The sequence below is a fragment of the Hordeum vulgare genome, chromosome 7H (assembly GCF_904849725.1).
Source record: "Hordeum vulgare subsp. vulgare chromosome 7H, MorexV3_pseudomolecules_assembly, whole genome shotgun sequence".
NCBI lineage: Eukaryota > Viridiplantae > Streptophyta > Magnoliopsida > Poales > Poaceae > Hordeum > Hordeum vulgare.
Genome location: NC_058524.1, coordinates 612,238,475 through 612,310,563, shown reverse-complemented (window position 1 = coordinate 612,310,563; position 72,089 = coordinate 612,238,475). Strand labels below are relative to the sequence as shown.

Sequence of the window (72,089 nt, the reverse complement as noted above, 5' to 3'; positions counted from 1 at the left end):
GTATGCCTTGTGCTAGTGTAGGTTTTAAAACCTTTCCTTTCTCTTTTATTCATAGCTCCAGAAAACTCTTCTTCCTTTTCTGTTTTAAAAATGCCTATGTATTAGGTTGATTTGAGTTGGGTGTAGTGAAGTGAAGTCTCTGTTTTAACTTAGCTTTGACAGGTGCAAGATAATTACAAAACAGCCCACTTATTGCTGTTTTGTAAAATATTCGATTGCCCTAATATTCATTCTTACATTTTATTCAAATAGGTTAGATTTTTCCAAGCTCAGGGTCATTTTTGTTCTATTTTTCTCCCCAGTAGATTTTCCTGAGCATTTATTTCTTCCAAGTATTTATTCTGTAAATAGAGAGTCCAGGGAGTGTTTTGTTTTCCCTTTTGAATGGCGCCACCTGTGGCTCCCTCCCACAGGCCGGCCCATCTCCACTCCCTCTCGTGAGTGCAGGAGCCCACGCGTGACACCTTTCTTCTTCTTCTAACGCCATTTCCTCCCCGCACGTGCTGACTGTCAGGAAGCAGATATAGTGCGCATTGCCGCCGTGAGGGCACCAACGTCGAGGGCCCCCCCTTATAACCTGGGCGTCCGTGCCTCCCCTCGCCTAGGGTTCCTCTTCCCCTCAGCCGTCGCCGCCACCTCTCCCCATCCCCATCTCCATCTCTTCTTTTCTTCCCTGGTAAGATCTATAGGCTAGCAGCAGAGAGAGAGAGGGAGGAGCTCGCCGCGTCTACCCCGCCTACTTCGCCGTCCGGCGAGTCCGCCATGTCCGGGAGCTCGGGGTGGATTCCCGCGATCCATTCCCGGCGCTAGGAGCCCCGGGGATCGTTCACACCGACGGCCCCGAGCTCGTCAAGGGCGCACCCGTAGTGTTCCTGCTCCTTCCCCTGCTTCAGTTCTGCAGATCCCTCGTCGTCGTTCTTATTCCCCTCCGGCGCTTCTTCCTCCACAAATCGGCCTCCTACTTCCTTCTCTAGGTGAGGACGTTGTCCCCCTTCCTTCTTCCTCCCTGGTTCTCCCTAGATCCGAGGTAGAGCCATCGTGTTCCTCTCGGGTGCTGTTCGTCAGAGCCCAGCAAGTTTGTGTGCGTGCATCTTCTCGGTCAGGGTGGTGTGTAGTGATCTAGCAGTAGCAGGGGAGCTCTCCCCTTCGTGTTGCAACGTCGTGGTGCAGGGGTGTCACGCCCAAGATGCGACCCTATCCTCAATTTGGCACGAGGGCCTCGTCAGGGATAGAAGCGCATCTCGTCGTGTCGCAAGAATGGATATCGTTACAAGTACATGTACTGAAAAGAAGAGATATATATATAGAATTGGCTTACACTCGCCACAAGCTACATCAGAGTTACATCAGTACATTACATAATCATCAAGAGTAAGAGCAGGGTCCGACTATGGACGAAAACAAACAAAAAAATAAGAACGACGTCCATCCTTGCTATCCCAGGCTGCCGGCCTGGAGCGCATCCTAGATCTATGAAGAAGAAGAAGAAGCAACTCCAAATGAACAATCAACGCGCTCGCGTCAAGTAACCTTTACCTGTACCTGCAACTCGTGTTGTAGTAATCTGTGAGCCACAGGGGACTCAGCAATCTCATTTCCAAAGGTATCAAGACTAACAAAGCTTAATGGGTGAGGCATGGTTAAGTGGTGAGGTTGCAGCAGCGGCTAAGCATATATTTGGTGGCTAAACTTACGAGTACAAGGAATAAGAGGGGGAAGATCTACGCATAGCGGACGTGAACTACTGATGATCAAATGAATGATCCTGAACACCTACCTACGTCAGACATCACCCCACCGTGTCCTCGATCGGAGAAGGAACTCACGAAAGAGACAATCACGGTTACGCACTCAGTTGGCATATTTTAATTAATTAACTTCAAGTTATCTAGAACCAGTGTTAAACAAAGCTTCCACGTTGCCACATAACCGCGGGCACGGCTTTCCGAAAGATTTAACCCTGCACGGGTGCTCCAACTAGTCCATCACAAATTACCACAAGCCGCATAGAAATCCTCAATCACTTAGCTCGCGATCTCGTCGGATTCCCTAGTGGAAAACCTCAACTCTGAGATTACCCAAAGCATCACCGGAATATCGATGCACAAGATATTCCATCAAAGGTAAAACTAATCCAGCAAGATCCCGAGAGGAGTCGCATACCTCGTTCTCAGGACACGATGGATGAGCTAGACGTCGGGATCGCTAAACCTCTGGGTGACCAGAGGGGCGCCGGACATCGCTCAGGTGGGGCCAACACTCATGAGGAGCACTGGCCCGGGGGTTGATTAAATTTCCTCGTGTTAATTACTCCATATGAAGTTCATTAGTTATTAGGCAAATGTAGTACCAAAGTTGGGCCTTGCCAGACCAGCTTTAAACTAAAACGAATTATCAAGGGGGTCCCCATAACAACCCCGATCGTGTTAGGAGCGCTCATTTATGGAACATAACACCGGTAGCCGAAACTAAGGGGGCAATGGTGGAACAAAACACCAGGCTAGAAAGGCCGAGCCTTCCACCTTTTACCAAGTATATAGGTGCATTAAATTAAATAGCATTTAAATATGGTGATATGACAAGGAACCCATGTTATCACATGGAAGCATCTGCACCTGCAACTAGCAACGCTAACAACATGGATAAGCAAGCGGTAATATAGCCAATCAGTGGTTTGCTAGGTCGAACAGGTTGAAGGTTATCATGGCATTGTTGAGAGGCTGATATTTAACATGTGGTAGGCAACGAGACATAAACGATAGAAGCGATAAAACTAGCATGGCAATGATAGTAATGGTATCTGGGGAAATGGTCATCTTGCCTGAGATCCCGCTTGGAAGAAGAACGACTCCGTGAAGTCGGCGAACCAATGTAGTCGAACGGTCCTCACATCCGACACGCTTGCGGAACTCTATCGAGACGGAGGAAACCGGAAACAAGCATCAACACACGATATACACCACATGATGCAAGACACCCATGATGCATGAACGGTCTAATGCAAGGCATGACAATCACAACAATCAAACACTACACATTAAGTGAAGCTCGATATGCAACGGGTTGCATATTGACGAAACTCCACATTTAATTGTTTAGTTCACTCCCGTTAATTTACACAACAATATTTAAAATGTTGTTAACATGGCAAGGGGTGAAGCACAAATTAAACTACCTATCTAGGCATTTTAAATGAGACCGGAAACGACATATAACATCTCCGAAATGACCCCACGCGTTAAGTTCTAATTCTATCCAGATTTGTCCTAATCACATTTTTATGTTTGTTAAACGGCAAAACAAAGTGGTTCACGTGTTTCTACTCATCGTTCTGGTCCATTTACATATATGGCTCATCTCCAACGGAGCTACGGTTAAAACATACGTGCGACACAAGATATTATGCCATGAATGGAACATGCATGCAATCATGAAAACGCTGGCAAGAAGGATATGAAGCAGGTGTCGCCATGGCGAACGGAAGAGAATCATGGCGGCAAAGCGGAAACAATGCCACGACAATGTTTCGGTCCCGATAACTCAATGAGGTATCGATGCCAACGAATTGAGAGCGTGTGCGTGTCATGCCAAGAATGATGGGGTGATCTCGGTTACCGAGTTCCCATGTGTCAGGCACGGGAAAAAAGGGACAATGTGCAACTATCATGGCATCTAAGAAAAGAACAACTCACAAGACATACAACAAAGCATGCCTCGAAAAAAATCACAACAGGGAAAAAATGACATCAAAATGCATGGGCTGAGTTGCAACATAGTGAAGCGCCTAGAATTAAATCAAACCCGAGGGGTTGAGTGTGTGTATGTGCCTAACAAAAGGAAAACAACAAAATGACACACAAATTGGGTATAGCCTAGGAATCAAACCCACAACCTCTAGGTGGTAAGCAAGCAAACACACCAGTTGGGCTACCACATGTGTTACTAACAATATAAATCAGTCAGTTTACAAGAACTAGCTAAGAGACGTAGTGCAGATGTGAAAGCAAAATAAAAAGACAACAGTGAAACAAAATGTGTTGTGCACGTGTGATTCGAACCAGAGACCTAGCTCACTCGGTTAACCAACTGGGCTAGGTGGGGCGCTGGTGATACAACTAGGTTCCTTTGCTATACACACACGCTGAACCTGAAACGGGGCTAGACATGGCTGTGCAAAAATTAGTAAAGGGAATTCTATGATTCGAACCCGAGAGTGTAGATGTGAAAGCAAAATAAAAAGACAACAGTGAAACAAAATGTGTTGTGCACGTGTGATTCGAACCAGAGACCTAGCTCACTCGGTTAACCAACTGGGCTAGGTGGGGCGCTGGTGATACAACTAGGTTCCTTCGCTATACACACACGCTGAACCTGAAACGGGGCTAGACATGGCTGTGCAAAAATTAGTAAAGGGAATTCTGTGATTCGAACCCGAGAGTGTAGATGTGAAAGCAAAATAAAAAGACAACAGTGAAACAAAATGTGTTGTGCACGTGTGATTAGAACTAGAGACCTAGCTCACTCGATTAACCAACGGGGCTAGGTGGGGTGCTGGTGATACAACTAGGTTCCTTCGCTATACACACACGCTGAAACTGAAACGGGGCTAGACATGGCTGTGCAAAAATTAGTAAAGGGAATTCTGTGATTCGAACTCGAGACCCCTTGGATGCAAACCAGAGGCGCTAGCCACCATGCTACAGAGGTGTTTGTGTCCTACTTAGGACGCTGTACAGTTGAACTAATACAAGGTCGAGGCTTAGTCTCGCACAAAAGCACAGGGATCTTACCATGAGAGGCAGCAGACAGACATGGCGACGAGGATCACACCGAAGATCCGAGTCGCGGGAACGATGGGGAACGATGCTAGGGTCCGAATCAGGTGAAGAACGACGGCGAGCTGCGGTCGGACCTCCCGATCCAAGGCACTGGAGGGCCGGCCATGGCAGGTCCTCTGCGGCTGCAAGCTCTGTTGTTCCTGACGGAGAATGGAAAAAAACAAAAGAGAGAGAGAAAGGTATTCAGACAGTTGTAAGGAGAGGGAAGGAGCAGAAGGAAGGTAATGGAAGATGGGGAGGGAGGACGACGTGCTAGGCACTGGTGACACGGGGCTCCGGCGAAGACACGGCCTGGCCTGGCCATGCCCCGTTGCACTCCTGTAGCTACAAAAAATCAGAGAGAGAGAGAGAGAGAGCTCTGAGAGGGGACAACAGGGGGAGAGGGAAACAAGGTGAAGGGGACCGGAGGTACCCGGGGTCCTGGCCAGCTGGTTCGGTTGCCGGCGGCTGCCGGTCCTATACTAGGAGAGCGAGAGGGCTCGAGCATGAGGCCTCGGCTGCCGTTGCCACGGCATGGAGGAGCTCCGGCAAGGTTCGCCGTGCTGGCCGGACAGCGACGAGGAAGACCAGGGAGCCAAGCTTCGCGGCAGATGGCTGCGTGCGCTCAGGCACAAGCGATGGGATGGATCAGGAGGTCTCTCTTCGTTGGGTTGTGGATCTGGTAGGGGATTGGGCAGGGGATCCGGGAGGATCCCGAGGGAGGTAGACAATGGGTGGCGGCGGCGAGGGGATGGATGGACAAGGTCCTCGATTTTAGGGTTGGGTGCTATATATATATATATCACGTGGGAGAGGTTAGGGGTGGACCCTCCGATCTCGATCGGACGATCGAGGATACTATGTTAGGGGGTCCAATGGACAAAGCGATGACAGTTTGCGGTAAAACGGGGTTGACCCGGATCCAACGGTCACGACCTCCCGCTCGGGTCCGGGGGGAGTTTCGGGCTAGGCTGCGTGTAGGGTCGGTGCACTGTGCAGAGGGGCTAGGCGGAGACGAGAGGGAAAACGGGCTACCCAGCATCATGTTATAAAACACCGAAAACGCTTGCGATTAGACCGGCTATATTGCCGCTATATATTTAATGGTACGGGTAGCAAACGAACTCTGATTGCGACGAAATTTGACAGGCGGCCTAGCTATATTAAAATAAGACCGCACGTCAAATCTCAACCCGATCAGAGAAAGTTTTACGCACACTTTTGAAAACAAGGTTTGACGATGCCACGGGCGCGTGCGAGTACGGTCGGGCTCAGAACGGACAACGACGAGAACCGGCAACTAACAACGGATGCAAGTTTGAAAACTGGCGGCAACAGAGATGCCGATGCAATGCAGATGATGCGAATGATGCCATGATGATGCGACAAAAGAAAATAGACACACGACAAAAACGGAATAAAGGGGGAATCTTCTGGAACGTTTGTCTCGGGCTGTCACAAGGGGCTCTCCTCCGGTAGCGCAGCGCAGCAGCAACCCCGGCGAAACACCCCAGCGATCTCCCTGTCGCTGGTGTTTCTCTGTAGGCAGAGAGGGTTTCCTGCTAGCTTACCCGTTTCAGTCCCCTGATCTGTCAATTATTATATCTTAGAGCAGTGGTACAGCAGGTGTTTGTCTTCGAGAGGGTGTGGGTTCGTATCCCAGCTTGCCCCCCTTTTTTTTAATTCCTGTTTCTCGACATAGTAGCATGCAATAGCTGCAGTTGCTCTATAACCTGTTCTTTTCCCTTGTTGCTGTTGACCTAGAGGCTGCAGTAGAGTGGTGATGCTGTTGGGTGTGATTGCAGGGTGTTGGGGATATTACCTATTGATAACCCGCCCTGGTTGGGCCGGGTCACTAAATCAGACGATTCATCTAAGTGTGGTTCGGGCCTTGGCCTGGCAAGACCAAAGGTTGTATGGCGGTTTACAACTTCCGGAAGGTTTCCAAGCTTTGGAAGATGGCGACTTAGAGATCGTAAGGGTCACGGTTTGTAGAAAGGAAAGTACCCTTGTGAACCCTAGGGACTCGACCTGTATATAAAGGCGAGTCCTAGGGAAGAAGAGGGCAGGTTAGAAATCATCGATTGCTAGGTCTGGCGAGTTACACCCTCCTTGTAATCGAAACTCCATCAATACAACTCAAAGCAGGACGTAGGCCTTTACCTCCTCACGAGGGGCCAAACCTGGGTAAATCGCCGTCTCTCTTCCGTTCAACCCCTTTGAGTCACCAACAAAGTGCGATGGCTCTAGTACTAAGTCCTTTCATGAGGACATCTGCCGTGAGAAAACCACGACAGTTGGCGCCCACCGTGGGGCCTGCGCACGGTGGAGTTGAGTTCTCAAAGGGAGCCCTACCAGGGTTTGGGAGCTACGCGACGGGGCTCATGACCCAGAGCCGCCATGGGAAGTTGTACATCAACAACCTGCAATGGGGGCCCGAGGCGGATTCGATCGAATCTGGTTACAGGGTCCCCTTCGGCAAGATCAACGTCTTCGTCGGCATGATTGGATCATCCGTGCCTGAGCTGGACATCTCCACCGACATCGTCGAGCCGGCCAGGTACGTCCGCCCGCTAACGACGTTAAATCTGACTCGCCCGATCTTTGTTGGATTCACGCAGGGATCTGAGGAGCCAGAACACTCAGCGACCCAGGAAACCACACCCGTCAACACTGATGACGAATCATCCATGGGCGATTCAGATTCAATCCGGTCTCTACACGGGGATTGTCTCGTGGGCTTGTCGTTGGCCATGGACCCCGAGGTACTTGACCGAACCCGCCGCCAGATCACTATTTACATGGCTGGGGCGACTCAACCTTTGCCAAACCTGGCAGGCGGGGATGGGCCAGGCGAGACATCTAGAAGCCCGGCCGCTGTCTTGGTGGAATTAGCAGCAGAAATTACAAGGCTTATGGCGACTCCCATCACACCGGAAAACTAGGAGGCAGTAAACACGGAATTGGTGAAGCTGAGAGAAGCAGTGGCAAAAGCTCATTGGGATGCCGAGGTGGAGTCTGCCAGAATCGAGACCCGATAGGCTCAAATTACCGCCGAGAGAATTCACCTAAATACTGACAACCGGCGGCTCGAAAGACACCAGCGCGCACCTGACGACTTCCATCAGCGGAGGCACCAGGGTCGCCTACCCCCTGATCTCAACACGACCCGCCTGTTCGATACTCTGCGAACTCCCGGGGCGGGAGCCGCCCCAGGGGGAGGACCGGGACAACCACCTAACCCGCCGGTTCAACCAATTGAGGATCACGTTCCCCGTTTCCGGACACCTCAGGGTCACTTTTCCAACCCAGTGGACAACGTCCTTGCCACAACTCGCCATTTGGAATCTCTTCCGATTCACGGCAATATTCCTGCCGAGATAGAAGCAAGGAACGCCATTGAGATGTTGAAGACGGCGGTGGTTCAAAACGCCCAGTTCTCACATAGCCTAGATAGGCTGCATTCCACTCCTCAGGCGAGTCACACCAGGAGTCGGCCAGAGGACCAGCCCGCTGTACACAGTGGACGACGACTCATCCCCCAGGACAACCCGCGTGACCCTCAAAACCCGCCGGGCCGGGATCTCCCGAACATCCAAGTCGCCCCAGTCCCTCTCGTCGGGAGCAGTGGACGAGTGGGAGTGCCGTGGTTGGCCCCCGCCCTCCATGACGAACGAATGCAAAAGGATTTTAAAGGACCAAGAAAGGTGCCTAATTACACCTCGGACCTTGAGCCGGCATCGTGGGTCGAGAGTTATGAAATCGCCATGGACATGCTCGACGTAAACGAAGCAGTTTGCGCTAGATACTTCACGATGATGCTCGAAGGATCATCACGTACTTGGTTAAAAAACTTACCCCCCAACTCCATCCAGACCTGGGCTGAATTGAAAGAGCGCTTCATCAAAAACTTCCGAGGAACCTGCAAACGTCCAATGACGATTGTGGATCTGCAGCACTGCGTTCATCGCCCTGATGAGTCGGCCCACCATTGGTCACGGCGGGTCGCGGAAATTATCCATTCATCAGACGGTATTACGGCGGCTCAGGCTGTGTTGATCCTCGAGCAGTATTGCCACTATGAACCCCTGGTGCAGAAGTTGGGGCGACTCAAGCGAAATGTCCAACACATGGGGGAGCTAATGGATACTCTCACTAGATACGCTGAAGCGGACGACACCAAAGATCCCGGTGAGGACGGTAAAGCTAACTCGCCAAAGAAGGGCGAGTCATCCAAAAATCATACCCGGTTCCAGGGACGTAACCGCCACAATCAGGGAGCCAATGGCAAAAAAAGGCAGCAAGAGGAATCTTCGGATTTAGTCGCCAATACCAACACCAACAATGGCAACCAACGCCAGAAGAAAAACAGGGGTTACAGTGGTAAGAAGCCATGTAACTATGAAGAGTTACTCAAGGGCCCTTGCCCGCACCATTCCATGGTAGACGGACCGGCGAATCATTCCTGGGAGAACTGTTTCATGATGCGGGAGTTTCGAGCGAAGGCGATCAAGAAAAGCCAAAATGGTGAACCGGACCGACGGCAGGAGTAGTTTGCTGCACCCAACCAACGTCAGAACCCCTTTGGCGGTTTTCCCGAGCCGGGGGCTCAAGGGGCCCGCAGCCAAGCAGCGGCCCGTACCTAGTGCATCACCAGCGGCAGTATAACCCGCCCGGAGCTTTTCAGCAACCACCCCCATAGGGAGCTTCGCAGGGTCAGGATGACAACGGCGGCTTTCGCAACAACCCCAAACAGTTAAGCAATGGGCAATACCATGTTTTCACCACCAATGTTTGCAGGCGTGATAAGAAGGTGAGTCACCGGGCGTATAGTGTGTCTAAGCCGGCACTTCCCAGGTACCTTCACTGGTCCGAGCAGACCATATCATGGAGTAGGGAGGACCACCCGCCAAGAATTGACAATCCTGGCGACTTAGCGTTGGTCGTAGCTCCCCAAGTTGGGGGGTACACCCTCTCGAAGGTACTAATGGACGGAGGTAACATCATTAATATCTTATATTTTGACACTTTCCAAAGGATGAATCTATTGGAGAAGGATTTGATGCCTTCAACCACGGTATTCCACGGAATCGTCCTGGGCAAGTCGGCGTACCCCATAGGCCGAGTCAGGCTCACAGTCGCATTTGGAACAGCAAATAACTACAGGAGTGAATCGATGATGTTTGAGGTGGTCAAATTGAAAAGCCCCTACCATGCGCTATTTGGGTGGCCGGCTTATGCCCGGTTCATGGCTCGCCCATGCTATGTTTACCTTAAACTCAAGATGCCTGGTCCTTAGGGACCCATCACGGTGGACGGTGATAGAAGAATTGCAAAGGAGTGTGAAGAGGGGGACGCAGCTTATGCAGAAGTCGCCTGCGCTGCAGAAGAGAGGTCAATTATCATCGGGCTAATGTTGATCCTTCTGACATGTCACCCTTAAAGAAGCCAATGACAGATGATGAGCCGCCCCTCAAGTTCAAACCAATGGATGACACTAAAACGGTTGATTTCGTTCCTGGCGATTCATCCAAGCAGTTCACCATTGGGACGGGTCTGGATCCCAAATAGGAAAGCGCGCTCATCGAATTCATCCGTGGGAATCGGGACATCTTCGCATGGAAACCTTCTGACATGCCTGGTGTGCCGAGAGAATTCGCCGAGCACCATCTCAATGTTGACCCAAAAGCAAAACCTATCCAGCAGAATCTTCGCAGGTTTAACGAGGAACGGCGCAAGGCAATCGGGGAAGAGGTTGCCCGTCTCTTAGCCGCCGGATTCATCGTGGATGTTTTCCACCCCAAGTGGTTGGCTAACCCAGTCTTGGTACTAAAAAAGAATGGTACTTTCCGTATGTGCATTGATTACACGAACCTTAACAGAGCTTGTCCCAAAGATCCTTTCGCTCTTCCCCGCATCGACCAGATTATTGACTCGGTGGCGGGATGCGAACGTTTGTGCTTTTTGGACGCCTACTCTGGATATCACCAAATCAAGATGGCCGTGGAGGATCAAGAGAAAACAGCTTTTATAACCCCCTTTGGGGCTTTTTTCTATGTATCCATGCCGTTTGGGCTCAAGAGTGCAGGGCGACTTATCAACGCTACATCCAGAATTGCGTCCGCAGCCAAATCGGACACAACGTGCACGCCTATGTCGATGACATTGTGATTAAGACCCGTCAAGGGAGATGCTACTGGAGGATCTCAAGGAAAATTTTGATAATCTGCGGGTGTATCAGATGAAGCTAAATCCCACCAAGTGTGTTTTTGGTGTTCCTGCAGGGAAATTGTTGGGCTTCCTGGTGTCTGAGCGTGGCATTGAATCTAACCCGGACAAAATCGAATTAGTCACGTCCCTTGGGAGACTGGCAAATGTTAACCAAGTCCAACGGATGGCGGGTCGCATCGCGGCTTTAAGTCGCTTCGTAAGCCGCCAGGGAGAAAAGGCGATTCCCCTTTATCAATTACTAAAGAAATCTGACCATTTTGTTTGGACAAATGAGGCAGATGAGGCTTTCGAAGCCTTAAAATGGCAACTCGTCAACCCGCCAGTCTTGGCCGCCCCGAGTGAGAAAGAACCCATGCTTTTGTATATTGCGGCAAACTCTAAAGCAGTAAGTGTGGTGGTGGTCGTTGAAAGGAAGGAGGAAGGGAAGGAATACCCGGTGCAGCGCCCGGTGTATTTTGTCAGCGAAGTGCTAACTCTTTCCAAGCAATGGTACCCACATTGGCACAAGTTAGTGTATGGGGTGTTTATGGCTAGTTGGAAGCTTAAGCATTATTTTCAAGAGCACCCCATCACGGTGGTTAGTTCCGCCCCCCTCGGGGACATCATCCAGAATCGGGGAGCGACAGGGCGGATTGCCAAGTGGGTGATTGAACTTGGGCCGCATCACGTGCGATATACCCCTCGCACAGCCATTAAATCTCAAGCTTTAGTTGATTTCGTCAATGATTGGACGGAGTTGCAGGCCCCGAAAGACAGGCCTGATCTTACATACTGGACTATTTACTTTGATGGATCCAGACAGCTGGATGGCTCGGGGGCTGGTGTGGTACTGGTGTCCCCTCAAGGAGATAAATTCTGTTATGTCCTCCAACTCATGTTTCCATGCACTAAGAATGCTGCGGAATACGAAGCTTTGCTTCACGGCTTGCGACTCGCCAAGGAGATGGGATTCTCGAGACCCCGTGATGGCGGCTTACATGCGGGTCATTTCCATGGCTATCAGGTTGATCACATTGACCGGTGCCTTAACGAGGCAGTTGACGCCCTTTCACGTCTTGGTTCCGAGCGAAAGCCGGTTCCCCCCAACATTTTTCTGGATATTTTGCATAATCCCTCCGTAAGTGTGCCGTCAGAGGAGGAGTTGGCGATACCAGATCCTAAGTCTCAGTTCGTGGCGGCTCTCCATGTAACGTCGGATTGGGTTCTTCCTTATCTGGCCTATCTCACCCGGGGCGAGTTACCAACAGACGAAGTTTTGGCCCGCCAAATTGTTCGGCGAAGCAAATCCATGGTGATCATAAATGGCGAATTATATAAGCGGAGTGCCTCTGGGGTTTTTCAACGATGTGTTTCCTTCGAAGAAGGATGCATAATCCTAAATGACATTCATTCCGGTGATTGTGGTCATCACGCCGGGTCACGCTCTTTGGTTTCAAAGGCATTCCGTCATGGTTTCTTTTGGTTGACGGCTCATGCAGATGCAGAAGAGATAGTTCGTAGATGCGAGGGATGCCAGCGCTATGGACGAAAGGCTCATGTGCCGGCTCAAGAACTAAGAATGATTCCCATCACTTGGCCTTTTGCGGTCTCGGGGTTAGACATGGTTGGCCCCTTTAAGATGTCATCCAACAAGAAAGCCCATTTGCTGGTGGCGGTTGATAAGTTCACCAAGTGGGTCGAGGCAGAGCCTGTTGGAGCTTGCGATGCGGAGACGATGGTCAAATTCTTGAAAAAGTTGATCTTCCGGTTCGGATATCCACACAGTATCATTACTGATAATGGCACTAATTTATCTCAAGGGGCGATGCAGGAGTTTTGCCGTCGAGAGCATATCCGGCTTGACGTGTCTGCGGTCGTTCACCCGCAGTATAATGGGTGTTGGAAATATTCCCTAGAGGAAATAATAAAATGGTTATTATCATATTTCCTTGTTCATGATAATCGTCTATTGTTCATGCTATAATTGTATTAACAGGAAACAGTAATACATGTGTGAATAAATAGATCACAATGTGTCCCTAGCAAGCCTCTAGTTGGCTAGCTCGTTAGTCAATAGATGATCATGGTTTCCAGATCATGGGCATTAGATGTCATTGATAACGGGATCACATCATTGGGAGAATGATGTGATGGACAAGACCCAATCCTAAGCCTAGCACTAGATCGTATTGTTCGTATGCTAATGCTTTTCTAATGTCAAGTATCTATTCCTTCGACCGTGAGATTGTGCAACTCCCGGATACCGTAGGAGTGCTTTGGGTGTATCAAACGTCACAACGTAACTGGGTGACCACAAAGGTGCACTACGGGTACCTCCGAAAGTGTCTGTTGGGTTGGTACGAATCGAGATCGGGATTTGTCACTCCGTGTGACGGAGAGGTATCTCTGGGCCCACTCGGTAGAACATCATCATGAGCTCAATGTGACTAAGGAGTTAGTCACACGATGACGTGCTACGGAACGAGTAAAGAGACTTACCGGTAACGAGATTGAACAAGGTATAGGTATACCGACGATCGAATCTCGGGCAAGTTCTATACCGACAGACAAAGGGAATCGTATACGGGATTGATTGAATCCTTGACATCGTGGTTCATCCGATAAGATCATCATGGAGCAAGTGGGAGCCACCATGGGTATCCATACCCCGCTGATGGTTATTGTCCAGAGAGGTGTCTCGGTCATGTCTACCTGTCTCCCGAACCCGTAGGGTCTACACACTTAAGGTTCGATGACACTAGGGTTATAGGGAATTGTTATACGAGGTTACCGAAATTTGTTCGGAGTCCCGGATGAGATCCCGGACATCACGAGGAGCTCCGGAATGGTCCGGATGTAAAGATTGATATATAGGACGGGTGGTTTCGGATACCGGAATTGTTTCGGGCATCACCGGTAACGTATGGGACCACCAGGACCACCGGAGGTGGCCCCGGGGGACCACCGAAGGGGGGCAACGACCCCGGGAGGTAAGGTGGGCCAAGTGGGGGTGGGAATCAGCCCCTAGGTGGGCTGGTGCGCCTCCCCACTCAGCCCATTGCGCAAGGGAGAGAAAAGGGGGGGCAAACCCTAAGCCAGGTGGGCCTAAGGCCCACCAGTTGGTGCGCCACCCCCTCCTCCTGCCTCTGGCCGCCGCACCACCCATCTGGGAGGGCTGCCGCACCCCCTAGGGTGGGAACCCTAGGGGTGGCACCCCCTCTCCCCTTCCCCTATATATAGTGGGCATTTTGGCCATTGGGAATCAGACTTTTCCATCTCCCTCGGCGCAGCCCTGCTCTTCTTCCTCCTCCTCTCTGCCGGTGCTTGGCGAAGCCCTGCTGGGAGACCTCGTCTCTGCATCGACAGCACGCTGTCGTGCTGCTGGATTTCTTCCCCAACCTCTCCCTCCTCCTTGCTGGATCAAGGCGCGGGAGACGTCACCGGGTTGCACGTGTGTTGAACGCGGAGGTGCCGTGGTTCGGCACTAGATCGGAATCGCTGCGAGTACGACTCCATCAACCGCGTTCTAGCAACGCTTCCGCTTAGCGATCTTCAAAGGTATGAAGATGCTCTCACCCCTCTCTCGTTGCTGGTCTCTTCATAGAAATATCTGAATATGCGTAGGAAAATTTTGAATTTATGCTACGTTACCCAACAATGGGGAGGCGGAACGGGCGAATCAGGAAGTTTTACGGGGAATCAAGCCCCGGCTCATGGTTCCTTTGGAAAAAACCCCGGGATGTTGGGTTGAGGAGTTGCCTTCAGTGTAATGGAGCATCCGGACCACCCCGAACCGGTCCACGGGTTTTACCCCTTTCTTTCTGGTCTATGGAGCAGAAGTTGTTCTTCCCATTGACATGAGGCATGACTCGCCCAGAGTCGCCGCTTACGTGGAACAGGACAACGAACTGGCGCGTCAAGACTCTTTGGACGCCTTAGAGGAGGCGCGTGACTTGGCTGCGGCCCGATCGGCCATTTATCAGCAGGATTTACGGTGTTATCACAACCGCCGGGTCAAGAGCCGAACCTTTCAGGAAGGCGACTTAGTGCTTCGGCTGATACAAGATCGTGCTGGCATGCATAAGTTATCACCACCATGGGAAGGACCGTTCGTCGTTAGCAAAAATCTTCACAACGGCTCTTACTATCTGGTGGATCTCCGGCCTGATCAGCCAACCATGGAGGCTGAGTTGACTCGCCCCTGGAATATTGCCCACTTGCGGCCTTACTACACTTGAGCTTTTAAGCTCTGCATTTTGTAAGTTTTTTAGTCCTTATTATAAAGCAATAAAATTAAAACGCCTCCCGACTTGGGGGCTTCCTCTTATTGAGATCAGCTTTATTACCATTTTGGTCTATGAAATTATTATGTTGGGTGGCGCTTGAGCTTTCTGACTCGCCCTATCCTGTCGCGACCTTATGAGCCGACGAAATCATTCTTGGGTGGCGCTTGAGCTTTCTGACTCGCCCTATCCTGTCGCGACCTTATGAGCCGAGCAAATCATTCTTGGGTGGCGCTTGAGCTCTCTGACTCGCCCGATCCTGTCGCGACCTTATGAGCCGACGAAATCATTATCTTGGGCGGCGCTTGAGCTTTCTGACTCGCCCGATCCTGTGGCGACCTTATGAGCTGACGAAATCATTATCTTGGGCGGCGCTTGAGCTTTCTGACTCGCCCGATCCTGTCGCGACCTTATGAGCCGACGAAATCATTATCTTGGGTGGTGCTTGAGCTTTCTGACTCGCGCTATCCTGTCGCGACCTTATGAGCCGACGAAACTGCTATCTTGGGGGGTGATTGAGCTTTCTGACTCTCCCTATCCTGTCGCGACCTTATGAGCCGACGAAACTGCTACCTTGGGTGGTGCTTGAGTTTTTTTGACTCGCCCTATCCTGTCGCGGCCTTATGAGCCGACGAAAGTACTATTTTTTACATTCCTGGCACTGCCACAAGGTTTTTCGGACTTTTTTTTTGTGATTCGCCTCAAAATATTTTGGGGCGACTGCTATTTGTTATCACTTATTATTCAGTGAGATGGTTTCACATATGTTTTTCAATGCTTAGAACAGGTTGATGATCGAGATAACTCTATCCATGGCAGATTAAGCATCATAAAAAAGCCTCAAACGGCGGATCAAATATTTCAAATCGCCTTAAGGGCGACATAAGGATTTTTTAAAGGTATCACAAAGGAAATATCGATTCCTAAAGGAGAACTATTACATGGCTCTCATGACCAGTTCAATGAAAATTTATTCTGCTGACGCCCTTGGATCAGCCTGTTGCGAGCTTTGGCCAACCTCAATCTGCAAGTAGCCCAGTACCCAGTTACACTCGGACAGAGCGGCAAATTCATCTTCATCAGTCAGGATTGATGAAAGATCCACGTCCAAGTCAAAAGGATTCTTGGGTCGCCGCGGAGTTAAGCTGGTCGTCACAAAGGTTGGCGGGTTGACCTTCTTGTTCTTGCTATCATAGGCGGCCTGGTACTTTGATAAGTCCAGGCTTCCAGCAAGCTGAGTCGCCGCCAGACGGGAGTCCTTGACAACATGCTGGTGGTCCTCTTCGGCGAATTCTGACCCATCATCCTTGAGTTGAGGAAAGCCCGCCGCTACCTCTTCTGTGTTGATTTCTGGAGCATATGCTAAGCAGCAACTCAGTGTAGTCAGCACTCCCTTCCGGGCGGCTGACCGAGTTAACTCGTCAATCTGGGGAGGAAGCGTGGATAGGCAGCCAAGCATCTTCTTTATGGAGGTTATAGGCTCCTTGGCGCCCATCACTGTTTTCACAGTCAGTACACTGCCGGTATATAGCTGCTCTGTCAGCGTGTAAATCGCCTTCAGCGTCAGAACGCAATCATCCTGAAGGTTGGCGGCTCTCGGACCTGTACAGGGGGTAATGATAATCAGCGACTCAGATAAGAGTTATTTGTTTAAAAAGGTCAAGAGTTAGTATTTCACCAAAGACGGCTTGCGCCATGTTTGAGATATGACGGTTTGAACCGGACAACTCTTGTTGCACAGTAGACAGCCTGGCTTCAGCCTTCTCTGCTCGCTTTGTTGAAGCATCTTGGTCAGCTTGAGCCCTTTTTAAATCGGCTTTTAGTTTTTCCATCTCAGCTAAGACTAGTTGATACTTCTCCTCCGATTTGGCTCGGGTATCCTGCTGATCAGATAAGCTTTTCTTCAAGTCGCCAAGTGTTGATTCAGTCTGGATAAGAGATTCCTGTTGAAGCATATGATTAAGGGGAAAGTCTCAGACCTATTGCAAGCAATATCCCTGACACTTAGGGGCTAATGTATAATTTTTCAGACAAAATTATACAGCATCAAGACCCGGCTCATCTTTTTTACTGATGACTCGGCCCTTGGGGGTTGCTGGTCGAAAGTTTTTCTAGTCATCAAGACCCGGCTCATCTTTTTACTGATGACCCGGACCTTGGGGGTTACTGGTCAAAAGTTTTTCTAGTCATCAAGACTCGTCTCATCTTTTTACTGATGACCCGGCCCTTGGGGGTTAGTGGTCGAAAGTTTTTCTAGTCATCAAGACCCGGCTCATCTTTTTACTTATGACCCGGCCCTTGGGGGTTAATGAAGATAATATGGTATACAACAAAACTTACCTCATGTTTGTTTTTCAGCATCCGAAGCAGGCTTTTCTCCATCTCATAACTCGCCTCTAGGCGACTTGCAAAACCAGAGCAAAGTTCTTTGAACTGCAAATGTTCATATTGGGAGAGCTTAGCCTTGGAGAGTTCATATTCAGGAACAGTTTGAGATGATGATGACACATGCTTCGATAAAACCGCTGTGGCCGGTTTAGAGAAGCTGGTACCAGTGATAATTACAGCGTCCGGGTCTTCTGCTGTTGTCAATGGACTTGGCGGCTTGGGGGCATCCATTGTTTCCTTGGCAGAACTAGGGAGATCCACTTTATCCTCAGGTTTGTCTTGGTCCGGGTTATCTTGGATCGGCGCCGGCTCTTTGATAGGCTCTAAGATTATGATGGGAGTTGACCCGCCAGTTTTCCTTTTCTTCGCCTGTGCCCTGAAAGAGGAAAGAGGCGCGTTTAAGGACTGAGAATTTATCACCATCAGATTCAAAGTAAAAATTATCAAAAGACTTACCCAGGGACACGGATCATCGGAAGTGCCGACATTACTGAGTCGCCAGATGTAGGAGGAGAATTCTGCAAGAGTTGCACGTCGAAGATATAAGCGGGTTACAAATGCGATCCAAAGAGACATGAAGAAGTGTTGTTAAAGGATACCTCATTTGGCCTTTTCTTACTCCCTGTGGGTAAACTGGACACCAAATCACCGGAATGACTTTGGGTCTTCCGATTCGAAGTGTATTGTGCTTTCTTCACAAGAAAATTTGGGTCCAAACAAGCATTTGGATGTGAGAAGGGAACTTTCCCACAAATTCGCCTGACCGGCTTAGGTGGAGAAGGAGATGAATCGGAGGAAACAGAAATTACCTCTACAGAATCCTCCTGGCTTTCGTTGTCTTCATTCTATTCCAGAGATGCAGAGGTATAAATACAAAGTTAACAGTAATGGATGGCGAGTTTAGAGAAGATAGGTTTTTACCTCCGAAGGTGCGTCGCCGATTTGGGATTCATCGGCCTCGGATGGTTCAGTCACAGCAGCTTTGCCCTTGCCCTTGGTTTTCTTCTTTGGCGGCGGCCTAGCTTGCTTCATGGCTGGCTTTTTGGGCTTCTTGGACCAAAATTTATCACCTTTCTAAAATGGCATATGTTATAAGAGGCCATAATTCGAATGAGACATAAGAAGTAAAAGACAAAAGGCGGGTTAAAGTTGCTTACCTTGGGTGCCGGGTTAATCTTGCAGAAGGGTTTGAGACCTATTTGGCTGCATTTTCCCGCAGGCTCGGCGGTCAGCTTCTTGATGATGGTGACAATATCGCTTTCCGTTAGAGCCGTGCGGAAGTAACATTGAGTATGGTCTAGACTACCGTCAAATTCACAATTAACCCGTCCCGGCGACTTAGAGGGAGGATGCGCCATTCGACCCAGCAGCGGATCAAGACAACCCTAGTAAGGCCGTTGTTTGTCAAAGATCTTAACTCGGACAAAACTGGGATAAAATCTGATTCTTCTTCTTCGGTGAGCTTTTCCGGGAACTTGAAATTCGTTGGGAGGCGATCTTCCCTATAACCCAGAAGCTTGTTTTCACCTACAGGCGAGGTCTCTTGACAATAGAACCAAGATTCGCCCCAGCCTTTGGGGTGGCTTGGCATGGTGAGTGACGGAAATGGGCTATCCCTGCGGCGCTGAACATTTACACCGCCGAGCTCCAGGCTGGGACCGTTGTGAAATTCTGTTTGGCGATTTAAGTGTGGAAGAAATACCAGAATAAGGGAACTGAGGGTTCCATCCGCAGGTAAGCCTCACAAAACACCTGGAACTGGCATATGTTGCTTATCGAATTGGGCCCTAGATCCTGGAGGCGGACATTCATGAAAGCCATGGTGTCTCTAAGGAACTCCGATCCGGGCGGCTTAAAACCCCGCTCAAGGTGTTCAACGAAAACAACTATTTCCCCTTCTTTGGGATTGGGGATTTCCTCTCCGAACCCGGTACGCCAACCGATAACATCCCGAGGGTCCAAATTTCCCGTTTTCACATAATCCTCTAGTATGGCATCATTGACCTTGGTATGGAGCCAGTCACTTTTGAAAACGGCGCCCATGCTACAAAGGAATAAAGTGCGGGTGAATTGACACGCCAAAACATCTACTGTAAGAGGTGAAACAATTTCATTTGACTCGCCAAGTAATTTGTCCGCGGGCTCAGGAAAAATCTTGATCCGCCGAACGAAGTCCCGAGTCAGGTTGCTATGGCGACTTACGAAGTTTGGCTACTTAAAGGAGTTGTGTCTCAAGGTGTCAGAGGCATTTATCCAAAAATGGTGAAGTATGAAGACTACAAACAGTTTTCACATAACGAGCGGTAGATTATGGATCTACTAGCGTGACAGCCCGATGCCGACGTTCCAGAAGCTTCCCCTTTTCTTTCCGTTTTCGTCGTGTGTCTATTTTCTTCTGTCGCATCATCATCGCATCATGCGCATCATCAGCATTGCATCGGCATCTTCATTGCCGCCAGTTTTAAAAACTGGCATCCGTTGTTAGTTGCCGGTTCGCGTCGTCGTCCGTTCTGAGTCCGACCGCACTCGCACGCGCCCGCGGCATCGTCGAAACCCTGTTTTAAAAGTGCGTTTAAAACTTTCTCTGATCGAGGTGAAACTTGGCACGCGGTCGTGATTAGTTATAGCTAGGTTGCATGTCGATTTTCGTCGCGATCGGAGTTCGTCTGGTACCCGAACGGTCGTCCGTAGCGGCACCGTCTTTGGTCTACCGTCGGACGTTTGTCGATGTTTTTAAATCATTGCCGCGCCGCCCGTTCTCCCTCTCGTCTCCGGATATCCCCTCTGCACGGCCGCGTACCCATTCCCTCGTGCGGAATCATCCGAATCCGACCGCGCGGTTGGATCCGGATCGCGATTCCGGTTAACCGAGCCACCCGTTTGTCTATATATAGCCCCCAAGCTATTAATTAGACAACCTCTCCCTAATTCCTCCTCGTTTTCCACGCCACCCCACCAAACCCTAGCCTCCCTGTCTCCCTCCTCCAGCCGTCGGGCCCGCCGAGCCCGTCGCGCCGCCGCCTCTCTCTCTCTGCCCGAGCAGCCGCCGCGCCCTCTCCCCGAGCTAGCTCCCGGGAGCCCGCAGCTCGCGAGCTGCCCCGCGCATGCCCCGCTCCTCCCCTCGGTCGTCGGAGCCTCCGACGCCGGGAACCGCCACCGGAGCCCCGCCTTTGCTGGCCGGAGTCGTCGCCCTCGCTCCGTTCCCCGCTGGTCGCCGCGCCATGGCCGGAGTTCGTCGAAGCTTCCCCAAGGCCGGCCACTGCCGGGGATGGGACCCCTACGACCAGATCCGGTCAGCTCTCGCCGCTCGCCGGCCTCCGTCGCCAGATCTCGCCCCCCCCCCCCCCCCCCGCGCCAGTGTGGCGCCCCAGACCGCCTACAGAGCCAGCGTGGTCGCCCCTGTAGCGCTCGGGATCGAGCAGGCAACGGGAGGACGACGAGCGCCTCGCTCCAGGCCGCAGTGCCGTCCTGGGCCTTCCCCAGCGACGCGGCCCATCTCGGCCTCCACAGCTCCCCCGCAGCGGGCCCAGCAGCAGCTCCCCCTTCGGCCCAGGCGCCCAGACCGCCTCCTCCCCTTCAGCCAGCCTTTCGGCCCAAGGTGAGAATTCCCCCAACACCTCTAAATAACGCCTAGGCAGGTCTTAATTATTTAGCGCTGCCCCAGATTCAGCCCATTTAGATTCCAGGGTTCTTTTATTAGGTATTGTAACCTCCGTAGATTTCAAACCGTAAATCGGATGGAGGCGTATTATATATGGTTTTGGGGTAGTTTTGCGAGTAGAACACGTTTTCGCAACTTGCATTTTTATTTGACGTCGTTTAGCGTGCTGTTTGCCTAGATAAGCGTGCTGTCCTAATAGGTTTCGACCCGTATTTATTTTTCGTGCAAGACCGGGTTGCCCGTGTGCCTTAGATAAAATGCCTATGTTTTAGGGACCATTTTTCCATGTATTTTAGAGCGGTCACTCGTATTTTTGCGTGTAGGGTTTGCCTCTAGTTTATTTTCCCGTATATAGGTTATTTTCCCGCATTAATGTGTGGCATTATTTTGTGTTGCAAACCCCACATATTTTATATGTTTCCGGGGTAGAAAAATCCCATGGATTTTTCTGTGCAATTAGTTTTAGCTTTCGAGTAAGTTAGTTCGCGAGATTTTTTGCTAAGTTGCCCTTTTGTTTAATTCGTAGGATTTATTCCGTGCCTCGTTAGAATTAGTTGTCAACTAGAGAGTTGATGTTGGATGTTTTGTTTAGCCCCTGGTATTTTTAGTTGCAATAGAAATGCATGTTTAGGTGTTGTTTGCTTGCCCTCAAGTTGCTAGAAATAGTGCTGTTTTGAACGTGCTGAAATATTTCTAAGTCTGGAATCTGTTATATTTTGTTGCTGTCTTGTCTTGCTTCTATCTTTGGATCTGTAGCTCTTTTGAGGTTGGTCCAATGGAGTTAGTTGTACCCCTTGGGTTTCTTTAGCATGCTGTAAAGTTTCATGCCATTTGGAGTCCTGTAGCTATAGGTTTTTCTGCTGCCAATATTGCTTCAGATCGAAAACTGCACTTTCATGAGGTGTAATTTTCACCAAGTCTGAAATAGTGTGTGAGATGCCATTTTGTGTCTTGTTTTCCTAGTGCTCCTTGCGGCCATGCTAGTTGTTGTTAGCTGTTAGTAGTAGTGCTTCTTGCCCTCTTCCGTGTCATGCCTTGCTTCAGCTTATCGGAGTTGTGTAGCCGAAGTTGTGAGGCGTATAAAATGCCATGTGGCTGTTATTGGCAGATTGTGAAGATTTCTTGTTTTGCTCGTAGTTGTTGAACCGTAGCTCCGATTTGATCGTGTCCTACATGAAACTTGCTTAGAATCTCGCTTAGTTACATTTTATCTTGCTGGTTGAATATTTTGAAGTGCTCGTGACCGCCGTTGCACACATTTTGCATTCATGCCATCATATCTTGCGGTGCTTGTATCTTTTGATCCGTAGCTCCGTTGGAGATGTTCTCTATGTGTAGATTGCTTGTCTTGACGCGTAGAATCACGTGAACCTATTTGTTTTTCTGTATAACAACCAATTAAATGTGTTAATTCAGATCTGGAGAGAATTGTAAATTAACATGTGAGGTCGTTTCGGAGATGCTACATGTCATTTCCGACCTCATTTAAAATGTCTAGATAGGTAGTTTAATTTCCGCTTCACCTCTTGCATGTTAACAACATTAATATTGCCGGGTAACTAACCGGGAGTGAACTAAATAATTAACGTGGAGTTTCGTCAATATGCAACTCGTTGCATATTGAACTTCACTTAATGTGTAGTGTTTGATTGTGTGATTTGTCATGCCGTGACTTGCATGTATTCAGCTGTTCATGCATCATTTGTGTTGTGCATCGTGTGGTGAATTTCGTGTGTTGATTTGTGTTTCCGGTTTGCTTCGTCTCGATAGAGTTCCGCAAGCGTGTCGGATGTGAGGACCCGTTCGACTACATCGGTTCGTCTGCTTCCCGGAGTCGTTCTTCTTCCAAGCGAGATCTCAGGCAAGATGATCATTGCTCCAGATACCATTACTATCATTGCCAAGCTAGTTTTACCGTTTCTATCGTTATGTCTCCATGTGGAAACATGGGTTCCTTGTAATATCACCATATTTAATTGCTATTTAATTTAATGCACCTATATACTTGGTAAAAGGTGGAAGGCTCGGCCTTTCTAGCCTGGTGTTTTGTTCCACCTTTGCCCCTTAGTTTCCGGCTACCGGTGTTATGTTCCATAAATGAGTGCTCCTAACACGATGTTAGTTTTACCTTTGACGAGATATCTTGTGCATCGGGATTCCGGTGATGCTTTGGGTAATCTCGGAGTTAAGGTTTTCCACTAGGGAATCCGACGAGATCGCGAGCTTCGTGATTGAGGATTTCTATGCGGGTTGTGGTAATTTGTGATGGAGTAGTTGGAGCACCCTTGCATGGTTAAATCTTTTCGGCAACTTTGTTTAACATTGGTTCTAGATAACTTGAAGTTAACTTAATTAAAATATGCCAACTGTGTGCGTAACCGTGACTGTCTCTTTCGTGAGTTCCTTCTCCGATCGAGGACACGGTGGGGTTATGTCTGATGTAGGTAGGTGTTCAGGATCATTCTTTTGATCATCTGTAGTTCACGTCCGCTATGCGTAGATCTTCCCCCTATTATTTCTGGTACTCGTAAGTTTAGCCACCAAATATATGCTTAGCCGCTGCTGCAACCTCACCACTTAACCATACCTCACCCATTAAGCTTTGCTAGTCTTGATACCTTTGGAAATGAGATTGCTGAGTCCCCTGTGGCTCACAGATTACTACAACACCAGTTGCAGGTACAGGTAAAGGTTACGTGACGCGAGCGCGTTGATTGTTCATTTGGAGTTGCTTCTTCTTCTTCTTCTTCTTCTTCGATCTAGGAGGGGTTCCAGGCCGGCAGCCTGGGATAGCAAGGATGGACGTCGTTCTTCTTTTGTCGTTTGTTTTCGTCCGTAGACGGACCCTGCTCTTACTCTTGATGATTATGTAATGTACTGATGTGACTCTGATATAGCTTGTGGCGAATGTAAGCCAACTCTTTGTATATCTCTTCTTTTCAGTACATGTACTTGTAACGATATCCATTCTTGCGACACGACGAGATGCGCTTCTATCCCTGACGAGGCCCTCGTGCCAAATTGAGGATAGGGTCGCATCTTGGGCGTGACAACTGGACAACTGGAAATAAATGCGGCAAATGACCGGATGCGGCAACCTACGACCAAGATGGGACAATGCTGTTGGTTTGGTGAAATCCTACTCTAAATGTGCAAATCAAGGGTGGACAAATAAAGGTATTAGAGACATTGGTTTTCTCGTCTTCATCGATATAAACAAATCAAGAACAAGTAACAACTATTCGGGGAGGCATCAAGAACATGGCAGTGATGAACTTCGAAAAAGAATAGGGATCTGCTCTTGAGTAAACGGGGTCCCTCACCTGGTGGGTTCGGCCGGATATGGTCGACGGCAACGAAGGCTTCTGGAGGGGCGCGGAAACGTCGGACGGGCGCGGAAACCTCGGGCGGCGTCGAAGTATTCGGCGGCGACGGGGTGTTCAACGACGATGAGACGGACGGTGATGGCGAACTGTTCGGCCGCGGCGAAGTGCTTGACGGCGACAAGGTCCTTGGGCGGCACCAAAGCTTTCGGGCGATGGTAGGAACTACGGTTGGTGGCGGAGCTCGCGGAAGACAATGAGGGTTTTCTTCGCTGCAGCAATGGGGAGAAAAGGCGATAAGACTGGTGGGTGGAATGCGCCCAGTCTTGTCCCCCCACCTATTTAACAGGGCAGGCGCTGGAATCGAGGCGCCACGAGCGGGAACCGCCAAAGGATAAAGATTCGCCATGATGGCGCTCCGAAAATCTTGGGATAATGATACCAAGGGATCCGTTGGGATTACGTCATTATCTTTTCCGGAAATCAAGGGATAAGAAGATACCAACGAGAAATGGTTTGGCGATTTAAGTTTTTCCACAAGAGATGGCGGGTCAAGTTCATGGCGTATGGAGGAGGATGAAAAATGAATCGCCCTTAACTGAGCAAAAATATTGGCGTGAAGAGAATTCAAGTCAATCTGGGGCCTAATGTTGGGGATATTACATATTGATAACCCGCCCTGGTTGGGCAGGGTCACCAAATCAGGCGATTCATCTAAGCGTGGTTCGGGCCTTGGCCTGGCAAGATCATAGGTTGTATGGCGGTTTACAACTTCCGGAAGGTTTCCAAGCTTTGGAAGATGGCGACTTAGAGATCGTAAGGGTCACGGTTTGTAGAAAGGAAAGTACCCTTGTGAACCCTAGGGACTCGACCTGTATATAAAGGCGAGTCCCAGGGAAGAAGAGGGCAGGTTAGAAATCATCGATTGCTAGGTCTGGCGAGTTACGCCGGCCCTCCTTGTAACCGAAACTCCATCAATACAACTCAAAGCAGGACGTAGGCCTTTACCTCCTCACGAGGGACCGAACCAGGGTAAATCGCCGTCTCTCTCCTGTTCAACCCCTTTGAGTCGCCACCAAAGTGCGATGGCTCCAGTACTAAGTCCTTTCACGAGGACATCTGCCGTGAGAAAACCACGACACAGGGGATCCAGGGTTCGAATCCCTCCCCTTTCCTTTTTATTTTTGTTGCAATTCAGATCTGTTTGATATGTTTGGCTTGCAAAGTTGCTGCACATGCTTAGTCTCTTGTGGGTATTTTTATTCACTCACTTCAGCTTGTGTAGCCTATTATATTTGGGTGATGGTCATATATGTAGTGTGTGTGTGGTGCTTCCCTTGTAGAGAAGTATGTGTAGGTGGCTTGATATATACTTGCTTATGAGGCAAGATGTATGGCAGATTGTGTGTCTGTGTGTGTGGCACACCATGTGGTGGTGCTAGTGTATGTATGAATATGTGTGTAAGTGTCATTTGCATGTGTTAGCATTCTTTTGTGTTCCTAGCATGTGTAGGTGGTGTGGTTTCTACTAGATGACATGCATATGAGTAGATGTGAGTGTGTGGCAAACAACCCTATTTGCAACTTGTGCACCCACTCATGTTTAATATGAGAGAGGGCATGATGTTTGTGTGCGTGGGTGACATAGTGAGAGAAGTATTTGTGCTGATGTTGTGCTTGACACCAACATGGGGTCCAAACCCTCATGTCCATATTGTCTTTGTGCACATGAGCATAGATATGTGATATTTGGACTAGTGGGAGTTGCATGAAATGTTGCACTATTCACTATGTATGATTTCTTGTAGTTTCTTCCTTCCTAGTTTGTGGTCACTTGCTCCAAGCAAATGCATATGTTATATTTATATTTTTGGGGTAGAAAGATCCCAGGAATCCATTGGTGAAATCATTTTTACCATTGGAAAATTTTCTGGAAAAGTCATATTTGCATTTTCTTCTAAGTTTAGAGCTTGGTTCCATGAATTGTGATGTGCTCTTGTATTTGTTTCTTGGTAGTGGTAGTAGAGGGTGACCCCCTCTACCACATGTTTGTTTCAACTCATGATTTGGAATCCATGTGAGCAACTAGTGGTCACACCATTCCGATAAAGAGGTGACTTGGGAACGCGAGGATCACCTCCGTTCCGAATTTTCCGATTTCTTTCAGTCTTAGATCTCGAGGGCGAGATCTTCTTTGTAGTGTGGGAGAGTTTGTAGTTCCCCAAGTGTAAACCTTCCCTATTTGGAACCTATTGCAAGTGGGTCCACCTTGTCAGGGATATGATGATACCATTTGTGCCATGACTTCATGTGATATCCCTTATTACTTCCTTCCCTTGCATGCATGCATAACATATTATTTCATGCCCATGTCTTGTGTTGTTGCAATTTGGTGATAGCATTTCATGTGGTGGTTGTGATCTTGTGGATTATGTACCTTGTGATTTCATGTGATCTTTTGTGGTGATGTGAGAAATGATCTTGTGTGAAGTATGCCTTGTGCTAGTAGGAGCAACCTTGGGATGGCATAGGTTTTAAAACCTTTCCTTTCTCTTTTATTCATAGCTCCAGAAAACTCTTCTTCCTTTTCTGTTTTAAAAATGCCTATGTATTAGGTTGATTTGAGTTGGGTGTGGTGAAGTGAAGTCTTTGTTTTAACTTAGCTTTGATAGGTGCAAGATAATTACAAAACAGCCCACTTATTGCTGTTTTGTAAAATATTCAATTGCCCTAATATTCATTCTTACATTTTATTCAAATAGGTTAGATTTTTCCAAGCTCTGGGTCATTTTTGTTCTATTTTTCTCCCCAGTAGATTTTCCTGAGCATTTATTTCTTCCAAGTATTTATTCTGTAAATAGAGAGTCCGTGGAGTGTTTTGTTTTCCCTTTTGAATGGCGCCACCTGTGGGCTCACTCCCACATGTCGGCCCATCTCCACTCCCTCTCGTGAGTGCAGGAGCCCACGCGCGGCACCTTTCTTCTTCTTCTAACACCGTTTCCTCCCCGTTCGTGCCGACCGTCAGGAAGCAGAGATAGTGCGCGTTGCCGCTGTGAGGGCACCAACGTCGAGGGCCCCCCCCTTATAACCTGGGCGTCTGTACCTCCCCTCGCCTAGGGTTCCTCTTCCCCTCAGCCGCCTCCGCCACCTCTCCCCATCCCCATCTCCATCTCTTCTTTTCTTCCCTGGTAAGATCTGTAGGCTAGCTGCAGAGAGAGAGAGGGAGGAGCTCGCCGCGTCTACCCCGCCTACTTCACCGTCCGGCGAGTCCGCCATGTCTGGGAGCTCGGGGTTGTTTCCCGCGATCCATTCCCGGCGCTAGGAGCCCCGGGGATCGACCACACCGACGGCCCCGAGATCGTCAAGGGTGCGCCCGCGGTGTTCCTGCTCCTTCCCCTGCTTCGGTTCTGTAGATCCCTCGTCGTCGTTCTTCTTCCATTCTCGCGCTTCTTCCTCCATAGGCCGGCCTCCTACTTCCTTTTCTAGGTGAGGACGTTGTCCCCCTTCCTTCTTCCTCCCTGATTCGCCCTAGATCCGAGGTAGAGTCATCGTGTTCCACTCGGGTGCCGTTCGTCAGAGCCCAGCAAGTTTGTGTGCGTGCATCTTGTCAGTCAGGGTGGTATGTAGTGATGTAGCAGTAGCAGGGGAGCTCTCCCCTTCGTGTTGCAACGTGGTAGTGCAGGGGCTCTCCTCCGGTAGTGCAGCGCATCAACAACCCCGGCGAAACACCCCAGCGATCTCCCTGTCGCTGGTGTTTCTTCGTAGGCAGAGAGGGTTTCCTGCTAGCTTCCCTGTTTCACTCCCCTGATCTATCAATTATCACATCGTAGCGCAGTGGTACAGTAGGTGTTTGTCTTCGAGAGGGTGTGGGTTCGAATCCCAGCTTGCCCCTTTTTTTTAATTCCTGTTTCTCGGCATAGTAGCATGCAATAGCTGCACTTGCTTTATAACCTGTTCTTTTCCCTTGTTGCTGTTGACCAAGAGGCTGCAGTAGAGTGGTGATGCTATTGGGTGTGATTGCAGGGGATCCAGGGTTCGAATCCCTCCATTGTCCTTTTTATTTTTGTTGCAATTCAGATCTATTTACTATGTTTGGCTTGCAAAGTTGTTGCACATGCTTGGTCTCTTGTGGGTATTTTTATTCACTCACTTCAGCTTGTATAGCCTAGTATATTTTGGTGATGATCATATATGTAGTGTGTGTGTGGTGCTTCCCTTGTAGAGAAGTATGTGTAGGTGGCTCGATATATACTTGCTTATGAGGCTAGATGTATGGCAGATTGTGTGTGTGTGTGTGTGTGTGTTGCACACCATGTGGCGGTGCTAGTGTATGTATGCATGTGTGTGTAAGTGTCATTTGCATGTTTTAGCATTCTTTTGTGTTGCTAGCATGTGTAGGTGGTGTGGTTTCTACTAGATGACATGCATATGAGTAGATGTGAGTGTGTGGGAAACAGCCCCATTTGCAACTTGTGCACCTCCTCATGTTTAATATGAGAGAGGGCATGATGTTTGTGTGTGTGGGTGACATAGTGAGACAAGTATTTGTGTTGATGATGTTCTTGACACCAACATGGGGTCCAAACACTCATGTTCATATTGTCTTTGTGCACATGAGCATAGATATGTGATATTTGGACTAGTGGGAGTTGCATGAAATGTTGCACTATTCACTATGTATGATTTCTTGTAGTTTCTTCCTTCCTAGTTTGTGGTCACTTGCTCCAAGCAAATGCATATGTTTTTTATATGTTTTTGGGGTAGAAAGATCCTAGGAATCCATTGGTGAAATCATTTTTGCCATTTGAACATTTTCTGGAAAAGTCATATTTGCATTTTCTTCTAAGTTTAGAGCTTGGTTCCATGAATTGTGATGTGCTCTTGTATTTGTTTCTTGGTAATGGTAGTAGAGGGTGACCCCTCTACCACATGTTGGTTTCAATTCATGATTTGGAATCCATGTATGCAAGTTGTGCCCATCCATAGTTGGCTAGTGGCTGAAATTCCAGATTAGTAAAAATCTGAGATTTTCACTAAGTCTGAGAATCTGGTTATATTTTCTTCTCCCATAGATGAGGTTGTGCTGGTCATTGTGTTGTGATCTAGCCCTAGCTTTCAACTAGAAAGTTAGACCTGATATGTTTGTATAGCTCCCTATAAAATGTCATGTCATTTGGAGTCCTGTAGGTATTGTTTTGGCTGCTGTCAAAAAGCTTCAGAGCAATGACAGAAAGTTAGGTGCAGGAATTTTCACTAAGTCCCTGTGATCTGTTGGTTTTGGGAAAGTTTGCAGCCTTGTATCTTCTTGTGTTTAATTCCTTTGGTGTGATTCTTGCTTGTTCTGGTAGTATTCTTGGCTAGCTACAGCCACATATATTATTTGTCATAGTTGGGTGGCTGTAGGTGCTTTGCATGTAGCTCACAAAGTGCTATGATGCAGTTTATGGCAGATTATGTAGTTTTGTCATTTTTGAAGTTTGTGAGTGCTTAGTTGATGTTGTGGTGTTCTTGTTTGCTCCATCGCATACATGATGGGTTATTTTATGTCTTGGCAACCTGGGAATACCATATTTGTGCCATTTGAGGGTGTGGTGATGATTTTGACACGTAGGGCTTCATATCTTGTTTCGTTGATTCCCTTTGATCTGTAGCTCCGATTGTAATGTTCTTTATATGGTTTTGCATCGTTTTCACGAGACGCATCTGAGCATATCATTCTCATGCATGTAAAAATAGGTTAGCATGTAGTACTGTCCAGGAACTTGTTTTAGCTCCTTAAGCTTGTGTTAGTGATAGAAATAGTGATGCATGCTCATTCTTCATCTCATGCATCATGTGCTTGTTGCATCTTGAGGTGCTGTTGTTCATTGGATGTTATTCTTATGTAGGGTAGCACCGGGATCATAGAACGAGTACGTGGATTCGGGAGAGTACGTGCAGGACGATCAAGAACCATTCCAAGCTGAGGATATCAGAGGCAAGATGAAATGACCTTGATTCCATCTCTAGACTTGTTATGCTAGCTTGCGTTTCCATGTCATATTGCTCGCTGCCTACCACTGAATTAAATTGCCTCCTGACATGCCATGAAACCAAACACCATCCCTACCTAGCAAAACTTGAATGGCTAAGTAGGCTTTGCTCAGCTACTAATGTTAGCGTTGCTAGATGCAGGTGCTTTGTCTCATGTGACAACATGAGCTTCATATCATTATCTAAATTCTGTTATTTAATTAATCCACCTATACACTTGGTAAATAACGGAAGGCCTAGCCTTTGGCCGGGTGCTTTGTTCCGTTATTGCCGCCATAGTTACCGGCTACCAGTGTTTGATTCCATAATGATCGCTCCTAACACGTTCGGGGTTGTTATGGGGACCCCCTTGATAAATCGCGTAGTGCTAAGGCTTGTCCGGCAGGACCCAACATTGGTGTTAATTTGCTAATCACTTAATAATAATCTACATAGGGAATAGCTACCCCAAGGAATTTAATCAACAACCCGGGCCAGTGCTCCTCATGAGTGTTGGCCCCACCTGAGCGATGTCCGGGGCCCCACTGGTCACCCAGAGGTTTAGCCATCCCGACGTCTAGCTCATCCGTCGTGTCCTGAGACTGAGATACGCGGCTCTTATTAGGGTCGTTGACACGACGGGGGGTCCTGCTAGCCTTGCCTTACCTTAGCGATATATCTTGTGTATAGGAATCCCAGTGAAGCTTTGGTTTCCCCCAGAGTTGAGGTTTTCCTCTAAGGAATCCGACGAGATCACGAGATTCGTGATAGAGGATTACTTTGCGGCCTGTGTACGTTTGTGATGGACTAGTTGGAGCACCCGTGCAGGGTTTAATCTTTCGGAAAGCCGTGCCCGCGGTTATGTGGCAACTTGGAATATTTTGTTAACATCCGGTATTAGATAACTTATACAAAAGCTAATAAAATTTCCAACTGTGTGCGTAACCGTGACTGTCCCCTCGAAGATCTCTCTTCGATCGGGAACACGGTGGGGTTATGAATGACGTAGGTAGGTGTTCAGGATCACTTAGTGATCAAGTATTCACGACCGCTAGTATAGACCACCTTCCTAAATGTTCTACGTAAGTTAGCCACGAAATCAAGCTTAGGATGCTACAACCTTAACCACTTTACCTTATCCTACCTAATAACTTGACTAGTTCTGGCACCAAGGTCTTAGATTGCTGAGTCCCCGTGGCTCACAGATTCCTCCACAATACCAACAGGTTCAGGTACCCCAGAGACAGGTGATCCCGACGGCACGCAGCTGGCGTGGGAGTATGATGAGGAGACAGACCACCTGTACGTGAACTATCCAGAAGATTGAGGCGTGGTTGTGATCGTGGGCTTGCAGGCAGGGTAGCATAGCCTTTCTATGTTTTGTAGTCCGTAGCGGAACTACTTTGGTTGTATGTGTGGTGTACTCTGATATATTTATGAGAAGGCAATTGAACCCCTGATTGTCTATCTTTATTATTATGTATGTGCTGTGTTACCTGTTTGCGAGACGCTTAGATGCGCTACTTTCCAATTCGGGGCCTCTATCCCGAGATCGGAAAGGACCGCATCTTGGTCGTTACACATTGATATTAGTTTACCGTAAGACCATTGTGTCACTTGCTTATGTGGTTAACTTGTGTTCTTTGCTGAAATTCTGGTTATAAGTTAGGCATAGTTGCAACAACAAGATCAAACAGAGTTTGTCAAAGTTTTTCTTTCTCTCTCAGTTTGTCAACTGAGTTGCTTGAGGACAAGCAAGGTTTTAAGCTTGGGAGTTGATACGTCACTACTAGGAAAAGGGCTATAGATGATATAGATACTAATGGCGCACCAGACAAGTAGTGCGCCACTACTATATAGCAGTGGCGCACCATGTGTAGGTGTGCCATTAGTGTGATGGACACTAATGGCGCACCACACACTCGGTGCGCCACTACTATATTTTTTTTTTTGCAAAAGTACTAATGGCGCACCGGAGCAGAGTGCGCCATTACTAGTTTAACTAGTAATGCCGCACCACTCACCCAGTGCGCCACTACTATATATTTGTTTTTTGCAAAACTACTAATGGCGCACCACCAGCTGATGCGCCATTAGTAACCAGGGTTACTAATGGCGCACCCCCTGGGGATGCGCCATTGCTATCACCCCCGCTAAAATCACATGCCAGTCCCCGCGCTCTGTGGAGAGGACCTAGCCACCACTCTCTTCCTGCAGCCTCGTCTCCCTCCAAACCCTAGCCTTGCACGCCGCCGGCCGCGCTGCTCCGCCTCCTCCTGTCCTCCACTTCTTTCCTCCCTTCCTCCCACGATCTGTTTCCTCTCCTTGCCCGCGCCGCCTCCTCCCGCACGGATAAGACCCGTCTGTCCCCCCCATCCCACCCCGCCCGCTGCCGTCCGGTCCGTCATTAGGGTTTCGTTGGCCAGCCAGCCATGGCGATCCTCGGGGAGCTCGGGACGGAGATCCTCATCCCTGTCTGCGGGGTCATCGGCATCGTCTTCGCCGTCGCGCAGTGGTTCATCTTCTCCAAGGTCAAGGTCACCCCCAGCACCGCATCCGCCGCCGCCGGCGCCAAGAACGGCTACGGTGACTACCTCATCGAGGAGGAGGAGGAGGGCCTCAACGACCACAACGTCGTCATCAAGTGCGCCGAGATCCAGACCGCCATCTGTGAAGGTGAGCTCACCCGTCCCCTTCGCCGACAACGGTGGTGGTCCCCCCCTCTCCCTCTCACCCGCTCCCTCCCCCAGATCTGGTTCTCAGCCTCTCAGGCTCGGAAGCTTTGGTCCCCATGATAGCGGGCATCGTTTGGCTTGTGTGGAGAACCAGAGTGCTCTGGTCTTTCTTGCAGAGACCCTTCGCCCGGTTGTCACTGTCGGCATTCTGCTCAATGCAAAACAGATTCCTTGTAATATAATTTCGTCTCGTTTTGATAGAACTTCCAGAAAAACTACTACATTTTTGTATGTCTGGTTTACTGCTAATATAGGGCCTAGCTAGCTAGGGGAAAAATGATGTCACAAACCAGGCACTGAATACTTTTTCGTTGAACATGCCTAAAGTGGACACGAATTCTATTTGAAAGCTAACGATCTTTTGCTATTTTTTGGACAAAACACACTGAATTATTTTACATTTTGTTGTATCCACCAGGGAATCGAGCATACATGCGATGGATCATTTGATCAGACTATATAATGAGTGGGAAATGCAGCTACTCGTGCTCCTTAGCTTCACACTTCAGTTGTTCCTCTTCTTTGCTTGCAGTCTCCGGCGGTGTAGCGGCAACAGGCTCCTACGGCTCTCCCTTTGGGCTGCTTACTTGGGGGCAGGCCTGGCAGCAGTTTATGCACTCGGCTACCTGTCACGGCATCAGGATAACAACATTGAAAGTCTAAGAAGAACCGAACAGCTGGCTTTCTTCTGGGCAGCATTTCTCCTCATCCATCTTGGTGGGCAGGACACCATTACTGCTTTCGCCATGGAGGATAACGACTTGTGGTTGAGGCATCTCTTGAATCTGTTGACCCAAATTGCACTAGCTTTATATGTATTCCGGAAGTCCATTGGAAGACACAGCCCTCAAATCTGCTTCGACGATGACATCTCTGTCGTGCCCTGCTACTGCTGCAGGAAGAGGTCAAGCTGTTGGGGACGTGGCTGCAGGGCGACCGTGCCCTCACCTTCTGCCACATCCTAGCCCGCAACACCATCAGGGCCAAGCCAGCCCAACTCGCCTTCGGTACACAGTCAGGGCCAAGCCAGCCCAACTCGCCTTCAGGTTATGGTCTTGGTGGGTCTTCCATGGCTCTATTCGGAAGAGTTGGTGGAGGTATCTACACTAAGGCTGCTGACGTGGGTGCTGACCTTGTTGGCAAAGTTGAGAGGAACATTCCTGAAGATGACCCAAGGAACCCAGCTGTAAGTTCTCTTCTCACTTCTCAGCTTTTGGCTAATAGTTTTAGGCAAATTAGCAGACATTGCTTACAATTTATATTGTGACTATTTTGCTTCATGACATATCCTTTGCTGAACTTGGAACTCTTGTTTGCAGGTGATTTCTGATAACGTCGATGGAAATGTTGGTGATATTGCTGGAATGGGATCAGATCTCTTTGGTTCATATGCAAAGTCTTCCTGCGCTGCTCTTGTTGTTGCTTCCATCTCATCTTTTGGAATCAACCATGATTTCACTGCGATGTGCTACCCACTGCTCGTGAGCTCTGCAGGCATCATTGTTTGCTTGCTCACCACACTCTTTGCAACTGATTTCTTTGAGATTAAGGCTGCAAACGAAATTGAGCCTGCTCTGAAGAAGCAGCTCATCATCTCCACTGCTCTAATGACTGTTGGTGTTGCGGTCATCAGCTGGTTGGCTCTTCCAGCTAAGTTCACCATCTTCAAATTCGGTGCTCAGAAGGAAGTGTCCAATTGGTAATTTTGTGGGTCAATATTTGTTCAATTCTGCAATGTTGTACTTCCTTCTGATTATGCTTTCTTGATTTTTCACAGGGGCCTTTTCTTCTGCGTGGCAGTTGGTCTATGGGATGGTCTGATTATTGGATTTGTGACTGAATACTACACTAGCAACGCCTACAGGTAACTAAAACATTAGTTTCTAGTTATATTATTGTTCATATTTTATGTTATTGTGCCTTATCCCCCAGCTGTTTCCTTGTGGCAGCCCTGTGCAAGATGTTGCCGATTCCTGCAGAACTGGTGCTGCCACCAACGTCATCTTCGGTCTTGCTCTGGGGTACAAGTGTGTTATCATCCCAATTTTCGCTATTGCTGTCAGCATCTACGTCAGCTTGTCCATTGCTGCAATGTACGACATTGCAATGGCTTCTCTTGGCATGCTAAGCACAATGGCAACTGGTCTTGCCATTGATGCTTATGGTCCCATTAGTGATAATGCTGGTGGAATTGCTGAGATGGCTGGCATGAGCCACAGAATCCATGAGAGGACTGATGCTCTTGATGCTGCTGGCGCCACATTTGCCCGGTGGATGGCTGTGGAAAGAAATTCTTCACGCACAAGCATCTGCTGCAGCACTGCGAGGTTCACACCTAAACGACGAAGCAGTTGAAGAAGGCTACAGGAGAGGAGAGGACTCCAAGAGATCATCCGATTCGCGTCGAAGGGTACAATTGTGGCATCGAGGGCTGCTGGATGAGCTTCGACACGAAAAGGGAACTGTCCCTGCATGAGCGTGACTTGTGTGTGTAAGTGCATCTAGTGCCCCTTAGTGATTTTGGTGGTTTGAAGACTTATAGGTTAAGTATCTAATGTGTTTATAAGTGTACACAGGATCTATAAGTCATTGAGGAGTTTGAGATATTTGAAGAATATCGACCCCTAAAAATATATGTCTTCAGTTGAAGAAATTGGTTTGAAGCTGAAGAAATGAATCACGAGGAATCTGCGATGAAATTGATATTCCTCATGAAGATATTGATATTGAGAAGATCGGTGGTTCCTGAAGAAAATCATTTTGAAGAAATTGAAGCGTGAAGATTTACGTTTTCTGTTTTACTTTCTTCGCAGTTGATGAATAGGAACACCGTACTGTTAAAGGGGGTCAAAGTAACACTATGGAATGGATTTCCTCATGATGCTCAACCCAAGCCAAATCCTACCAAAAGCCTCAAGGGAGGAATATGAGTGACATGAGGACTCTCACAGTTGAGGGTCCCGACAGTTTCGATAGCCACGCCAAGTCACTTGTCTTATCCACTCCAACGGTCATATTATTTAAGGGCATTAATGTCAAATCATGTTGGGATGCTCCCAGGCTATAAATAGCCTCCCCCCACAACCACTAGCTGGTTGGCTGCTCCGTTAAAAACTGACACTTGTCATAAGAGCAACCCAAATTCCTCAGAGCCTACGAGAGTAAATCATCAGTGAGGAAATACACCACCCACCGAAACCACAAACCAAACCTAGTGATTGAGCATCACTGAAGAAGTTGTTCCTGTGTGGGACTGAAGCCTTTTACCTTTGAGAACTGTGCATCCTCCAGACGGTTAGGCGTCATGGTCTAGAGCAATCCAGCAGTCAATTGTGGATCGCCGGGTGACCGAGTTTGTGAGGGTTTGGAAGTCTGGCCTGAAGACTTACCACGAGTGTTGGGCGAGGACTGTGTGTCCTTAGCTCAAGGAGAATACGGTAGGGACTGTGTGTCCCGGTACTGGGTGTCCTTTGGTTTCAATACCAAGCCGCTCCAAACCAGATGTACAACTGTCACAGCAGTTGGAACTGGGTCATCAACAACAGTCTTCACCAAGAATCGGGTTCTAATTCCTCAACTCTTTACTTTCTCTGTATTATGTGTTGATGACTTTCACTCTGACTGTTTGAAGAATTTGCTGAAGACTTTCTCCAAATTTCCTCAACCCCAAATTCTTCACAATAGTTAATCATCATCTGTATTCTGCGTGCCTGCTTACTGTGCAATCTGTTTTCATAATCTTCACTCGGTATTACTGCTGTTGTGAACGATTGCACGACTGATCCTTAACTGTTTCCGCTGTAAGTTAGTCATCAGTGAGGAATTTCCTCAAAAGGAATTTCCTCAGTGATGAAATTCTGAAAATCTCCTATTCACCCCCCCTCTAGTCGATATAACGCACTTTCAATTGTTATCAGAGCAAGGTACTCCCTTGTTCTGTGTGATTTTGGTTTAACCACCTAGAGTTTTAGTTATGTCGACTGCAGGCATGTTTAAGGTGACTGCAGCATGTCCTACCTACGAGGGAATGAATTTTCCCTTCTGGAAGAACAAAATGCAAATGCATCTACAAGCTATAGACAATGATCTCTGGTATATTGTGGAAAATGGTGTCCCCATCATTTCTGCTAGTGTCACTGCAGCTGATGTGAAGAAATTCAAGCAACTCGATTCTCAAGCGAAGAACATCATCTGTGGTCATCTCAGCCCTGGCCAGTTTGGAAGAGTAAGTGCCTTAGGCTCTGCAACACTGATCTAGGAGAGACTGTGCAAGGTAAATGAAGGAGTATCAACCCAACGCGACTCTCGTGTTGATATTCTTCGCAATCTCTTCAATCGCTTCAAGAGACATGACAATGAAAGCTGCCAAGACACCTTTGATCGCCTCACTGACATATCAAATGAACTGCAAGCACTGGGAGCTCGAGATATCACTGATCACGAAGTTGTGAACAAACTGCTGAGATCTTTGGATTCTTCATTTGACACTTTAGTTCTGATGATTCAAGAAAGACCAGACTACAAGATGCTAGATCCTGCTGATATCCTCGAAAGGCTAAATACTCATGAATTCCAGCTAGAAGAAAAGAGAGATCTATATGGACAAAGCTATTCCAGACCACGTGCACTGAAGGCAAGAGCAATTTCCTCATCTGAAGAAGAAGACACAGATGGCAGCAGTTGTGACCCTGAAGAATTTGGTCAGGAACTTGCAATGCTTGTGAGGAAATTCCAGAGATTTACACGACGAGGCCAGTTCGGTAAATCATCAAGAAGAGACATGAGGAAATCAGAATCTGCATCTGAGGACTACAAGAAACGGACCTGTCACAAGTGCAAGAAATCAGGTCATTACATTGCTGATTGTCCTCGCTGGGGAAAGGAATCAAAGAAGAAGAAATACAAGGATGACAGTTCTGATGACTCAAAGAAGAAGAAGAAATCTTCAAAATCCTCATCTTCAAAGTCCTCCTCACACAAGAAGACTAGCTTCAGAAAGGCTCGGGCACTTATTGGCAAGGAAATGGATTTCGAGGCAGAATCAGAGGAATGTGATGAAGAAGAAGGCTCTGGAGAAGACTCAGAATCCGGACAGGCTAGTCTTGCACTAGCAACCACTTTCGTCACCAAGTCAATCTTCAATCTTGAAGAAAATGATTGCACCATCCATACTGATGAATATGCTGATGACTTTGCTCCAACCTATTGCTTCATGGCGAAAGGTTCAAAGGTATCAAATAATGCCTCCTCCTCTGATTCAAGTGACTGTGAACATGATGATTACAAAAAACCCAGTTACAGTACACTTGCCATCATTGCCACTAAACAACAAACCGCTCTGGAAAAGCTTCAAAAACTGCTAGACAAAAGTGATGATCTGTTGAATGATGAAATGAATCTTAATCAAATCCTCGCTGATGACATGAAAAATCTTCAGTCTAGATTTGATATTCTTCAGGATCGTTATGATACACTCCTCACTGATCATGAGAAGCTTTCCTACGAATTTCTTCAAAGGAAGCTTGATCTTGAGAAGCTGAGGATGTCTTATAATGATCTTCGTATGGAAAATGATTCATTACTAGCTCAACAGATTAGCGCTAGTCAAGTTGAATTTATTCCTCCATGTCTTAAATGCATTCAACGTGAAACTGCAAATTCCTCACTAGAATCATCAAATGCTACAAATTCTTCAACTGCACCTGATGTGTCTATTTCCTCACTTGAGGAAAACACAAATGTCACTGATGAAAATGCAGGGTTGAAGGAATTGTACGTGACAGGCATGTACAAAAGCCTCAAAGGACATCAAATCCTTTGTGATGTGCTCAAAAAGCAGATCTTGAACAGGAACCCGAGGAAAGAAGGAATTACCTTTGAGAGGAAATTGAATGCTGATGGATCTTATTGGAAACCTAAGCAGTATCCCAAAACCTCATGGGTTGCTGCTACTGGGCCTCCTTTTGATCCATCTAATCTAACTGGCTTCTCATGTGAATTATCCTATTCCTCGGATGAGTCATTTGATTCCAACTATAAACTGTTCAAAAATCAATCTGGTGAAGTATTTGCTCGATATGTTGGAACTAACTGCAGGAATGGCCCTCCTCTGAGGAAAATCTGGGTTCCCAAAAGCTGTCTTGAAAATCTTCAAGTGAATGTCCTCATGACATCACCTCTGAAGAATCTGAACCCCAGATCAAATTCCTCAGGAGGACCAAAGTCTTCAAGAGGATCAAAATCCTGAACTGGTCAAAACTATGCTCGTACCCGTGCTTATGCATCTAACATGCAGGGAAACTACAAGGAATATGATTATGAGCGCTACTCCTCAAATCATTTTGTTCATAAATCATCAAACCAGTTCTCTGCATACTCATATGAGTACTTTAACCCCCCTACTGTCAACAGAAGTGCATTAGCTTCAATGCCACCTTTCTCATATGGTGCTCGCAGGATGATGAACGCTTTGCCACCCCTTCAGATGTGGGTGGTGAAGAAATCAAACTAATCACTTCTGCAGGACAGGTCTCCAGATGAAAATCATCATTTGAAGAATTTGCTGGAGACCTGAGGAAATGCTTGATAGGACGCAAGCTAACGATTGATGAAATAGAAATATTTCACACGTCCTTATATTTCTGTTATGATGACATCACTGAACTGATGAAATTAGTATCATATTCTTCAAATCTGAAGCATATGAGATGGTAAGCTGTACTAATTCATCTGCAGGATGACAAACCCAAAAATACTGAGTGGGTTCTCGATAGTGGCTGCACACATCACATGACTGGTGATAAAAGCCTACTGATGAATATGCCACTAACTCCGTCACCTCTCAAGCAAATCACATATGCTGATAAAGGTAAAAGCAAGGTATTGGGACTTGGCAAAGTAGCTATTTCCAAGGATAGGCATATGGACAAAGTGATGCTTGTTGAATCCCTTGGTTTTAACCTCATGTCAGTCTTGATGCTTTGTGATCTTGATATGATTGTTATCTTTGGTAGATATAGATGTGTAGTCATCTTGGAATCTGACAGATCCAAAGTCTTTGAAGGTGTAAGAAGAGGGGATTTGTACATTGTTGACTTCTCTACAGGTCCTCAACCAGCCACTTGCTTACTAGCAAAAACCTCAGAAGGATGGATGTGGCACCGAAGACTAGGTCATGCAGGCATGAGGAATTTGCACACACTTGCAAAGAAGAAGCATGTCATTGGCATCGAATCAGTCAAATTCCTCAAGGATCATCTCTGCGGTGCTTGTGAATCTGGGAAAATGACCAGATCCAAGCATCCCTCCAAAACCATCATGACCACTACACGTCCATTTGAATTGCTTCATATGGACTTATTTGGACCTACTCACTATGCAACACTAACCAATGCAGCATCTCTATATGGCTTTGTCATAGTTGATGATTATTCCAGATACACTTGGGTGCATATTATAGTGTATAAAACTGAAGTGCAGGAAATCTTCAAACGATTTTCTTCAAGGGCCTCGACGAACTTCGGCATCAAGATCAAACATATCAGGAGTGACAATGGAACCGAGTTCAAAAACACTGGTCTTGATGATTATCTTGATGAACTTGGTATTACTCACGAATTGTCTGCTCCTTATACTCCTCAGCAGAATGGTGTCGTCGAAAGAAAGAACAGGACTCTTGTTGAAATGGCAAGAACTATGCTTGAAGAATATCAGACTCCTCGTCGCTTCTGGCCTGAAGCAATCAACATTGCATGCCATATCATCAACAGGGTATATCTTCACAAATTCCTCAAGAAAACCTCATATGAACTCCTCACTGACAAGAAACCCAATGTAAGTTATTTCAAAGTCTTCGGTGCAAAATGCTGGATTAGAGATCCTCATCATAGCTCAAAATTTGCACCTAAGGCACATGAAGGTTTTATGCTCGGTTATGGAAAGAACTCGCACACCTACAGAGTCTTCAACAACTATCACAACAAAGTTGTTGAGACTGTAGATGTGCGGTTCGATGAAACTAATGGCTCGCAAAGAGAGCAATTGCCTTCTGATCCAGATAAGCTGTCTCCTGAGGAAGCAATAAAGCTTAAGCCTACCGAAGACATTGTCCCCACTGAGGAAATTGGTGAAGAAACGATCCCCATCGCTGATGAAAGCCAAGAAGATCCTCCTGAGGAAATTGCAATAGCACCACTTCCTCAGCCCAGACAAAATCCTCAACCAGCTCATCCGAGGATTGCAAATGAAGTAGAACTTGACAAAATCCTCAACGACATCAACGCGCCAGGTCCTCTCACTCGCTCAAAAGCTTCACACTTAGTTAACTTTTGTGGGCATTTTTCTTTTGTATCCATCTCAGAACCCTCAAAGGTAGCTGAGGCTTTTCTGGAACCGGAGTGGATCCAAGCCATGCAAGACGAACTTCTTTAATTCAAGCTGAATGACGTATGGGAGCTCGTCAACGACCAGATCCTCGCAAGCATAACATCATCGGCACCAAGTGGATTTTCCGAAACAAGCAAGATTAGGACGGTCAAGTGGTGAGGAACAAGGCACGACTTGTAGCCCAAGGCTACACCCAGGTTGAAGGAATAGATTTCGATGAAACTTTTGCAACTGTTGCTAGACTTGAAGCTATTCGAATTCTACTTGCTTATGCTAATCATCATAACATCATCTTATATCAAATGGATGTGAAAAGTGCATTCCTCAATGGTAAGCTTGAGGAAGAAGTATACGTTGCTCAGCCCCCAGGTTTTGAGGATTCAAAGAATCCAGACAAAGTCTTCAGACTCAAAAAGGCTCTGTATGGCCTCAAGCAAGCCCCTCGGGCATGGTGTGATACATTGAAGGAATTCCTCATGAAGAAAGGCTTCAAACCTGGTTCACTCGATCCAACTCTTTTCACAAAATCTTATGATAATGAGCTGTTTGTATGTCAAATATATGTTGATGACATCATATTTGGTTGTACTGACAAAAGATACAGTGATGAATTTGCCTATATGATGAGTGAAGAATATCAGATGTCCATGATGGGGGAGCTGAAATTCTTCTTAGGTCTTCAAATTTGTCAACAAAACAATGGAATCTTCATATCACAGGAGAAATACCTCAAGGATGTTCTGAGGAAATTTGACATGCATGAATGCAAAGGTGCCAAGACTCCAGTGCCTACCAACGGTCACCTCGGCACTGATGAAAATGGTAAAGATTTCGATCAGCAGGTATACCGTTCTATGATTGGCTCTTTATTGTATCTATGTGCATCTAGGCCAGATATAATGCTTAGTGTTTGCATGTGTGCACGTTTTCAAGCAAAACCGAAGGAATCACACCATAAGGTTGTGAAACATATTCTTCGATACTTAGCTCACACACCAACACTAGGATTGTGGTATCCCAAGGGCTCCAATCTTCATCTGGTAGGGTATTCTGATTCAGACTATGCTGGTGACCGTGTGGATCGCAAGTCAACATCTGGCACATGCCATTTCCTCGGAAGATCACTAGTTTGCTGGTCCTCAAAGAAGCAGAACTGCGTATCACTCTCCACTGCCGAAGCTGAGTACATTGTTGCTGGTTCTTGTTGTGCTCAATTACTATGGATGAAGCAAACCCTCAAGGACTACGGCATCAACATGAAGAATGTGCCTCTCTACTGTGACAATGAGAGTGCTATCAAGATTGCATATAACCCAGTACAGCACTCGAAGACCAAGCACATCCAGATTCATCATCATTTTCTTCGGGACCATGTCCTCAAGGGCAATATCCTCATCGACCATGTGAAGACTGATGATCAACTGGATGATATCTTCACTAAGCCCTTGGATGAGAAAAGGTTTTGCAAGTTGCGGTGTGAGCTAAATATCTTAGAGTCTTCAAATATTTTGTAAAAACATGCACACATCCTAACACTTATGCAAAGTTGATGACTTAGATGTGCAACACATGATGAAACGATTTTCTTCAACCAATGAAGAAAGTCACTCTGAATGTGAAGAAATTAACGAAGAAATTGATTCTCAGGGCCCTACGACAATTGTACGCGGCGTCTGTAATCAACATTGTTATATGGTGGGTAACGCCACCGCCCAATGTGAAATTCCTCAAGTTGATTTTCTTCAAATGATCAATTTCCTCACAATGCATTTTTCTTCAAAACAGTTGTTCTTCATTGTGACGATCTATTGCAAAATCTTCAAAAACACTTGATGACTTTCATTTGCCTAGGTAGACTGTGATTTCTAGTCCTCCACAGCATTCACTTATTGCTATTTCTTCAAGTTGATGTCTCTGCTAAGTGAATGTGATCGGACCCTACTTTCCCTCTATGCTATACTTACCGAGTCTATTCAATTCTTCATATGTGTTCTACTTGAAACTTTGTTCAAAATCCTCACTGCATCCTTGTCAGCTGATGATTTGGTAACAAAAATCCTCAAATCCTCAAAAATTGTTTTCTTCAAAGGAACAGTAACTGAACCCCCACTTCCCACGATCGGATAACCACGATCTCCACTATCTCCACCGCATCGTACGGGAGCTACACGTGTCCTGCGGAGACGTAGAGGCAAGGGCTATTCGGTCCGAAACTTTCACGCCAAAGAGTAACTTTCGGGCTATAAATATGTCCTTAACCCCTTCAGTATCTTCTTCGCCTCATCGCTCTCCTGCCATCACACTCTCCATCGAACCCTAGCGCCACCGCTGGTTGTCTTGTCGCCGGCAAGGAAGAGCTTCACTGCCTCAACCTTTTCGCCGCCAGGATCACGCCAGAGTCGGAACATCTACGTCCGCCGTCGCCGTAGACGTCCTCTGCTGCCAAGTTAGGGTGCATTGGACACTTGACCGAAGAGCCTCTCCAACACCACCTTTTGTGTTCTTCGTTCGCACCTTCCAGGGTAAATATATCCCATTTTTACAGCAGATTAGATCTGAAATTTTACCTCTCCCATGTGAAATCTGTTTTTCCTCAAGATACGATGCGCACATGATTCCTCAAACACTATTCATCACCACAATCATTGATGAACTAGCTAAGCATCTAAGATTTTCACGAGATTCCTCAATTGTGCGAATTTCGGATCTGTACAACTCTGGAACCCAAGAACAGTATGCTTAAGAAAATTCCTCAACCACTGGTTATATTCCTCAAACTGTCAAACTTTTTCATTTTCTTCAAGTCTGAGAACGCATATGACCTCTCCAAATTCCTCGCAACTATACTCTGTTCACAGGTACACACATGTCAGCTGATGAATCTCTCGGTTCTCATCACATTAACTCATTTGCAGCGTTTTTGGAAGAAACTCTTCAAGGCTCATCAGAATCCTCAAGAGTTCAAAATCATCAGCAAATTCCTCATCTGAAGAAAATGAAGGAAGAGAGGAAATAGAAGGGAGGAAAGAAACTGGAGCAGAACACAGCTGTTGATATTCCTGATGACATATACATGGACTATTGCACGCCTGATGAAGAACCTGAGACAATGGCTAAAAGAAAGATTAGGCTGCAGAAAATTGAACGCAGATGGGCACAGGAGAGGAAGGAGTACAGGTTTGTGACCCCAAAATATGCGAAGAAATTCGCTTTGAAGCCTCCTGGCAGAAGGGCTCCACTTGAGGATCATCAAGTAGCTCATCCCTCAAGTCTTATGACACTTGATGACTACCCAGATGAAAAAGAAAGGCATCTGGCCAAGCTCAAGAAGCAAGCCGAAACAGCAGTGAAGAAATTTAATGAATCCTCAGCTCCTGCCTCCGGTGCTGCTCATTCCTCAGCAGCAGAAACTTCAGGCTCAGAGATTCCTCAAAAGCAGTCTGCGCCATCAAAACCAAAGGCTCCAAAGCCTCAAGAGAAGTCTGGACAGGCTTCTGTCACAAAACCATCAGCGCCAAAACCCTCAGCTCCAAAACCCTCAGCTCCAAAACCCTCGGTTCCAAAACAGTCAACACCAAAACCATCAACGCCAAAACCCTCAGCACCCATCTCATCTACACCAAAGTCCTCAGCTCCACCTCCAAAACCAGTACAGAAGAAAGTCGTGAAGCCTACGACTGCCAGCTCCAGCTCCTCACTCCCAGCTGCAACTAGCTCGGAGACAAAGTCTTCAACACCCCTTGTGAAGACTTTGGCAACTACTGAACCTGCACCTCTGCCCAGCCCTAGCAAAATCATCGCAGTCCCGTCTGCATCAGAGGGAAGTGATGATTATGATGATGAATCCCTGGAAGCCATCATCAGGAACAAGCAAGAAAGGGTAGCACAAGCATCAGGCAGTGCTATTCCTCTGGCCATGGACCCCAAGGTCCTCCTCGACTTCATCAATGTATGGTATGAAGACCCAAACACACCCATTGATGATTTGAAACTTCCTCCTGGTGTCAGCCACATGGTGGCCACCTTCATAAACGAAGCCAAGTGGAAGGAAGAGAAGGCCAAGTAGGCAAAGATTGCAAAGGCCAGAAAGGAGAAATTCCTCAGGCAAAATCTCCTCAAGCTGACGCCTGAAGCATTGGTGTCAACCCAGGCAGAGCTGCAAGTCTTGACAGACAAGTGTGAGAAACTGTGAGACCGCAAAAGCATCAAACGCAATTTCATCAAGCTAGCCACTAGTGCTGTTGATGACTACAACAAACGTCACCCACCACCAGCACCAACTCCTCAGCCCCTGGTTAAACAGCCAGAAGATGCATCTCCTGATGAGGAGGAAATTCCTCAAGATGAGGAACAACACCAAGAGAGCCGTGCTGATGAGCCGGTCATTGAAGAAATCATCACCGAGACCGCTCCTGATGAAATTGCAACCCCTGATGCAACTGCTCCTGATCCAGCTGCTTCACGAAAGCAGGCTGATGACTCTGTTCCAGCTGGTTCCTCACTACCAGCTGAAGAATCTGTAGAGAAAACACCTTCACCAAAAGCTTCAAAGGTGAAGAAGTTAATCCCGTCTGCATCAGACGAAAAAAAGACAAGAGCTGCTGAGAAGGAAGCGAAGAAGAGAAAAGCTTCCTCAGCAAAAGAAAAGATTGAGGCAAAACGCCTCAAGGAAACTGAAGAATCTGCCCCTCTGGACCCGGTGTCTCTAAATGTTGCACCTTCATATGAAATGGTCGTCATTGGTGACCAAACTACAAGGGCAGATGAGGAAATGAAGGATGCTGCCTCTGAGGAGCATACTGATGAGGAAATCCAGATTGATGACACTCCTCAACCTCATATTCCTCACACAGTGACTACTCAAGCTTCAACTGCAGCAGCTGATGAACCTGCTTCTGCCACAAAGTCAGCTGATGAAAACCAAGCTGAAGAAAATGTCCAGTTTGAGCAGGCTCCTCCCACTGAACAGGCTGACCAAACTCCTCAAGCTGAGAAGGAAGAAGAAATTCCTCAGCCTGAAGCTCAGCCAGAGCACGAAATACCAGCTGATGAAATTCCTCAACCTGAGGAAACTGCTGAAGAAAATGTTCCCGCCCCTGACAATGACTTCATTGTGCTCAACCCCGAGACTGCCATGGTTGTTTCCCCTCCCATTCCTCAGCACAATATCAAGCCAGTTCAGCGCCAGCCATTCTCGAAACGGCCAAAGTTTTAGAAAGAAAATTTCTTTGAGGAACACATGTATTTCATCGGCGAGAATCCCTATGACAAGCCTCAAATGAGGCATCTGAAGTTTTGGACAAGGACTCGGATGAACTACTATGCTTCTGTGCTCTGTGGACGCAACAAGATATTCCAGCACAGGCACATTCCTCATGATGAACTTGAAGAAATTCCCTGCATGGAACCAGTCCTGAGTGTACTCCATGATGCAGGTTTGCTCCCTATGTGCTCAGACATATCAGATTGGAATAGTGAGCTTATTCTTCAGTTCTATGCAACTCTGCACATCTCGGGCAATGCTGATGACATCAACACTTGGGTGTTCGACTGGATGACCCAAAACACTCACTACAAGGCTCCAGCGTCTGAACTCCTCAGAGAACTGCCCGTACCAATTCCTTCAGACGGGGCAGTGAAGATTTATGGTGAGCGTGAGCTGCCAAATGGAATGATGGAAGTCCTCATGAAGCCTTTGGCTGCAGGAAAACCCTCAAGAACCACATTCCTCGTCCATGAGCTCAAGTACACACCCCGGTTTGTCTACCGCATTCTCTGCAGTGTGCTCGCGCCAATCAAAGGCCATGACGATGAAGAAGATGTTGTCGGCCTCATGAAGAATATCCTCTTCAACATCATTCACGGTATCCCCATGAATATCCATGATTTCTTCTTGAGGACTTTGGCTGACAATGCAATGTGCCCCTATGATCACAAAATTTATGCACCGTGGATCATGAGATTCCTCAGGACTAGGACAGGCATCAACTTTCACGCAGATTTCCAGAACCATGTTGGTTATATGCCTCCTATCCGGGTCAACAAGATGACTTTCGAGCCCATTGAGGGAAAAGGAAAGTCTGTGATTGATGAAGGCAACAGGCCCCTTGATGGCCAGTTCAAAGAACCAGATGCATATTCCTCATGGGACGATACTGAGACTCGTCCACCCAGCCCTGTTCCTCCTCGCGTGCTAAACACCAGAGAGCTTCTTCTCAGTCTTCATCAGAAGGTAGATCACAACCACAAATGGGTCAAACGCCAGTTTGGTGCCATTGTGAAAACCCTCACTGAGACCCAGAACTCTGTGAAACTTAATCATCACTATCTGCATGAGGTTTTCGATCGCACCTGGGCCACTCTTGCACATTTGAAGACCCAGACTGAGCTTGAAGAAATGAACTTTGAGCAAGACTTTGAGTGGTCGTGGCCTCCCAAGAAGAAGTTCAGGCCCATTCCAGTGCCAGATCTTGAAGACAGCTCCTTCTCGTCATTCCGCACCGCCGAATCTGATGAGGTACAACTCGACACTGCAACAGGCCCAAGGAAGAAGACTACACCCAAGAAGCGTCAAGGATCTTCATCAACCGCCAAGAAATGAAGTCTTCATGGGCGTTAGTCCTCAGTTTGTCCCTTTTTGTCACTTGATGACAAAGGGGGAGAAACTTGAGAGTTAGTCTTCAAACGGGATTTATTTTTGGGGCTTATGAACTATATCTAAGTTACAAACTCTTGGCTCTTCTGAAGCTTTTATGTAATGAGTTGTAACTTAAGCCCGATGGTACTCTGACGCCTTTTGAACGTTTTTCTTCGCATGCTTATTCCTCAAGTTTTAATGCAAGCATTCTGGAATTCGTAAGATACCATTTGCCATCATGCATCTTCATTTTCTTCATATAATATGTTATATGTATGCATGATTTACAAGATTCAGGGGGAGATCTCCATGATATAAATCATCAATGTGCATATGCTATAATAGCAAAATCCTCAAGGTATGCACATCTTCAGGGGGAGTCTCTGTGAATCTTGTCTTCAAATTCCTCAATTGAGTATTTACACTGCACATTTTTATTCCCTGCTGAAGACTTAACCTAATTGTCATCAACCACCAAAAAGGGGGAGAGTGTAAGTGCATCTAGTGCCCCTTAGTGATTTTGGTGGTTTGAAGACTTATAGGTTAAGTATCTAATGTGTTTATAAGTGTACACAGGATCTATAAGTCATTGAGGAGTTTGAGATATTTGAAGAATATCGACCCCTAAAAATATATGTCTTCAGTTGAAGAAATTGGTCTGAAGCTGAAGAATGAATCACGAGGAATCTGTGATGAAATTGATATTCCTCATGAAGATATTGATATTGAGAAGATCGGTGGTTCCTGAAGAAAATCATTTTGAAGAAATTGAAGCGTGAAGATTTACGTTTTCTGTTTTACTTTCTTCGCAGTTGATGAATAGGAACACCGTACTGTTAAAGGGGGTCAAAGTAACACTATGGAATGGATTTCCTCATGACGCTCAACCCAAGCCGAATCCTACCAAAAGCCTCAAGTGAGGAATATGAGTGACATGAGGACTCTCACAGTTGAGGGTCCCGACCGTTTCGATAGCCACGCCAAGTCACTGGTCTTATCCACTCCAACGGTCATATTATTTAAGGGCATTAATGTCAAATCATGTCGGGATGCTCCCAGGCTATAAATAGCCGCCCCCCACAACCACTAGCTGGTTGGCTGCTCCGTTAAAAACTGACACTTGTCATAAGAGCAACCCAAATTCCTCAGAGCCTACGAGAGTAAATCATCAGTGAGGAAATACACCACCCACCGAAGCCACAAACCAAACCTAGTGATTGAGCATCACTGAAGAAGTTGTTCCTGTGTGGGACTGAAGCCTTTTACCTTTGAGGACTGTGCATCCTCCAGACGGTTAGGTGTCATGGTCTAGAGCAATCCAGCAGTCAATTGTGGATCGCCGGGTGACCGAGTTTGTGAGGGTTTGGAAGTCTGGCCTGAAGACTTACCACGAGTGTTGGGCGAGGACTGTGTGTCCTTAGCTCAAGAGAATACGATAGGGACTGTGTGTCCCGAGACTGGGTGTCCTTTGGTTTCAATACCAAGCCGCTCCAAACCAGATGTACAACTGTCACAGCAGTTGGAACTGGGTCATCAACAACAGTCTTCACCAAGAATCGGGTTCTAATTCCTCAACTCTTTACTTTCTCTGTATTATGTGTTGATGACTTTCACTGTGACTGTTTGAAGAATTTGCTGAAGACTTTCTCCGAATTTCCTCAACCCCAAATTCTTCACAATAGTTAATCATCATCTGTATTCTGCGTGCCTGCTTACTGTGCAATCTGTTTTCATAATCTTCACTCGGTAATACTGCTGTTGTGAACGATTGCACGATTGATCCTTAACTGTTTCCGCTGTAAGTTAGTCATCAGTGAGGAATTTCCTCAAAAGGAATTTCCTCAGTGATGAAATTCTTAAAATCTCCTATTCACCCCCCTCTAGTCGACATAACGCACTTTCAGTGTGTTCTAGATGATTGTTAAGATGGTCAAAACTATGCTTCCTCTAGGTTAATTTGTTTGTCAACTTGCGTTCAATGTATGTGCATGTTTATAAACATATTTTCATTGTGGTGTAATATGTGTTTATCTTGAACCTTCTTGTGGGTGTGAGGATAATAATTGAATATTTTTAGAGCTGGTAGTATAACCTGTGGCACACCTGGGAGGCATACTAATGGCACACCTGGGAGGCCTACTAATGGCGCACTTGGGAGTCATACTAATGGCGCACCTGGAAGGCATACTAATGGCACACCTGAGAGGCATACTAATGGCGCACCTGGGAGGCATACTAATGGCGCACCATGAGCTATACTAATGGTGCACTACCTGATGCGCCATTAGTATATCAGATACTAATGGCGCACCTATGGTGCGCCATTAGTAAAAAATTCTAATGGCGTGATGCTACTGGCGCACCTATAGTGCGCCATTAGTAGCCAAAACAGGTGCGCCACTAGCAGGCCTTTTCCTAGTAGTGCGTCTCCATCGTATCTACTTTTCCAAACTCTTTTGCCCTTGTTTTGGACTCTAATTTGCATGATTTGAATGGAACTAACCTGAATTGACGCTGTTTTCAGCAGAATTGCCTTGGTGTTGATTTTGTGCAGAAATGAAAGTTCTCCAAACGTCCTGAAAATTTACGGGGAGCATTTTTGGAAAATATGAAAAAAAAACTGCGCCAAGATCCACCTCAGGGGGTGGGCCAGTGGGCCACAAGCCCTACCTCCGCCACCCCCTGGTGGCGGTGGGCAAGCTTGTGGGGCCCACACGGCTCTGTCGCCCCCAACCTTAGCTCTATAAGTTCACTTTCGTCCTAGAAAAAAAAGATTTTGTCGCGTTTGCGATACGGAGGCGCCGCCACAACCTGTTCTTCATCTGGAGGGCAGATCTAGAGTCCGTTTTGGGCTCCGAAGAGGGGAAATCGTCGCCATCGTCATCCTCAACCTTCTTCCCTCTCCAATTCCATGAAGCGCTTCGTCGTTCATGAGTAATCTATTCGTAGGCTCGTTGGGCGGTGATGAGTAGGATGAGATCTATCATGTAATCGAGTTAGTTTTGACGAGGATTGAACCCTAGTATCCACTATGTTCTGAGATTGATGTTGCTACTACTTTGCCATGCTTAATGCTTGTCACTATGGCCCGAGTGCCATGATTTAAGATCTGAAATTATTATGTTGTCACCAATATATGTATGTTTTAGATCCGATCTTGCAAGTTGTAGTTACCTACTATGTGTTATGATCCAGCAACCCCGGAGTGACAATAACCGGAACCACTCCCGGTGATGACCATAGTTTGAGGAGTTCATGTGTTCACCAAGTGCTAATGCATTGGTCCGGTTCTTTATTAAAAGGAGAACCTTAATATCCCGTAGTTTCCTTTTGGACCCTGCTGCCACGGGAGGGATGGACAATAGATGTCATGCAAGTTCTTTTCCCTAAGCACGTATAACGACACACGGAATGCATGCCTACATCACATTGACGAACGGGATCTAGCCACATATCTCTCCGTGTTATAACTGTTGCATGATGAATATCATCCAAACAAATCACCGACCCATTGCCTACGAGTTTGTCCTACTGCTGCTGTTACTACTGTTGTTGTTGCTGTTACTTGTCTTGCTCTGCTGCTATTACTTGTCTTGCTCTGTTACTACTGTTGCTACTACTGTCGCTTGCTACTGTTGCTACTTGCTACTGTTGTCACTACTATTGTTCCTTGCCACTGCTATTACTCATTACATTGTGCTACCTGCTACAATCTTGATCGATGGTCGTTGACGGGAACTGACAATTTCCGTCAACGAGGCAACTTGGCGCCATTGATACAATCGTTAGAAATAGTCTGCCGTGTCAACAGATCGTTTCTGACACCGTTGTTATCATACTACTTTGCTGTTACTACTTTGCTTGCAGATAGTAATCTTTGAGGTGTGGTTGAATCTGACAAATTCAGCTGCTAATACTTGAGAGTCTTCTCTCACCTCCCGTCGTGCGAACCAACAAATTTGGGTTGAATACTCTATCCTTGAAAACTGCTGCGAACCCACGCGCTGGTGGGCTGTCAACAACATTCTTCTAGTTTCATTGCTCGGGAGTGCTAGTAGCATTCTTTTGGTGCCGTTGCAAGGGAAGGTTTGTTGTCACAGAATCATCATTCGTCTAGCTATTGCGAGAGAGTGCCAGTCAACGGCCATCTTCATTAATTATTCAACATAGATCTAATAAGAACATACACCAAACCATCCGAAGTCAGCACTCACACCTAGGAAACTCGAGACTGTGGAGTGCTATCACTCCCCATATCTAAAACCGGTGCCATCACCGATCCATCCACATAACGTATCGGAACCAACAACCGGTGCAGCAGACCTAAAGCGTACATCACATGCACACGTTTTAGACGCCGCCATCATCATCAGGCCGCTGACCCATCTTCAGGAGAGAGATCTGTATCATCCTTGCCAGTCCGTCCATCCGTTGACACCACCACGGCTCGTTAGTCCAGACGCGAAGATTCTGAAAGATCTGTCGTGCGTAGCACCCGCTGACCAGGCATGACACAGCGTAGCACCTGTCGGCCAGGCATGACTTGACATCTCCACCGAAAGCTCCGTGCAAGATGATCGATGCCACCACGGCGCCAAATAGTGCCACCGCCCTGCCCTCATTCGTCCAGACACGAAGATTCTGGAAGAACTGTCGTGCGTAGCACCAACCAACCAGTCATGACTCAACGTAGCACCTGTCGACCAGGCATGACTTGACGGTTCCACCAAATATTTGGGCCAGACGAAGCCGCTCCATCTCTTGCCTCTGTCATTCAATGTTGCTCCACAAACGATGTTCCCAAGAGAGAAACGACACCTTCTGATCTGGAAAGTCAAATCTTAGGGTTTCCACCGAAGCAGTGCCCACCACTAGCAACCGTCCAGGACCCACATAGTGCCCACCACCACTCAGCCCTCAAGGCGACACCTTCAAGAAGGTCACGACGTTAAGGATGCCGCCGCCGCCCACCGGTGTTAGGGTTTTCACCCGAGAGGCACTGAGGTAGGAAGTGAGCAGACGTAGACCGACATCTCCAAGAGGAACAACGGCGCCCTTGAGCGTCGTCGTCGGCGCGGCCGGCCAGGGCCGACCAACGGGTTTCCCTTTATCTGAATCTCATCCACCAGCTTCATCCGCACCCACGCCGGCAACGTCAGGAAACCACGGGAGAGAAGCACGCCGCGGGTATCTGGATCAATGAAGATCCAATCTGAACAGTGACGAGTACCACCACCCTGCGCTGGCCGACGGCGTCCGGGCGCCGGATCCAGAAGGATCTGTCCCGAACTCAACGACGCACGCGACCACCATGTCTTGCCCCTCCCGCCGCCGCCACACCGCGCCGCAAGAACGAACCCCAGCCCTCGACGCGCTCCGCACGCCGCCGCGAGGATCCACATGCCCCGCCGCCGCACAGCACGCTAGTCCGTCGCCTTCTCACGATCGGCTGTCCCGCGCCAACCATGTTGCGTGAAGGGGAGAGGATCGCCGCCACCGCCCCTGCCGGCCAGGCTTCGCCCGGCGGCGCTGCTGACGGCGGCAAGGATGAAGGAGGAGCGAGGGGCTAGGACTGGCGGCGGCGGCTAGGGTTACCCCTGGTCCCCCACGGGGGGGACAGGAGGGGGCGACGGAGGGGGTTACGGGGGGCGACGGGCGTACATATAACATATTTAAATAATAAATATCGTAGGTTACACAATATTACAAACTCATTGATACCAATGCAGTTTACAAACTGAAATCCATCCTCTTAGTATTATAAGATGTTTATTCCACAAGCATAACAGACACACGAACAATATATAGCAGGTCCAATGAACTGACCAAGCTGCTCCTGTGTTCAGACAAACACACTCCCAAGCCACACGAGGCAGTCACACAACTGCTGCTTAGTCAAGCACTCAAGGTGCACACGCATATAGCTAAGATGTTGCAAGCAGGCACACACATAGCAAGCCACACTTGGGCACACACGTCGGTGTGAGCAGCCAAGAACCATGCATGCTGCTTCTTATTTGAAAGCCACAATGCTAGGTGCGAGCCACCACAAGCTCACACCTGACAGACAGAAGAACACAAAGCAGCAGTGGGAGCCGATCGATCGATGACCGACACCACCTGCAAATCTCTTTCAAGCAACCCGGGAAGCACACAACAAACCAAACACATGCAGCAGAGAACAGGACCTGCAGGATCGGACGTCCATCTGGTCTCCCATTAAGGATGGAAGAACCACATCGGTGAAGCGTGGCGCAAGGATCACCTACACAATGTAAGTGGCAGAGTGCAGAAAAAAAAAGAGTGAATAACAAAGCTGACATCGAGTATGATGTTGACAGTTCAGCAAAAATGGATTTGCTACATGTGTAAGTGAGAGTACCTGAGCACGGAGACCCTGGGCAGTTTCTTCTTGTAGTAGCGTGAGTGCAGCGGCGCCTCGAAGTGGTCGGGGCACACCTCCCCGTCCCACTCAAGCACGGCCCAGACGTCTTTCTCGATCTCGGCGGTTGGCTTCTTCATGTCTCCGCTACGGGTCCCCACCACCGGAAGCCGGCGCAGGGCCCAACATCCTCTGATCTTGATGGTCTTGAGATTTGGTGCCACCATCTTGACCTCGCATATCTGCTGCAGCACTGGCAGGTCGTGCAGGTGGATGGTGGCCAGCTTCGGGAATGCTACACCTTGGGTGGATATTTCCATTGGGTACCACAGTTGGTGTAGCACGAATACATGTCTGAGCTGTCCGCAGTGGATGACGTGCAGGGTCTCCAAACTTGGGAAGGAGTTGACCCATACAGGGAGCACAAACTGAAGGCTGGGGCAAGAGCATAATCGTAGGCACCGCAGATTCCTGAATGAACCATCATTGTAGTCTTGGTAACCCGTTTTATTGCATACCCAGCGGGCCACCCGGAGATCTATCGCCCAGATGGTCTCCAGCTGCAAAAATCCACCTGATCCGATCGGGAAGAATTCATCCAACTTGGGGCACCTCTCCATGCGGCATTGCCTTAGAAACGTCCATTTTCCCGAAAACATACTTCCAATAGTCGAGACATCATGGACATGCAATGATTCAACAAACCTTGTCATCACACGTACGAGGGCATAATCAAAGACGTGGCTCCCTTCAGCAATCTCAATATGCCGATTAAACTTGTCAGTCGGAGGATTTGGGAAAACCTGCATCGGGGCATCACCAACTATGTCTTGGAGATCACCGTACCGGCCGTCTTGAACAAGCTGCTGCAGGCCGAGTTGATCTCCATGCATGACGACCTTTTTCTCCTTGTAGGTCACTATGGATTGAACTGGTCCGTTAGACACCGGTGAGGTGGCATGGATATTAAAGCACACATCCTCAGGTTCATAATGATGAAACAGTGGATTCTCCAATGACCGAAAAAGCCTCGCATCCATAACACTGGCATGCACCTGCAGCCGAAATGATTTGTTCTGGTCAATGGACGGCGGACGACAGCCCGCTCCAGCTCGCGTGTCTATGCATAACAAATTCAAGGAAGGGATAACTGCCATGCTCCAAATTATTGCACAAAGGTTCTTACATCCTAGCAGAAATAATTGCTTCAGCATTGGGACTTCTAGCACCATAGTGCTGAAATCAAGTGTCTTAATTGCAGTTCCAGAGAGGTCATGTTCGACGAGGTTGGGCAACCCACGCACAAACATATTTTCCAATTGTGTGCAGCCTTTGAGGGAAATACTAGACACACTAGCACCCTCCTTAGTAGTTGGGGTCGACGGGTGTTCTTGTTTGGCAGGCAGCTCAACAATTGACGCCCGGTGGAAAGCTGGCCCATATCCGTCAAAGCTAAAGGACTTCAGCGAATGAGGTAGCCCATCAGGGACAAGGACATTTTTAAGATCATTGCAATCTTCCAGAATGAGCACCTGGAGACTACTTGCTTTAGATATGCCGTTTGGTAGAATTTTCATCTCACTGTTGCCAGACAGGTCAAGTATTTCTAGCTTTTCCTTGTGCATGAATGAGTTGCCTAGGTATGCTGAAATATCTGGTCTACAAGCAGGCTTGATAACCCGAAACCATCTTAGGTTTGGTAGCTGCCCTTGTAAGCGAGTTGTGTATTGCCAACACCAGACTCCCTCTATGCTTAGCTCCATGAGGTTATCCATGAGGCCCATCTTTTCTGGTGATAAGATTTCATTCCAAGCAGTGTGGCGTAGGTCTAACACCCACAAGCTATCCAAGCAATCCCACTCAGTATGATCCTCTCCTTCACCGATTCTGTCATTTGTACAGTGGTCCAGTCCAAGGAATCTTATGCTATGACATTTTAGAAAAGGGGGTGATGCAAAATTGAAGGCACAACAACACAGAATTAGCACACCAAGGTTTCTGGAATGTTGAAATAAACTATTTGGCAATGCTGTTGGTTGACCAGATATTTGAAACTCCAAGAAGAATGATGATGTCTCTGCTGGTAAATTATTCATACCCAGTATTTCCCTATCCCTCAATGTGATTGAAATCCAACGGTATGAATCTTCTTCATATACACCATCTTCTTGAACTACAAGGAAAGGAAGCTTGAGATGTTTCTTGAACTTTGTGAGCACATCATCGTCCCACTCCCACCTTATCTCTCTATGCAATGCATCATTTATCTCCAGTGTTATATCCTTTTGCAATATCCCATCACATATCCAATAACTGGACACAAGATCACCCCATGCAGAATTGGTCTTGTCAAAACTACATTGCAAGAATAGTTTCTACAAACAACAATCGACAACCATCATTGGATTGACTCCCTGGATCTGGATGCATGGATTGCCAGCAATTATGATGGCATCCTCCTTACACAGTAGTGCATACCAGTCTCCACTAAGTAAATCCTCTATCATACCACAAACCAAAACCTGTGTGTACCTCAGTTCTTTTACCAGTTCTTGTTTTCTCTCATTTTGTATGGTCAATATTCTCCTTCTATAGCACCATATCATCAGATTGTCACCAAAACTTGTAATTGGAGGAACACCAAAGTTGGTTAGGTCAACAAATTCGTTTTCACTACCATTATGAAAAATCAATGCAAATTTGTTGTATTTCAGGATTTCATAGATTTCTCTTGACACACTTGTCATCTCATTCCTAGAGCTTTCAGCAACTCCATTAAAATCATCCTCTTCATCCTGCTCATCCAGAATAGCCATTATTGAGCTTTGAAGCTCCAATTCCTCTGCGATTGCCCTCTGCAACCCTCTTCTATTTTATGAGCAATCTATATGAATTATTTTATCAAAGCATAGTTCCGGAGTGGTTGTTCTATATGGGAGCACTTCCGCTATGGATCTAAGCATATCAGACGCCCCAAGTCCGCCCCAACCATGATAATAGATAACCCTATAATATCTCAAGGCCTCAAGAATGTGGAATATCTCCTCTCTGCCATCATCAAAATTTCTGCGCCAGACATACTGGATTTAAAACCCATAATTAAGTTAGACCATGTTTCCTAGAAGCATCACTAATCTAATTCGTTTGCATAATCTAATTCATGCAAACGCAAACTCTTAGTACACATGGATAAACAATGGGTGCATTAGTGAATTATACATGATTCCATACTTCCTCACAGGGTTCTTTCATTATCATACTACTGAGAGACTAGCATGTTTCTTTCCCTTGTGTATTTACGGACCCGTACTTATAGAGCATTCTAGCTAACCACATAAATAGTTGCTTTTTCACATTTATAACTATGTCCGTCCCAGACGCCTGGTCCGTCCTCGGGTCACTGACATTGAATTATGTATACATCGCATGCATGACTACAGGTTGGGTTGATGTATAAACACGCATGGGACATGAAAATCTCAACAGAATTAGATGAAAGAAAACGATTAATTAGGAAGTTCATAAACATAATTTGCACAAGAGCATTACCCATACTATGAATAGACGATACGCATACTCATGCATATTCGAGAAAAAGAACATTACCAATGAAGCAACCATGATGAAGTTCTCTACCAAGACCAACAAACAAAAGCAGCAGTAGATGAATCAATCTAATCCATCTCTGATGAAGGTGCGTCACCACTGCCTACATGCACAGCAACGACAACAGGTTACATTTGAGCCTCAGCACACCAATATTAATTATCCAGTAACACGCCGGGCAATTTTATCTAGAATACGTTACAAGGACAAGGTTGAAGTCTCAAACCGAGCTAACAGAATGTCACTATTTTAGTATTTTCAGAAGTATGTGTGTACCTTGATAGTAGACAGGAGGAGCAGCCTGAGAAACAGAGACTCGGACCAAGGGCTCCGCGATTTTTAACTACAGCTCCGCCTGCTCCGGGCGCGGAGTTGTGGAGCGGAGGACCTCAATTTCAAGTATTTGACTTGAGAACAGAGCAAGGTTTGGCCTATGGAATATGGAAATCAGCCCTTCCTTCTGTAAACTAAGAAAGGCACAATTCCTTGCGTGTTATCCCCATGCTGGAAGTGTCCCTTTTTCTTTTCTCCAGAGCATGCAATGATGATGGTGCCTGGTAGTGTACACTAGAATTCTCTACAATCTGGTACTGCTAGTGATGTAAAGCAGCAGCAGCAAAGTAACACACGTCTTTTTTTTAAGTACAGTAACACACGCCTTTGCTATGCATTATAAATTTCAGTTATGATATGCGACTCACAGATCCATGAAAAACACTTTGGGATAAGGCCGCTGTGTTGAGAGATGTGTGAGGGCTCTCGCAGCTCGCCTGATGACGCGCTCGGCGACTCCGCCGCGCCGCCGGGCCCCGCATGGGCATCTGATGCCGCTGCATATTCTCTCCCTGCTGTTATCGATCACCCCCCTCCCCCCACCGTCGATGTGGATGCTTGCTGCCCTTTGAGGTAACCCTTGTTTGTTCTCTCATGGTAGTACGATCCGTGCTCATTCACGTGACGTTGTTCCGCGTCCAGGCTCGGCCTTTCGCGAGAGTGTGCTACCGCCCTTTCTCTCCTCCGTGTTCCATGATCCTGAGTCCTTCCCTGACCTGGGCACGCCCGGCGTGCTCTAGCTCGCCGCGTCATTCCCGGAGGCATGTTTCTCATGGTAGTGCGACCGTGCTCGTTCACGTGACGTTGTTCCGTGTCCAGGCTCGGCCTTTCGCGAGCGTGTGTTGGTGTCCTTTCTCTCCTCCGTGTCCCATGATCATGGGTCCTTCCCTGACATGGGCGTGCTCTAGCTCATCGCGCCCTTCCCGACGGTGTGTTTCTCCTGGGAGTGCAACCCATGCTCGTTCACGTGACGTTGTTCCGCGTCGAGGCTCGGTCTTTCGCGAGCGTGTGCTGGCCTCCTTTCTCTCCTCTGTGTCCAATGATCCTGGGTCCTTCCCTGACCTAGGCACACCCGGCGTGGTCTAGCTCGTCGCGCCCTCCTCGGCGGCATGTTTCTCGATCGAAGGGGTCGCTGGACTCCTTTCCTACTTCTTCTGTGCCTCGGACGAGTGTCCCAAGGTCGTCCGTGTCGGTGAGCTCTTCTTCTCTGTCGAGGTCGCTAGTCCGGCGATCGCCGTGTTCCTCGTCGCCGTTGGCCCTGGCATCATGCCTGCCATTAACCTCTCCCTCTTTCCGTTGCGTGGCGGCGCTCAAGTGGCAGTGACCAGGGCTCTGGCCCGAGCGAGGCGAATTGATGCCCATTGCCACCCACCGGGTGTAACTGCGTCCTCTAGCCGCGCTCGCCTCAGTAGCCTTTTAGGCATTTGGTGACCTGTCCCCTCCGAAGTTAATAGCCTCGGTTTGCTTTCCCTTACTTCGGACACCATTTCGGCTGCTGATTCGCCCAAAACCCCCTACGAATTCATTGCCCATCATGTTCCCGATCTCCCTACGGGATTGGTCGTGCCTCCCAGCGACAACGCAAGCGTCGCTAGCGGTTGTCCGTTGCGCATTGATTGCCTGGAGGTTGACAGCTTCGCGACGGTGGACCCGGTAGCATTTACATCCCCGTCTCCCGCAGGGAAAAGGTCATACAAGGCCGCGACTGCTCTGTCCAGCCATGCGTCAACCCCCCCCCCCCCCCCCCCGCGCGCTTCCCCCCTCCTCTATCCTGGGCTGGTTGTTTTCACTGCCTCTCCTCCCACCATCTCGTCCGCGACTGCCGCGAGCCCGTTCGCTATCGCCGCTGGTGGGTGTCTGGGCACCACGCAGGCTCGCCTCGCTATGCCATGGCCTCCCTCTGCCGGCTTTCATCCCCCGCCGCGGCCTCCTCCTCCCTCGTGCAGCCAGCATGCACCTCCTCCTCTGCCTCCCCCCGCTCGGCATCCGCCCAGTCCATTCCCGATGGTGCGTGCCCGCTACTCCAAACACCTTGCAAGCCTGGCCCTGCTTTGGGGGTTCAAGTTGGGAGAGGCCACCTCCCCTGCCCCTGACGTGGAGCCGATGGACGAGGCGCCGGTGGAGCGGCGTTTCCATGACATATCCACATCGGAAGTTGTCTCCTCGCCTCCTCCCTCCCCAATCCCTTCGTCGTCGGTGTCCAACCACTCGGAGACGGTCGCGTCGTGCTACGCGCCGCAGACCACGGCGAGGCTGCGGTCTTCCCTGCTTGGGCTTGGCGGGGGTGCTGTTGGCTCGGGCGACGCCCTATCCTCTCCTGTGGGCTCGCCTGCCACATCGGAGTAGTCCAGGTCCTTTGAGCGATCCATTGATGCGGAGTCAATGTGCCCGAACTCGGTTGAGGTTTTCATGCCTCGGGATGACTACACCGCGACCATGAGGCTGGCGGTTGTCACCATCGAGCCGCCGAACGAGTTCCATAACGACACGGCGGCGGTTCAAGTGGTCGTTCTTCGCTCCATCAGCCACCTCTTCCTGGAGACGATTCCGTCGTCGATAGGCACCATGTACCTCTGGTTTGCCTCGGTGGCGGATCGCAAGGAGGCATGGGCCACCAGCCATTCATGCATGAAGGGGGCCGCATCGAACTCCACCGCCAGGAAGTGTATGGGCGGGTTGTAACGCCCAAGATGTGATCTTATCCTTATTTTGGCAGGAGGGCCTCGACAGGGATAGAAGCACATCTCATCGTTTTGTAAGAATGGATATCGTTATAAGTACATGTACATAAGGGATGAGTATATGGAATTAGCTTACACTCGCCACAAGCTACATAAATGATCACATCAATACATCAACATATTGAAACACCAGGTAGAAGAGCAGGGTGCGACTATGGACAAAAACAAACGATAAAAGAACGACGTCCATCCTTGCTATCCCAGGATGTCGCCCTGGAACCCATCCTATATCGATGATCAAGAAGAAGAAGTAACTGCAAATAGAACAATCATCGCGCTCACGTCAACATATCACTTTACCTATACCTGCAATCGTTGTTGTAGCAATCTGTAAGCCACAGGGACTCAACAATCTCATTTCCAAAGGTATCAAAACTATCAAACATTAATGGGTGAGTTATGGTCATTGTAGTTTAACATTATGAAGGTGTTATGTCGCAAAAAAATGAAGGTGTTTATTTTACGGAACTCCTACCTGCCGCTCGCACACGGCGTGACTCAGCTGGGCCGGCCCATTTCACGAAGTGGAAAAATGCCAAAAATTAAAACTCTAGCTAAAGATGGGATGTGAACCAAAAATATCCACCGTAACACCTAGGAATTTGTAACTCAACTGGCAGCCTGGTCCATAAGAACTATATTCAAGTTTTTGAAATTTATGAACAAATTTCCAAATTTTCTAATATTATTTTAAACAGAACCATTTTTGAAAAACAGGAAGATTTTTCAAAACGTGAATATTTTATGAAATTTCTCAAAGATTTTTTCAATCTGTGATTTATTATGAAAGAAGAATATTTTTCAAATTTGAACAAATTTTGAAATATGGAAAATTACAAGTTCATTAAAACAATTATAAACTTATGATATTTTAAACTAATAACAAATTTGAAAACCATGAACATTATTAGAATTTTGAAAAAACCTTAAATAATTAAACAAAATCAACCAATTTTGAAACTATGAACATTTGTTAAAAAATAAACTTGACGAAAAGTAAAGATATAAAACTAAAAAGAAAAAAACAAAGAAAAAAGAATATAAAACAGGAGAGAAACAGTATGATGGAAATTAACAATATAAAACTCGACGACGCCGTCAGGCTGCCCGCCGTCCTCCTCGCCGCCGCCTGCTGTCCTCCTCGCCGCCGCCGTCCTCCTCGCCGCGCGCCGTCGACACCTCCGGCCGGTAAGCCCCCCGCCCCTCCTCCCCAACACTCCGGCCAGTAGAAGAAAAGAAGAAAAAGGAGAAGAAAAGAAGAAAAAGGAGAAGAAAAGAAGAAAAAGGGAAGAAAGGATGAAAAAGGAGAAGAAAGGAAGAAAAAGGAGAAGAAAGGAAGAAAAAGGAGAAGAAAGGGAGAAAAAGGAGAAAAAAGGAAGAAAAAGGAGAAGAAAAGAAGAAAAAGGAGAAGAAAAGAAGAAAAAGGGAAGGAGAAGAAAAGAAGAAAAAGGAGAAGAAAAGAAGAAAAAGGGAAGAAAGGAAGAAAAAGGAGAAGAAAGGAAGAAAAAGGAGAAGAAAATAAGAAAAAGGAGAAGAAAGGAAGAAAAAGGAGAAGAAAGGAAGAAAAAGAAAAAGATTTTTTTGTCATTTAATTCCTATTGTTATTAGGTTTGTGCTAGATTATTAGGGTTATTAATATTTAGAATTAGGTTAGGGTTACAACAAGAAGAAATATGAACAAAAATAAGAAAATAAGATTAGGAAAAAGGAAAATAAGAAGAGGAGGAGAAGAAAAAAAGAAAAAGGAGAATAAGAAGAGGAGGAGAGGAGAAGAAGAGGAAAAATAGAAGAAGAGGAGAAGTAGAAGAAGAGAAAAAATTAGAAGAGGAGGAGAGGAGAAGTAGAAGAAGAGAAGAGGAGAAGTAGTAGAAGAAGAGGAGAAGTAGAAGTAGAAGAAGAAGTAGAAGAAGAGGAGAAATAGAAGAAGAGGCAAAATTAGGTTAGGGTTACAAGAAGAAGAAATAATTTTTTTTTGTCATTTAATTTTGCTATTGTATAGTGTATATGCTTAAGTGTTAATAGTGTTCTTTAGATTATTGATTAATTTTGCTATTGTATATGCTTAAGTGTTAATAGTTTAATTTTGCTATTGTATATGCTTAAGTGTTAATAGTTTATTTTTAGCAAGAAAATTAATAGAACTAGTTTATTTTTTAGTTCATTTTACGATGCCTATCCCGCATCCTCATTGTCGACTCGGCGGAGGACACATGCTTGATCAGAGGGGCCCTGTCCGGGACTGGGCTCCGCCCGGCTGGTGTTGGGAGGTGCTACCTTCCGGGGGGCGTAGGTTGGTGAGGAGCCAGCCCGTTGTTGACCCGATCCTTGTTTGGTGGCGATCGCGTGGGCCAGTGACGGTGCCGAGGCTTCCGGACACCGCGGAGGTGGTACGTCACCGTGTCGGCGAGGAGGATGAGCACGTCCGTCGCTACATGGTTGCGTTGGAGGGCAGGTTCGAGCATACCTGGCAGGTTCTTCGGTGATCTCACTGGAGCTATGATCCTGTGATGGTTCCTTCTCTTTGGGTGTCCACCGCCCGCGACGATACCCGTCGGGCGCTACGTTCTAGATGTATCAGTGATGCTATATGTATGATAGTATTCGAGGAGTATTAGTGATAATATTCGACGATGTACGGACAAAAGAGATGATGTATTTGCTTATAATTGACTGCATGCTAATTAGAATACTACTTTATTTTACGATTTGGTTTTGCTTATTGAATGCTCAAATTGGAAAAGTACTCCTACTTTGAATACTATGCAGAAATCTAGGAGTCCCGGGTGGAGCCACGACCCGGGACTAAAGTTGTTTTGGAACGGAGTTCCTGATAGAATAATTCTTTTTTTGTACAAAGTTCAACAAAGTCCTTTGACACTAGACAATGTGACATATAGAAGGGTAGATGAGATCAGGAAAAATAGGATCATTTTTTACACATTTGGAATGTCGCCATTTTGTTAAATCCTTAAAGGTTAAGAGAATCCATTAGACATATTTTAGAGTTTAGGTTCTAGCCAAGACCCGGGACTAAAGGTCCTCCTATATAAAATGACACTTTGAAGTTTCCAACCCCTCTTATATAGTTTGTTAGTTTATTAGTTAATCAAATGTCCGTTTTTTGCAGAACTATGGATCCACATATCAGGAACCTCGAAGAAGAAGAACTTCTCGAAGATATAATCAAAGACGGCCCCGACGTTGAACCAGCTGAATCTCCGTCGTCATATCAAAACGCCTCCGGATATGGAATGGAGGTCAACCGACACGAAGATGAAGCCGATGGGGCAGGAGATAGGTCCAATGACGGAGAAGGTGATAGCTCCACTGATGGAGAAGCCGGTGGAGAAGCCGGTGAAGAAATAATAAAGTCCAGCGAGGTATACATATGAAGTTCGACAATCACTTGTAATATGTGCAAAATATTGGATATAGCTCTATATTGTATACATATACATTCATTTGACGAATGTTTCTCCCTCTTAGGCCTCCACATCGAGCAAAGCTACGAAACGAGGCCCGACTAGAAAGTTGGATGCACGGACGCATTACACCTTTGAGGTGATATTTCCTACGGGCGAACCCAAGCTTCCTAAGAATGTTGCTGACACATTCAAGAAGCAATGCGGAGTTCTCATTAGGGATCACGTCCCGATCAGCGTTCGGGAGTGGAACAAGCGCAAAGGGGCAGGCAATAGTGACTATGTCGCCGAAAGGTACAAAGATAATCTTTGGAATGATCTCATGTCACATTTCAACCTGCCAGAATGTGAGAATGAAGACGCCGCAGACAAACTGAGGGCCAAAGTCAAGCGGTAGACTCTAAAGAAGATGGCCGAACTGTTCTGTAGCTGGAAGAAGAAGCTATGGAAAAACTATCTGAAGACAAAGAAAGTGCCAGTATTCGAGGGGTATCTAGCCAAGCAGGCGAATCACTGGAAGGCATTTCAAGAGTACAAGGAGTCAGAAGATGCCCAGGCATTATCAGAAAAGAACAAGATAAATGCCGACAAGAAATATCACCACAAGCTGGGGCCAGGGGGCTATGAGACTGCCATCCCAAAGTGGGATAAGAAAGAGCAAGATCTGGTAGCTAAAGGCATCGTACCTGAATCACTCTGTGATGAGTGGGAATTGAGAGCAAGAAATTGGTTCCTTGCGCATGGTGGTTCGTACGACGAAGAAACAGGGGACCTCATCTGCAGTGACGATCTTAGGATACCCAGGAAGAATTGGAAAAAGATAGTGAAAGAAATTAAGGAGGGAAAAAGAAAGTTCACTGCAGATAGAGAGAAAGATTTTCTCACACTGGTCCTCGGCAATGACGAACATGGAGGACGAACGCGAGGCTTCGGTCCTTCTTACCCGTGGTGGCTTGGGTTTGCCAGAGACCAAGACACTTACAAAAGCCGAGCGAGAGCAAAGAAGCGGCAGCACGATGAGGAGAATGACAAGTTCAACCAGTTGCTTGCCAGGATTAACGAGCAACAGAAGCAGATTGATGAGCTTAGAGGAGTAGCGCGCCAGGAAGATCCTGCACTTGATATGACTGGCGCCCCATCTAAGCGGAAAAGCAGCGTGGCTGAATCTGAGGCCCCGCCCGACGATGCATGAAGAATGATAGAGGGCGGTCCCGGCTACCCCGTGGATGGAATCAAGGAGTCAACATCATGTGAACTCCATCAGAAATTCAAGAACATATCCATGAAGGTGGCCGTCGGACAAGCTTTACCTTGTGGCCCTGATGCACGCTAGCATGGCCGTGAGATTCCAGCTGGCTTTGCTAAAGTCGGGGTGGATGAAATCATGGCGGGGTTTCATGATATGGAGCTCGACATAGCTGGACCCGAAGATGAGAGGACACTCGGAGAAGTACTGGGTGGAGTCATCCTATGGGACAAGAACTACATCAAGCTTCCAGGCTCAGCCCCAAGGACAACACCGCCTCCGAGTCGTCGCAGGTCACCTACACCTCCATTACCTCCAAGCCCTCCACATGACGTCGGCCAGCACAACACGAGTCCATCTCGATCACCGCCGTCGGACTTGGGTCGTCCGTCTCCGCCGCCGCCCGCTCCGGATACTAAGCAGAAGCGTGCCAGCAAGAACGCTCCGCCGACGATTTCCAAGCGACGGAGCCCCCCAAAGCGCAAACTGTCGCCCCTCCCAAAGGTACCTCATGCTAATCTTCCTATCAGACCTTATGATCGTACCCCCGAGGAAAACGCCAGGATAGCAAAGGAACATCATGATGCGCAGATGAAAAAGAAGGAACCCGAGCCCCGCCCGAAATACACCGAGAAGCAAATAGCATTTGCAAAATACTTCACGAACCTTCCATCACAGTATGACTTACACCATAAGCCTGATGACTATACACGCACATTGCAGAAGGAAGTGAAAAAGAGCAGATCACGTGCAAGTGCAAGTGGGAGCAAATCAAGTTCAACTACAAGCAAGAAAAAATCAGACGTTTCTCAGCTTGGACAACAGGCCAAACAGTCGATCCCACCCCTCAGGGTGTTACCCGAGAATGTCCCCCCTCCGGTGCAGGGGCAAGATTTGGAATTAGCAAAGAAGTGGGCAGATGAATGGGGTATCCCGGTTGAAGACATTCTGGCTTCCCAAGACGACAGGTTACCCAAGGCTGTGGTAGCCCCTAAGCCACAGTTTGTCATGGGAGCGCCTTTGGTCAGCAAAGATGATCTCCCAACAAATATGCGTTACTTGCATACATGGTACTTAAGTGAATCAAAGAATGGGAGAACGATGATCGTGGTGAGTGTCCCACGGGAGTACTACGGCCGCCCCGAAGAAATCCATATCGACTTTGATGAACTCTTCTAGATGTACAATGCCGACGCCCTCGACAAATCGCTTATGAGTTGCTATTGTCTGTAAGTTTTTCAATTCGTTGTCTACATATAACTTGTTTAGTTATTTCAATTCATTGTCTATATATAACTTGTACTCTATTATGCAGAATGAAGATTCTGGATTGTAAAAGTAGGAACATCCTAAATATTTGGTTTATTGACCCAGATAAAATACGTATAGCGACACTAACTGATAAACCCAAGGAGACGGAGGAAAACCTTCTAAGGTTTCTAACAGATCAAAATTTCTGTGACCACATACTCTTTCCATACAACTTCAGGTGAGGGTCTTTACTCTGTTGTGTCCATTCACTTATAAGTTTAATTGATAAGTTACTGACACACACACACACACACACACACACACACACACACACACACACACATATATATATACATACATACATACACATGTGCAGCTTCCATTGGATTCTGTTGGGCATTCAAATTGATAAGGGAAGAGTTGATGCCTTCGACCCATTATCGAGACCTTTGGAACAGTTCCAAAGCCTGCAGGACATGCTCCAAGGGTAATTTCAATCATTCTTGCGCTCTATCGGTCTCTTTCGATGATTTTCTGATATATCAGTTAATGAAAAACTTAGGAAATCATTATCCTTGTCGGGCAGGGTTTGGAAGCGGTTCAAGTGCGTGACTCCCGGTATCGAGCCTGAGAAGCTGACCTTTAGAGCGGCTCAGGTAAGTAGTAGTATGATATACTTCTATTTTCAATACATTTATGATGCTAGATTATTATTTTGATTATATATATTCTATTCTTGTAAAGTGCCACCATGAGCCACGGGGGACGCATCTATGCGGATACTATGTTTGCGAGACCATTCGCACGTTTACCTCTGAGCACAAGGATCATAGATTCGACGTAAGCAATGAACATTCACACCTCTATTTTTACCCGTCATTCTTTGTTATCATGATTGATATTCATATTCATCTCCTCTTCTTATATAGTACACGACAATGAGGGAGAAGGTCCTACCAGAGCAACGCGCGATTGCTGTTACAGAGGAGCTTGCGACCTTTCTGAGAACGGAAGCTATAGATGACAAAGGACGATTTAGTGTAGCTAGGGGCCATTACTGATGTTCGTCCATGTAATCGAATAGACGAGCTCTAGTCCCGATAATTCAGATCTCCATATAATTGTATATATATGCTCGCTTGTAAGATAAGTTAATCTTATATATATATGCATAATTATTTCTATTTAGAATTATATGAAAACTAATTTCCGAACACCAAATGAAGCATCACGTTAATCTCCCGAACACCTAAACCCTAAAACCCTACAACCCAAAAATAAACAAAATCTGAAACTCTTTAGTCCCGGTCCGTGTAAAGAACATGGACTAAAGGGCCTGCCCCTGAGGGCGCTCCGAGGGGCCCACGTGGAGCACCTTTAGTCCCGGCTTGGAACAGGGCCGGGACTAAAGGTTAGGCCTTTAGTCCCGCCCCTTTAGTCCCGGTTGGTGAACCGGGACTAAAGCCCCTTACGGGCCGGGGCTATAGGCCATGTCCCCACTAGTGGATCTTCCCTGTATTTTTACTAATTTATACATTGGATTTTTAGAAAACACGAACTGCTCTGCTTTACTAAAAGTTGGATCTCTGTAAGTCATCTTATTTAACCGGTTATTCCTAAGTAGCAATAAACTAAACACTTGTGCAGTAGAAAATATCATAAATGATAAACGTGCATGGCTACAAGTGCTTTCTCTTTGGCACTAAGCCATCTACAAATATTCTGCCTTAATTTCATTATGTATTTGAATACAATTAAAACATGTTACAAAATGGAAGCATTGTTTGGCTCTACATGCCTTTTTTCTTGGTGTCTCATTAATAACTGCTCTCGTAATGTCTTGCATGTTTACCATGATAAAGGTTTAATGGGTGGAGGGACCGCTGCTAAAAGATGTAAAGAAGTGGTCTTAGCACTAGAAGCTTACTGTCTGAATCGCAAGGATCTAAGAATAGTGAAGCATATAAATTATTGAACGTTATGGTAGACTCCACTCGCAAGGATCTAAGAGTAGAGAAGCATATAAATTATTGAACGTCGTTATGGTAGACTGCATAGTATTTGTCACAACGATGTTTACAGTGTGTTCTCTAATCTAATACACTGTCCAAATTATTTTTTATCTGTCATTATAGTGTGGTACAATGGAAGGAGAGATCCTCGCGAACAGGCCTAATCTGTTTAAAATGACTGAGCAAGCGACTACCCACAACCCCAAACACTAATGGAGCCAATGCTGACTAGGTGCTTACCTACATGTCAGCACCAAGGCAAGTAAAAAAATTCCAATTCAGTCCGGATAGGTTGCGATTCTATGCTCCTAATTTTTTTTCCTCCAAAAATGGACTTCAATGTGTTTTAAAAACACTAGATGCTTTCAAAATTTAAGTATGCCTGATATTCAAAATTCATGACAACAAATAAGGCGCTTAGGTTCTTATCTGCAAGATTACAAAAAGCTGATGTTCTGCGTTCATCAGGTGCATTGAAATGTATATGCTTGATTATATTGTATTCACCACGTGTGAAATCAATTGTTAATTTTAACCTTAGCCATGGAAGTATACTACTGGAATGTAAAGTATCGTGTCTAACGACTTTCACTCCCTTTATATTTCTCTACAAAGGTGTGTGCGCCACCATATTTTACTGTTGATACTTTGGTCTCTCAAATGTCGCACAATTCGAAAGTAGCACCATTTCTCAGATGAAAGAACTGCATTCTAAGTTTCCAATAAAATTTGACATGAATGTGGAGTCAGCAGTTTCTTATTAACAATTCTTCTATTGTACTAAGTGGATGGTGTTTCTTATTTTTCTTGCATTTTCACCGTAACATCCTATTCACAAATCATATTTGTTTGCACATTCAGGTTTGACATCCTATTCACAGATCATGCTATTTATGGTAGGAAATTTTTAAATTGTTTCCTTTTTGTTATTTATCAATTTTTCATGTTTTCTTTCTCCACTATCCATTTCATGACTTTGAAGAACAATGTGAAAACTATTCTCTTGGTTACGAGAAGTCAAAGGAGATACCTAAACTTCAAATGATATTGGTATCTATAAATTTTTTGCTCAAGACTAATCCATAGATTAGCCAAAGGGGCTCACATTGATTCCTTGATTATAGGTCCTGAAGGTTCTGCATATGAGAACAAGTCCACTGTTGAAGACCAAGAGCATACAAAAATACAGAAATGGCGTAAACAAATCCTCGACATATTTGATGTTTTGCTAGCTGAGAGAAAAAGTGAAAAGTGGATGAAAAACTGGATGCTCTGGAGTTTTTCTTTCATTGCTTGACATTTTTTATTCCGGCATAACTGAAGGTGAGCAAAGACTGGACAAAGACATGAAATTTGGGTTAGTAGACATGGTGCCCTTTCATAATAAAGTTATGTTGGTACCAATAAAAGGTTATTTTGCTATATCCTTTCATGTTAGCTCAATGCACGGAGATCTGAATGTCCACAACAAGATAAGTGCATATATTATCATGTGTTTCCATGTACGTGTTATGCTCAGTATCACGGATGTTTTTATAATCTGGTATCAACAAACTTATCTATGTTATGGATCAGTAACACAGAATATTGAGATATTTATGCTCTATATATACATGATAAGCCTGTTGTATGTGGACTTTGTTCCATTTTGAGGACATAACCCGCTTAGATATGAACTTTGATGCAGTCAGTTGATATTGAAAATAAATTTTAGCATAAGGCCAAGTAAACAGAAATATTCTAATACCAGCTCGCTCTCAAGCCTGTTGACGCCCTTATTTCTTGGTAACAAAAAAAAATAACATAGACGTACACATAGGCATCTTAACGGGCGCGGCGTGCCGCCGCGCTTCCGCCTACTAGTTTTTTTTCAATTATAATGTAATGGGGACGCGTGAACTCTCGTCGGCCTTCGTGGCCATTTTTTAATGTTTAATTAATGTTTTGCTTATAATTTTTGGAAATGTTTTATTTATTTATTTAACGCGCCGGCAAAAACTGGGTCGGACCAGCGTTGAGCGCGTGTGCCGACTGAAACGCTGAAGCGGACGATGATGTCCGCCGGGCCGACCCTAATGGACGGAAAGCGAACAAAATCATCGTTCGTTTAGGTCGGCCTATTGGAGTTGCTCTTAGCAGACAAATTTCATGAAAAAGATGGAACACACGATGCTCTCATGTCTAAATATGTAAATATACAGATGGACGGCAGGGCATCTCGACATAGAAAGAGCAGTCAGACAATACTCTGATTTTTCTACAATCTGGTAATGGGTCTGTATATCTGAATCTGGTAGCAAATCCATGAACACACAACTCAACAAATTCAGAGCACAAATAACCGAATGATGGCAAGAAGCTATGAGCCACACTAACAATCGGTTAGAGCCATACAAACTACAACAAATGGCACAGACCAGTTAAGAAATTCAGTGAGATTTATTCAGAAATTCTAGAGTCATTACATGGCATATCACAAAACTGACGCGACGTACATATAACACGTTTAAGTAATAAATATCGTAAGGTTACACAATATTACAAATTCATTGATACCAATGCAATTTACAAACTGAAATCCATCCTCTTAGTATTATAAGATGTTTATTCCACAAGCATAACGCACACACACGAACAATATATAG

The 72,089-nt window shown here is 46.8% G+C and overlaps 1 protein-coding gene across 1 annotated transcript; it reads left to right on the top strand.

Annotated features, from left to right (window-relative positions):
* The first annotated feature begins 33,126 nt into the window (after positions 1-33,126).
* On the top strand, positions 33,127-53,927 carry LOC123409511 (pyrophosphate-energized vacuolar membrane proton pump-like). Its single transcript, XM_045102387.1, has 7 exons — positions 33,127-33,370; positions 34,027-34,244; positions 34,328-34,615; positions 34,749-35,128; positions 35,207-35,293; positions 35,379-35,756; positions 53,672-53,927. The coding sequence occupies exons 1-7, from the start codon at positions 33,127-33,129 to the stop codon at positions 53,925-53,927; spliced, it is 1,851 nt and encodes a 616-aa protein (XP_044958322.1).
* The last annotated feature ends 18,162 nt before the right edge of the window (positions 53,928-72,089 follow it).

Bases quoted from the DNA above. Each gene is read 5' to 3' on its own strand.
- LOC123409511 (XM_045102387.1), top strand. From the start codon at position 33,127: ATGGCGATCCTCGGGGAGCTCGGGACGGAGATCCTCATCCCTGTCTGC. The intron at 34,245-34,327 runs GTATTCCGGAAG...CTACTGCTGCAG, and splicing joins AAATTGCACTAGCTTTATAT to GAAGAGGTCAAGCTGTTGGG. The intron at 34,616-34,748 runs GTAAGTTCTCTT...TCTTGTTTGCAG, and splicing joins ATGACCCAAGGAACCCAGCT to GTGATTTCTGATAACGTCGA.